Source organism: Pseudonaja textilis, chromosome Z, assembly GCF_049901715.1.
Source record: "Pseudonaja textilis isolate UNSWEBS1 chromosome Z, rPseTex1.2, whole genome shotgun sequence".
Classification (NCBI taxonomy): Eukaryota; Metazoa; Chordata; class Lepidosauria; order Squamata; family Elapidae; genus Pseudonaja; species Pseudonaja textilis.
Genome location: NC_142008.1, coordinates 135,274,230 through 135,324,754, shown reverse-complemented (window position 1 = coordinate 135,324,754; position 50,525 = coordinate 135,274,230). Strand labels below are relative to the sequence as shown.

The window sequence follows — 50,525 nt, the reverse complement described above, 5'->3', positions numbered from 1 at the left end:
CTATAATTCTTAATTTGAAGTAAATCCGCCTCCTCTTTTGGAATAAGTGTAATATAAGCCTCTGACCATGTTTTAGGTGTTATCTTTTTTAACATGACTTCATTCATAACCTCTAAGAGTGGAATACACAATGATTCTTGAAAGGTTTTATAAAATTCTACAGGAAACCCATCTGGACCTGGTGCCTTTCCATTATTTTGTTTCTTAAGTGCTTGGCTTAACTCCATCATTATATTACTTCCTAACATTTCTTCAGTCTCTTTATTCTGCAAATATTGTTTAACTTTCTCCTCATCAATATCTTCTTTCTTATACAAATGTTTATAAAAGTCATAGATAATTTATTTTTTCTCTTTGCTGCCATGACAAGTTTTACCTTGGTCATCTATTAACTGCAATATTTTCCTCGACTCTTTCTCCTTTCTTAACTTATATGCTAGCCATCTACCTGGCTTATTTGCATCTTCAAAATAATTCTGTTTAGCGTTCCTAATTTTCTGTGCCAGTTCTTCTTTATCTATTAAATCCATTTTATGTTTAGCTATATCCAGTTTCAATTTAACGTCTTTTTTCTGTGGCATTTTCTGCAGTTCTTTTTCGAGTCTTTTATATTCATCCTCCAAGGCTTTGAAAACTTGCCTTTTCCTAATATTCTTTTTTTCTTGTATAGTCTATTATCAAGCCTCTGGCATAAGCCTTCATTGTATCCCAAACATTCTGTATTGAGGTGTCTTCTTTTCTGTTTTCTTTAAAGAAAAGGCCAATTCTTTCTCCATCCATTGTGTGAATTCTTTCTCCTTTAAAATAGTATTATTTAACGTCCATCTCGATCTTTTTTTTGTCCTTTCCATTTAATTGTCAATGGGTTATGATCCGCCCAAGTGCTTGTTTCAATATTTACTTCTTGAACGCTAGACATTAAGTCTATTGAAATCCAAATCATATCAAGTCTGGACCATGATAAATGTCTATTTGAGTAGAAAGTGTATTGTTTAAGTTTAGCATTTCTTTCTCTCCACATGTCTTTTAAAGTTAATTCCTCTTTCATTTTAAAAAAAGATTTAGGAAGAGTTTTTCTATTATACTTTGCTGTTGTTGCAATATAATCAAGTTTATTGTCCACGATTCCATTGAAGTCTCCCATCATAATTATATTAACATAGTCCAATCCAGCCATCTTAATATGTAATTTTTTATAAAATTCTTCCTGTTTATCATTTGGGGCATAGATTGCAGTCAAAAGTATCTTTCTATTATTGTCCATTATTTCCACCATTAACATTCTCCCATCTTCATCTGCATAAATCAGTTTTGCTGGGATAGCCTCTTTAATATATAAGACCACCTCTCTTTTCTTACATTGAGTCAAAGAGGTAAACAATTTCCCTAATTTTGGTTGTAATAACAATTGTTCATGTTGCTTTTTAATATGTACTTCTTGTAGACAAATTATATCAAATTTTAGTTTCCTTAATTTATGGAAAATCTTCCTTCTCTTGGCAGCTGTATTCAGTCCGATTATGTTTTTTCTCTTCCATGATTATATTTTGTATTTAGATTTAACCACTCTCGTGGGTCTTGATTCACGCTGGTCTTTAATATCCACTTGTCCCCCTACTGCACCTTCTTCTTTTCCAATCTCCATTTGTTCCTCTTGGGATTCAGTTAATGGAACCTCCTTTTCTGCCTCTCCTTCTCTCTCTCCAAAAACTTCTGCATAGAACAGTTCTGCTTTCTCAATTGAATCAATTCTATGTCTCTGTTCCTGCCACGTAAACATCAATCCTTCTGGGACCAGCCATCTGTAAGTCACCTCCTTTTTCAATAACATTTTGGTCAAGAATCGATATTCTCTTCTCATCTCTCTCACTCTTCTAGGTATTTGTTTTAAACCAAAATTTCTTTACCTTTGTATTTCAATATCTTCTCTCTTGCCACTTGTAATATTTGTGTCTTCATGGATTTTTTTAGTAAATCTAATATGGACTTCTCTAGGCAGGTTATTTCTCATCGCATATCTTGTAAAACTCGATATATCTCATCTATTCCATCCATCATCTTCTCTTGTGTTATCTCCAACGCGTCCGCCAAGATTCCTACCATTATCGCAGCCAAATCTTGTCCTTTTTCTTCTTCTATGTTTTGGAATCTAAGATAGAATTCTGATCTATCCAACTCCCACCTCAACATCCCACTTTTTTCTTGTTCAACCACTGTTAGTCTATTATCAATATTTCCAATCTTCTCCTCTCTTCGTTTGCCCCCTTCTTCGACTTTTTGAAGTCTCTCCTCATATTTTGTCATCATCTGTTGAATACTTTCCACTTTTTCCTCCATCCTCCCTGTTCTTTGTTCAATGGTATCTATTTTTACCCTAAGATCTTGTATTCCTTGCATAATCATCTGGAAAGATACTCTTTCTTGTTCTTTTTCTTTATCTTGCTTTAACATTGTCTGGATTGAACGCTGTCCAGATGGTGGAGAGGCAGAGGTAGACACAGAGGCACCTGAAGGTATAAGTTTCTTACTCATTTTAAATGGTTCCAGCTCTTCGAGTTCTTTCAAATTTTAATCCAAAAAAAAAAAAAGTAGCCAATTATAATCCAAAATGAAAAGGCCAATAATAAAAAAGAATCAATAATGGGAAAAAAAGAAGAAAAACCTAAAAAAGAAAAAAGAAAAGAGCAGAAAGAAAAAAATTCTTCAAATTCTTCCTGACCTTAATCCAATTAAAAAGAAAAAATAATAATCCACAAAGGAGAGTAAAAAAAAAAAGAATAAAAACCCAATAATAATAATAATAAACAAGGTCAAAGCCAAAAGAAGGAAAAGAGAAAAAGAGAGAAAAAACAAAACAAAAAACAAGAAGAATAAATTTCTTCAAAATCCCCCACCTTAATCCAGGAAAAAAAAAAAAAGAAATCTCAATTGAAGAAAGAAAAAAGAAATAGTCCATTGATATACATTAAAAAGAAAAGCAAAATCCAAATAGAAAGGAGAAAAAATAAAATAAAAATAAAAAATAAAATTCAGAGGCTTCCCTTTGAAAATAAATCAAACTTAAAAAAAATAAAAACCTTGATGCTGGTGGAGGGGGTGGCGGAACTAAAGAAAAGAATTAAAAAAAAGAAAGTAAACAGCAATACACTGCACTCTATTTAATTGTCCAAGGCTCTAATTATGACTCCCTTCTCTTTCCCACGAGCTTCAAAGCAAAGCCATAAATATCCAGAAAGACACCTGTAATAATATTCTACAAGCGCTTTCCTCTATCTTATCAGAAGATGTCCTTGAGAAGAGTTCTTGTCTTTTCCCAGTTCAAGTAGAATATTTCCAAGCGTCTAGTTGGCAGTGTTACAAAGTTTCTTAGTTCTCACTTTCCCCCTCCTCTCTGAACAGCATAGAAAAAAAAAGAAAAGCCGGCAAGCAATACACAAACCTATAAAAGCGAATAAAAAAATAAAAAATAAACAAAGGGAGCCTCTAGCCTAAAAAAGAAAAATCCAAAAGAAGAATAAAACATATAAATATAAAAAGGAACAGTCCAGTTATCCAGTAAATAGCAATAAAGTCCAGAAGCCAAGAAAAAAAAACAAATAGAATTCTCTCTTTGACGTCTCCCTTAAAAAACGCCGCTTGGTCGATTTTGTCAAAAAAAAAATCACACAGGTTTCTTCTAATAATCAGAGCGAACTTTCAAGACTCAAAAATTAAATAAAAAAAAGTTTATCACCCAACCGACAGACTCTCTCTCAGACCCGTTCTTTCTGGAGCCGCCCGACTTCAGCAGCATGGGGCTGCCTCTCTGCCGCCAGCAAGAAGAGCTTCACCCGGGTCTTCCAGGGATTTTGCGATATCCCCGGAGTCCTCAGGGTACGCTCTTCACGATAGCTGTCTCTACGGGACAGCATGGGTCCGTTTGGACCGGCTGATAACGGAGATATCGGCTGCAATCGAGGAGCTCGATTGCAGACCGTATCGTCACGGCGCAAGCTCCTCCCATCTCCCCATCTACCTTTATTTATTACTAATTCAAGATGGTCCCTAATACTTTTTTTTCTCTTCCGATTTCCTTCACAACAACCCTGTGAGGTGGGTTGTACTGAAAGAGAGGGACCGCACCAAAGTCACCCAGCTGGCTATCATGTCTAAGGCGGGACTAGAACTCTCATCTCCTAATGATTGGCCCAAAGTCACCCAGCCAGCTTTCATGACTAAGGTGGGACTAGAACTTTCAAATCACCCAGCTGTCTATGATGACAAAAGTAGGATTAGACCTCTCCATCTCCTAGTGATTGGCCAAAACCACCCAGCTGGCTTTCATGGCTAAGGCAGGACTAGAACTCACCATCTCCTGGTGAATGGGCAAAATCACCCATCCAGCATTCATGACTATGGCAGGACTAGAACTTTCAAAGTCACCCAGCTGGCTATGATGACTGAGACGGGAGTAGAATTCTCCATCGTGTAATGCAGGGGTGTCAAACTCAATTTCATTGAGGGCCGCAACAGGGCTGTGGTTCACTTTGGGCATGACGAACTGGGTGGGTGTGGCCAGCTTGACTCCACTCCCCAAACTGCATGCATTTTCCTCTTCGCATTGGATAGATCCAGAAGACTCCACGCTGGCCTGATCTTTCTTGTTATCATTGGGTAGACCAGGGAGAAGCTACGCTGGCCTGATCTTTCTTCGTACTAGGTAGATGGGGCCAATCTTTGCTCTTCACATTGAGTAGACCAGGACAGTGCCTCGGGCCAAATCCAACCACATCACGGAGTGCATCCATCCCTTGGGCCCTTTTGACATCCCTAGATCAGATCAGCTTCTCTATGGCCCAGTCTACCCAGTGCAAAGAGGAAACATGCCAGGAGTTTGGGGAGTGGCGTCCAGCTGGTCATGCCCACCCAGTTGGCCACACCCACCCAGCCTCTGAAGATCAACCACAGCCCTGATGCAGCTTTCAATTAAGTTGAGCTGGACACCCCAGCCTTAACCACTAGACTCTAAATATGATCTGGAGAAATAAAGCATTAAGGATGAAAATCCAGGAATTCTAATTTCTAGCTTTTCACTTTCTATTGAAGAGGCACAATTTTCTATTCAACTGCAAATCTATCAAATGGTACAAACTTCTGGTTTGTATTTCATGACATCGGTGGTCAAAATATCTTGAGGGATTTTATCTAATGCTTTGCTGAAAAACTATGATCATAACATTCCTGCTAGGTGCTACAGGGTAAGGAAACAGAATTGGGCCAAACAAGCTTCCTTCCCCTCAAACCATCTTCATGGACCAAATGATCTTGGAGATAGGGACAAACCTTTGCCATCACAGCACCTGGTTTCAGAAAGGAAGCAGCAGCTATGAAGCATCTCTTCCCAAGGAAGGCTACATTAGCAAGCATTGCAGCTGGGATGTTGGCAGTGTCTTGCTTGATTTTTCTCGCCGTGTGTCAACTCCCCCCTCTGGGGAAGCTAGAAAAGTTGCTCTCTCCCAAACCACCTGAAAATGTAGGTGTCATTATAGTTGGGAGGAAGAGGCTGAAGCAAGCAGCTTTACTTGAGGCATGGCAGAAGGAGGAAAAAGCAGCTTCTTGGTCAGCCCAATTAAACTTCTGGGCTAGAGATTATTATCCCTGACCTACACTAACAATTAAAGACATAAAATGTCAGTTTACTCATGGTAGATCTACACTGACACCTAATGATTGCTGCAAACTTACAAGCTGGCTCATAGGCAGACTTTCTCCTTAATTGCACCCATTTCGGATTTACAAACTTAGCTTGCAGGACTGCACTTTGAACTAAAGCTATATGCACAGATATGACAGGGATTTTTTTTCAACCAGAGTAGAAAACAGTGCCTCTGATACAGTGCACACTACCAGCACTCTTAGATAGCAGTTCTGACAGTGATAGAAAATGCCCCAAATCAATGGTGGGATTTAATTTTTTTTTACTACTGGCTCTGTGGGTGTGGCTTGGTGGGCGTGGCAGGGGAAGGATACTGTAAAATCTCCAGTCAGAGGTGATATTTTCTGGTTTGTTTGTTTATTTGTTTATTTATTTATTTGATTTGTCAATCACTTACAAGATAATAGGTATATGTATAAACATGAGTAAGAATATACAGGAAATAGATACAAATAAATGGGGACAAAAGGACAGGGACAGTAGGCACAATTGTCCACTTATGCACGCCCCTTAGAGACCTCTTAGGAATGGGGTGAGGTCAATAGTGGTTAGTTTGAGGTTAAAGGAGTGGGAGTTAGAGGATGTCTCTGAACTACTCAAAATTTCCGCTACCGGTTCTCCAGAATTGGTCAGAACCTGCTCAATACCATCTCTGTCCCAAATTCCAACTGCTCTGCAGCTTCCATGAATGAGAATTTTCCTTCTCCTTGTGCCAGAGGTGGGGAACCAAGGCCCCTTTATGATTTGTGGACTTCAACTTAGGAATTCTGAGTGTTAAAGTCCACAAGTCATAAAGGGGCCATCGTTCCCACCCTGACTTATGCCCTCTCTGTTTGCAAAGCAAAGACCATTCACGCACTTAGCTTTGCTTGAAATGTTGACCCTTAACCCTAGCCTCAAGAATCCCTGCTCTCCCAGCTTACAGTTCATAAACAACGCGAGAATCAAGTAAGCCAAAGCAAACTGGGTTTATGCCCTGCTGGGTTGGCTTGCAATCCCAGAGGTTTAGAGAGTGGTAAAGCCCAATGTATCTTCCAAGGCTTATCCAAGTCCTCCCCTCCCCTCAGGTCTGACTACATCACTCAGGAGTCCTGACCTTGCAATTCTGCTCCCCAAAGGAAGGGGAGAGGAGGTGAACTAGCAGGTGAGTTTCGAGTGTGCATGGGGAGGCCATGGCCTCTGCTTCTTCAAAACCTTAAAAGTTAGAATGGTATCTTCAGATTTCTGCACTTCCCATTTGGTCACAATCTCTCGGGAGCCAATTTCCCCCCCCACCCCCACCCATGCAGATAGGTTTGGGGGGGCACATCTCTATGAATGGCATCTGTTCATAGATGGGAGCCTAAGCACATTTCTGAGGATTCCCTCCCTGTTGGATCATGTCTACTATTTCTTGCATCCACTTTGTCCCTGGCAAGGAAAGAGGCAAAGGATACAAGTTACAGAGCTCTCTTTCTCCCTGGCTGTTCTCCCATTTCTATACCCTTCTGTACTTATACCCCATGTCTCCTTTAATCATACTTACCTGCTTTGGGATATGTGCAAATGAGAAGAACATTGGGCCAAGCCTTAAATCCCCATATAGCATCCCATTGCTCCACAATGGTCTCAGGTAGAGGAGCTGCTTCAAGCTTCACCAACTGTGAGTGTTTGACAGAGAGCTTCTATTCCCTTCTGAATGTCCATCTTCTGATGGGACAAGGGAAAATATTAATTTTAGCCCCACTAGCAGCCTCAGATGCTAGTCCCCTTGACCTGTCCTCTTGGGTGCCATCAGTTGGCACTAGAGTACTAGGACCTACCAACTCTTCACTTATCTCTCAGGCAGTCTGATGTCCTTCTTTGACTTGATTGTTCTGCCTTGTGTCCTGAAATGATCTGTGGGTGTGCCTGCAGAAATGCAGGGCGTGTGCTTCTTTTCACACAATGTTTAAGGCAGGGCTTTCCAATGAGGTCTCTGACTCTGAAGGAGTTAAACCTGGCATGGGTCTGAGTGGGCCTCTTCTGGGCTTCTTTTGTGCTGCCATTTGAAATATGTACCTTAAATATTCTCATTCTTTCTCTTTGGGAGACATGCCTACCTTGGATCAGGAGGATCGTCCTAAGCATTTTTTTATGAAATACGTGGCATGATTTCCAGAACTGCTGATTCAATGTTTTCTGAAGTAAGCTCTGATTGGGGCTGAAGTCCAAAGCTCTACTTGCCCATCCCTCTTCTGCCCCAATTGCCATAGAGCTGAAATGTAAGAGTTGCTAACCGAGCTGCACAGTTTCGGATAAACACCAGATGGCAGGAAAGCAATGTGGAAAATTGTCTTTCCTGCCTTCAAGTGGCTATCCAGATTTTTGCAGGGCAGATCTGGAAGCCTATCCCTTTTGTGTCCCTTTCCTGTCATATCCCATGCTGCATCACCTAATGTTTATAAAACAAGGGAAGAGGAAAGGAAGGGAAATCCCTGTCAGTTCTTACCTCAAGTACCTATGATTTTTTTCTCTCATGCAAGTGCAGGGTTTACTTTTTTCTTTCCCAAACAACCAAATGTCAATCTATTGCAACAGAATTTGACCGAGTGGCTTGTCACCCAAGCCTGACATTGTGCACTGAGACAGAGAGAGAGAGAGAGAGACTGACTGGCCCAAAATCACCCAACCACTTTTCATGCCTTAGGTGGGACTACTTAAAGTCTTCTGGTTTCTAACACAGAGCCTTGACCATTGGTCACGTAATTTATAGCTGTCAGTCATAAAGTTCTAAACCTCATGACAATTTAGTTTATGTTAACCTGAACCAGAGTACAAGTTTGCTCCAAACATTTAGTAGACTATTAAAAACAAATCCCAGAATGGAGGTTTATACTGATTATGTTACCTAGTTTGGTAACGAAATATCTGCAAGAAAACCATCAAGCTCAGAAAACACCAAGGACCCCACAGTTCAACTTCAAGCTATAAGTATTCTCTTCTATGATAAGTCACAGACAGCTTACCAGCTGGCTAATGGGTAGGTTAAGGTATGATCATGGTGGAGCCCAGAGTGACTTCTGTGAGGTGGGAGGCAGTGGGAGAGTCTTACCAAGGCAACCTGCGATCTTCCCTGAAAACTTCCCCATTGACCTTGTTTATGAAAAGTGTTCTGTCGCGGGAAGGAGCACTCAAGACCAGTTAGACTTCAGCTCTTTTATTTAGCTCTTAGTGACTTCAACAAAACCGGAGCTGCAGCAGCCTCTTTTATAGCAGCTGCTCGTGGCTCGCGGCCAATGACGGCTCCTTGAAATTCCCGCCATCAGATGGACCAATTAAAAGACAGTATTACAAGTATTCAGGATGGACCAATCAAAGGCAGTATTGAGGACCAATCAAAAGGCAGCATTGATGGACCAATCACAATGCAGTATTCCAAGTATGCAAATATATAACACCCCTCCCCACTTGGTTTGGTCCAACCTACATTACATAGTCGCATAAGTAGGTGGGGCTTCTATGGTTCCTACTTGACCTGCGCAATTCAGTTGTGGTGTTGTCTTCAGCCTGTTTGGATGGGATCGCTGTTTCTCCCGTCTTTCTCCGTGGAACCTCCTGGAAGGGTGAGTCAGCCATGCCGCTCCCACCTGGTCTATTCGGGCTGGTTGAGTCGGCTCGGTTGCTGCTCCCGCCTGGTCTACCCGGGCTGGTTGAGTCGACTTGGCTGCTTTCTCCAGGAGCGGCTTCGTGTTGACTTCCCACTGCCTGCTCCCTTCTTCAGAAATCTTCAGGTAAGTAATTGTGATTTCTTACCGGGGCTACTAATGGTATTGGTTGGTGAATTGTTGCTATGTTTTGTTTCGTTGTTTGTCGTATTAGTGGAGGGTCTCCCCCTCCCCTTTCATTTGCGTTTGAGGGGTCTCCCCCCTCTCTGATTTGATTATTATTATTTTTTGATGTTTGTGGTTCTTGTGTGTGTGCGTGTTCTTCTCCTTCGCTCCTAGGGTTTTCAGTATTTCTTTCTAGTGTTCTTGATCTCAGTTGGTCTATGTGTCTCCTCCAGTTTCTACCGTCCTCTGTCTCTAGTCTGTAAGACCAGGGTCCCGTTATTTGGGTTATTTTAGCCGGTATCCAAAGTGGGTCCCCGTAAGGTTTTTTGCATAGACCAAATCCCCTGTTCCAAATGTGCAGTACTTACTGGAGGAGTCTGTTGGCTTTTCAGGACTGTATGTGGGGTGTAATCTACCTAGGTGCAACCTCAGTTTTCTGCCCATCAACAGTTCTGCTGGGCTTTTATTAGTTGTGGTGTTTGGTGTTATGTGCTGTATGGTTAGCATTTTATAGATTTTGTCTTGGATGTCACCCGTGTCTAGTTTGTCTAGTGTCTCTTTAGTAAACCGAACCATGCATTCTGCTTGCCCATTCGTAGCCAGCTGACTCAGTGCTGTTAGGGCATACTTTATTCCCTGTTCAGCGAGGAACCTTTCAAAAGTCAATGCTGTGAACTGCGGTCCGTTGTCTGAGACCAATAGATCCGGTAGCCCATGTGTTGCGAACAGCTTCCTCAGCTGTTTGATTACGCCCTCTGTTGTTGTGGAATGCATGACGCTTACCTCCAGCCAATTGGAGTAAGCGTCTACTATTATCAAAAATGTGTGTCCTTTTGTGGGTCCTGTGAAATCTATGTGTATCCTCGATCAGGGGCCCCTTGGTGTTTCCCAGTCGAGGACAGGGGGGTAGGTCTGGACTTTTGGCATTGTGTGCATGTTTCCATCCATGTCCCAATATCTCTATCCATCTCTGGCCACCATACGTAACTCCTGGCCAGGGATTTCATTCTTACGATACTCGGGTGTCCTTCATGCAATATATACAGTACTTTTTCCCTTAGTATTTTCGGTATGATAACCCAATCCCTCCATAGTACACATCCCTTCAAAATTGAGAGTTCAGTTTGTCGGTTGCAGAATGGCTTAAAAGTCTCATCATTCTTGGTTTCCGGCCACCCTTTACCTACCCAGTTTAAAATCCGCATCAGCTTTTTGTCTCTTGCGGTTTCTTTCACGATGTCTGATGCGGCTATGGGTAGGTTCAGTAATGTCTCAATTTGTAGAATGGATGTGGTTGGTGCCGGGTCGTCTTCCAATTCAGGTAGGGGTGAACGGCTCAGGGCGTCAGTGTGTGATATGGTCTTCCCTGGCTGGTGGATTAAATTGTGACTATATGTGGCAAGGAAGTCTGACCATCTCATCATTCATGTTGACAGGATGTTGGGGGTGGCCTTGTTTCCTGCAAGTATTCCTAGGAGAGGCTTATGGTCTGTGATTAGTGAAAAGGTCCTGCTGTAGAGGTATTCATGGAATCGTTGGACTCCAGTTATTATGGTGAGCACTTCCCTGTCTAGTTGGCTGTAATTCCTCTCTGCCTTGGATAGTGTTTTGGAGTAGAACGCGATCGGTGCTTCTCTCCCATAGGGTAAAGTGTGGCTGAGTATAGCCCCGACGCCGAACGGAGATGCGTCGCAGGTTAAGGTTAGTGGCAGGGTTTCGCTGTATTGCATTAGTACAGATTTGGATGTCAGTAAGTCTTTGACTCCCTAGAATGTGGCTTCTTCTCATCACCCCCAGGTCCAGGTAGCTTTCTTATTCAGTAATATGTGAAATGGTTCCACCATCATTGCCTTCTGTGGCAAAAAGACATTATAAAAGTTAATAAGTCCCCAAAATGCTTGTAAGTCCGTTTTATTTTGGGGCCTGGGAGCTTCTTTGATCGCCCTGATTTTCTTCTCGGTGGGGTGGAACCCTTCTTTATCTATGAGATATCCCAGGAATTCAACCTAATTGGTGGCTAGCTGGCATTTCTCTCTTTTAACTTTGAGTCCCGCCTCTTTAAATCTTTGTAAGACTTCCTTCAGCCAGCCTTCCAGTTGTTTTTTATCCCTGGCGGATACCAATACATCATCAAAATATGGGACCACTCCCTGGATTCCTTGCAGAAGGCGCTCCATCAAGCTTTGGAAGACACCTGGGGCCACGCTAACTCCAAATGGCAGCCTTTTGCATTTGAATGCCGCCCTGTGAGTCACAATTGTCTGTGCCTCTGCTGTTTCTGGGTCAACTGGCAATTGCTGGTACGCTTGTGCAAGGTCGAGCTTCGTGAAAACTTTTCCTCCCCCCATGAATATAAGAGGTATTGTACCACCGGAACGGGGTATGCGCTTTGTTCTGGCCCGTGGTTGAGGGTGGCCTTATAGTCTCCGCAGATGCTTACTTACTTCTTACTTCTTACTTATTTCCGTTTTCTTGGCTCCAACGGCTCCCTCCCTGTCTGCTTCTCTCTCGTTCTGGGGGGGGGGTGCCTCTTCGTCTAGGGCTATAGCTATTTTTGTTCCAGCAGATGCTAGCTATGTGCCCCCGTCTCTCGCAGTGCCTGCAAACGGCATTGAGGAAACTGCACTCAGAACTTAGGTGGTCTCCTCTGCACCCGGCACAATGGTATTCCGACTTCCTTTCTCTCCTCTCTCGTCTATTTCATTCCAACTGGAGTCTATGTTTCTCTTCTTCCTTGTCATCGGTTTCGGACAAGGGTTCAATATCCTCATGGTGGATGGTTGTGGTGATGGGCTGCTGAGTGCCCTCTGGTTTCTTGTCTTGGGCTTGGCTTGGTTCTCCTGAAGCTTCTTGGGTTGTTATATTCATTAGCCGCATGGTGTCTGCTGATTTTTTTTTGCTGCTTCAGCTGCGGTGGCTTCAGCTACGGTGATGTTGGGTTGGGTCAGCAGTCGGCTCTGTAAGGTGAGGTCTCTCAGTCCGAGGACCACACAGTCCCTCATGGCTTCATCGCTGTTGAGGAACTTGCACGCCCCTCCAATGTCCCTTAGAGCCGCCACGAAATCCCCGATGCTCTCACCTTCTTTTTGGTCTCTCTTGTAGAATTCATGTCTCCAAATAAGACTGGAGACTGTCGGTGCATAATGGGCTCTCAGTAGCTGGTCCAAATCTGGCCACGCCATCTGTTTAATGTCTTGGGGTTTGGCCAATGCCTTGGCCATCTTGAAGACTGTGGGCCCACAGAGGGTCAGGAAAACGGCTCTCTTACTGTTGTTGGATATCCCTTGTAACTCATTGCTCTCGAGGAACATGAGGAATCTGTTGATTCCCAGTCCTCCGTTGCTGGGTTGAACAGTGCGGATGGCGAGTTGCTGCCGGCCATCTCGTCTTTTGCTCGGTTCTCATTGCCACATGCTCAACTGGTCTCCTGTGTCTCAGAATCCCACCTTCGTCGCCAGTGTTCTGTCGCGGGAAGGAGCACTCAAGACCAGTTAGATTTCAGCTCTTTTATTTAGCTCTTAGTGACTTCAACAAAACCGGAGCTGTGGCAGCCTCTTTATAGCGGCTGCTCGCAGCCAATGACGGCTCCTTGAAATTCCCGCCGTCAGGCGGACCAATTAAAAGACAGTATTACAAGTATTCAAGACAGAGCAATCAAAGGCAGTATTGAGGACCAATCACAATGCAGTATTCCAAGCATGCAAATATATAACAAAAAGCCAGCAGAGAGGTGTCAAATGGCAATTGGATAACCATGGGACTCTGCAACCTTTGTTGGTGTAAGTCAGGTGCCAAATGTCCAGATGGTCATTATGAGACCAAGTGGCTGCTCGAACAGCTGAACTTTAAGGAAGGTCAAAAGTACCACATTTTCAGCACTGTTGTAACCTCAAAAGGTAGCTGAATGAGTGATTGTTAAATATTTGTTTAGTCAGCAGGGCCAACAGAGGAATAGGTGGAGATTAATTTAATAAGATTTGTAGAAAATAGCCATTTGCCACAAGTTTTTCTCCCAACAGAAATCCGATTAGGACATGGAGAGAAGGATATGCTATGTTTGGTTATAATTTAGATCTTTATTTTCTTACTCTTCTTTTTCTTGCATAATGCACAAGCTAAATTCATGTAAGGGTAAAATGTAAATTATGTGTGCTTCTCTGAGATCTTTGGGAAAAGGACAAGGTTAATCAAATAAAATGTACTCATTCTTTATCTCATCATCAGAGAGAATGATTATGAGGTTAGTGTTTTCCATTCATCTCAGGGCAATTCCTTTCTAAGGGAAAGGCTAATAAAATTGCAATCCCACCCATCATAAAAGAACCTTCTACCATTGCTTGCAAATTTGTAGTTATTTCTTTAACTCAGGTAGAAATCAGCTGATTAAAAATTATTTATTGAAGGCACTGTGAAGTCTGTTTATAACTCTGTGCGGAACTTCAAACCAGTGTTGCCTAGTTTTTGAGCGTAGATTTCATCGATCTGTTGACTTTGAGCCACTGTGAAGTGTTCCTTCCAATTCCCTACAGTGCCTAGAGATAAGTAAAACAGTTTAGAGAAAGACAAGGAAAAAATCTCAACAATCTAAATTTCGAGCATTTTTTGTTCAAACCTAGTGCTTCACACTCTTGGCCATGTTAAAATGTACAGGCCTCTGGGAGTTGAAGTCCACACATCTTAGCCTGGTCAAGGTTGAGAAACACTGTTCTGACCCAACAGGTTTCTGCACTCTTTCTCAACCGTTTTGACTGCTCAGAAGTCCTTCTAATTTGGCACCTCTTTCTAGTTATTTTAGGAACTATTCTGGGCAGCAATATATTACTTCCTCTTTAATCTTCCAACTGTTCAACCCAATCCAACACAGTCCCCATGCTGTCCAGACAGTTTAGAGTTAATGGGATTTGGGATAGTTAGGATTTGAGAGCTATCCCCTTAAGGGAATGCATCATGGTAAATGTAGTTAAGGTATCCTGGGAAATGTAGTTCATGTCATGTGGCCACATCTGTAATCCTGATTGGTCACTAAATTGACCCTCGTTGGGCTCGGGGAGGGTCCCTCACTCTTGCCTGAATCCTTTGCCATGCAGCCGCTTCAATCATCATGGGGATGAGAGTCTACACCATAATGCAGATATGCAAAGGATTGGACTTTAAGAAGAACCTCATCATAAATGTGAGTTGATAAGGATGCCTGATGAACCAATAAAAAAGACTTTGTATGGATGCGGTGTGGAGTTGCTCTGTCTGCTTTATACCCATCCAAAGCGTAATAAACAGAACAGTAGAAAGATAATTACTCTTGATTCTTGGAAGAAGTGGAGCAGGGATGGGATTCAATTTTTTTAACAACCAGTTCTGTGCACGTGGCTTAGTTGGTGGGCATGGCTTGGTGGTCATGTGACTGGCTGGGCATGGCCAACTCAATATCACTCACATCAAGACACACATCTCCTTGCTTGGCCTCTCACGACTATGGGGATGCTGCAACAGTCATAAATGTGAAAAATGGTCATTTTTTCAGGTGCAACTTTGAATGGTCACTCCACACAAGCAAAGTACCAGCAAAGGAGGGGGGGGGAACTCCAGAGAAGTTCCTGAGACATGAAGTCTAGTCCTGCCAAGAATGTAATAAGAGTTAATGGAGAAGCAGTTTCTGTAAGCAACACCAGGATGTTTCCTTCCTGCCTTCCTTACAGGATTAGGCCAGCAATTTATTCTAACAACTGGTTCTCTGAACTGCTTAGAATGTTAACAACCGGTTCTACCAAATAGGTGTGAACCTATAGAATCCCACCCCTGAAGTAGAGTGAAGCAAAAGTAATTTGAATTTGTCATAAAGAACAAAGATATTTGAAGCCAGGAGTAAATGTGCATGCTATTCCTTTGTACTTTGGTTCTCTCTCCCTTAAACCTCTCATCATGGTTGCAGGAAGGGGCAATTCTCCCCCTTTTCTCTTCAGCGAAAGAAGTGCTCTGTCTCAAATTACAGTTCCTAACTCAGAAAGAACCAATTTGTAAAACAAAAGGAGGAAACAGGTATTACCCATGTACCCCTGTCTTCCCTCGGTTACTACCTACAAACTCCTTTCAAATGCAGATGAAGAGTCAAAAGTAGTATCTTCTTGTGTTCTAAAAGAAAAGCTAAATCTGCTCTGTTCATTCAAACTGAAAAGCTCAGCATTTCTTAAGCTCTAACCTGCTTCGAACAGGCAATTAAGAGAGGCTCTGTGTTCTCTGCCGGTTTTATTGGGGGTCGTAATTCATTACTGAAAGACCTTTGTCTTCAAAACAAAGGAGCCCATTCCCACCCCCCAAGACACAAAGCTAATTCAAGCAGCTATATCTTTTTTGCCTAGAGTTTATCCATCTTATATCTACTTATATCTACTAGAAGATTTAAAAGTATAACACTGCATGCAACCTTTGCTGTATTTGTTTGATGAATTTTTCTTCCAGTGAGTAAGCAATAAATTCCTAATGCAGAAGAAGTTAGAGGAGCATCTCGCATGGTAGAGGGACAGTGAAAATAAGCTTAAATACATATCGAGCCTGGAAGACTCAGAGCTCCAAGAACACATTCATTGCTTTAAGGAGGTGAACAACGAACACGAAGACAGTATTTGGGAAGGCAGAAACTCCCTCCAGGCTGCGATCTTCGATGCGCTTCAAAAGGAACAAGGAACAAGGGAGAGGGCCACATCTGACATAAGTCTTCAATCGCAAGCACCTTCTTCCCACCATTCGAGGAAAGCCTCCTCCCTCCATCCCAAACTGGCTAGATTGCCAGCAGGTTCCAGTGTCTCGTGCCAATTCTCTGCTGCTGGGTCTCACCATCCCTCCAGAGCATCCTCCCATTGCAGTGGCGGATCTAAGGCTTCCAAAGCAGCAAGTTACCCCAACTGAACAGCAGAGGCTGAGGTAGAAGCTGCTGTAGCAGATGCAGATCTACATGCCACAGAGGAAGTAGCATGGCAGAAGGCAGCAGTAGTGGCTCAACAGGCAGAAATAGCAGCCAAAGTAGTAGAAATGGCCAAGGCCCAGGCCGAACAACAAGCAGAACTGGCCAAAGCCCAAGCCAACCAACAGGCAGAATTGGCCAAAGTTCAGGTCGAACTGGAGTTGGCCAAAAGACAAAGGGACTTGGAAACAAAAACAGCACAGGTCACAGCACTGAGGAAGGTGACCGACAATGCCTCCTTCACCTTTCACCTCGAAGAGTTGGGAGAAGAGACCCAGATACACGGGTCAAGGCCTACGTGGATGAGCAGCACTCGCTACAAAATGAGCCTCAGTTGCCTAGCAGTCTCCCACAGCCAGGGAAGCATAGGAGTGAATCTCAACCACAGACTCTAAAACTCAGTCATGCAATGGACGTTGTAGGACTTAAAATAGGAGATTTCACTTCCCACCAACAGCAAATCTTCCCCAATTGATGTTGTACGACCTAAAGTCCGAATTTTCTTCCCAGAATCAGCAACCCTAACCCAATGTCTCATGGCCTGCCAGGCAAGCAAATTAACCCACCAGTGCTCACATCAACTCAATAAGTTGACCTGCAACCAATCACAATTGCCACACTCAATCCACAGGCAAAAGAGTTCTTGCCACAACCGCAAGACATCTAATGCACAGTGTGGAACATACACCCAACCTCAAGTACTACCTACATATGTGGGGACAGGTAATGATCTCATAAAGTACTCTGAGGCAACCCATGTACCGTCCACAACACATGCCCTTGAGCCAGAATGCTACGCCTACGAGGACGTCATATGAAGAGATGACCTGCCCTCACAGAGAAGTAACAGAGAACTGTCACTAAGGTGTGGAAGGTTAGATTTAGCAGCTAGTGGTGTGTACAAATTCAATAACAAGCCAGGCAGAGAAGACCTACTGTGGAAAAACATTTTCACAAGTACCATTCAACGTGAACAGCTGATTCCTACTGAAGAAATTACATTTCTATTGGCATGGCTAGGACCACAGTCTAGTTACATGGTGAAACACATTTACACAAGCATGCTTAACAACCCAGGCATTGCTCTAAAACATGCGTGGGATGCTTTGGACTGGAAATATGGTGAGGACACACTGATGGAATACTCACTCCTAGAATGACTTAACAGTTTCCCGTGTATCACCATCCACGAAACCCGAAGACTAGAGGACTTTTCCAACATCCTTAAGGAACTGCAAACAGCCAAAGAATGTTCTGACTTACCAGGACTGGCTTGCCTTGATCTCTTCATAACGCAAGAAGCAATCATCGGCAAACTCCCAAAAGAAATATTAGAACAATGGATTGTTTTGTCTGATGCCTTTCTGGCCACAAACCACAAAAGACAACCACCTAGTGTTGCTGTGGAGAAAGCCTGAACTTGAAGATTGAACCTCAAGCTTTGCATGCTTTGCTTTGTTTGATGCTTTATTAATGTTTATTGTTTCTCTTAGTTATATAGCTGTTTATTTTAGTTATATAGTTATCTGCTATTCAGTTAGTATTACTCTCTACTGTTTATCTTAGTTATACAGTTACTTTAGTTAATGGAATTTACAATTCCCGGCAGGGAGTGTGCTGCCCAGACAGTTTAGAGTTAATGGGATTTGGGATAGTTAGTTAGGATTTGAGAGCTGTCCCCTTAAGGGAATGCATCATGGAAAATGTAGTTAAGGTGTTGTGACTAGGAGGTTTGAGCCTGCTATGTCAGAAGACACAGGCTCAAGTGATGCGGAAGATTTGGCATTGGGATTTGAGCCTGCTTTGATGGGAGATACAGACGTGAGCCAAGAGGAAGAAGAAGATAGGGCATTAGGGTTTGAACCTGCTTTGCTGGAAGTTTTGGAATCCTCATCCTCTCCAGGACCTTCCTCATTAGTTACACCTGTGTCAGCAGATAATCAGGAGAACATGCCAGAGCCCTTGGATGAAGATCAAACCGAAGAATCTTGGTTTGATGCAAGGAACAGACGTAAGCAGAAACGTCAAGCACAAACTGGAAGGAGACGTCAAATCAGGGACTGAGGAAAGAGACTGACACGCTCCTCAGGGAATATAAGGAGGCTTGTTAGCTTTGAATCCCCGTTCGGGTCAAACTTGTTAATTTGCGTCTGCAGTTTTGGACAAAGTAATCTGTTTGCCATTCATCTCTGATTTATAGTGCTGCTCATTATCAGAAGTTGCAGACAGCTTCTGGGAAAACTGCCAATGACGAATTCAGACAAAGAAAAGTTAACTCTGTTGTTTCTGATATTGTCTGTTCGTGTTTTTTCCTTTGGACATTTGGACCCTCACCTCGTGGCCACAGGCGAGACAGAACATTAAGGTATCCTAGGAAATGTAGTTCATGTCATGTGGTCACATCTGTAATCCTGATTGGTCACTAAATTGACCCTTGTTGGGTTGGGGGAGGCTCCCTTACTCTTGCTTGAATCCTTTACCATGCAGCCATTTCAATCATCATGGGGACGAGAGTTTATTATCTTTCTACACCATAATGCAGATATGCAAATGATTGGACATTAACAAGAACCTCATCATAAATGTGAATTGATAAGGATGCCTGATGAACCAATAAAAAAGACTTTGTATGGATACTTTGTGGAGTTGCTTTGTCTGCTTTATACCCATCCAGAGCGTAATAAGCAGAACAGCCCCCTTCCCATCAGATGCAGCTAGAAATGTGTTATTCTCCTACCTTTTCTCATAAAAGGTGATACATTTTGGTCCATGAAAGCTGAAGGAATGTTGCTGTAATTAGTCATTGGGTTGTTTTTCATAGACTCAAAAGTGGTGTGCTGCACAATCTGATCCAGGACTGATGCTGAAAGCTCTATATTTAGGAACTGAGCTACTTTCTGGATTTCCTGAGCTGGGTTCTGTGGAAGGAAAGAAATATTAGAGTAAGAAACATAGTGAATTAGGTTGTGAGAATCCAGTTTCATCTTATAGAAAGTCTTGTTGAAGAGAACATGTTTCTGTGTGCTCTTCACACCATGTGTTTTGTGATGTAATTAGGAGTCTTTAGTTAATTCATTCCACTCATTTAGCATTTCCCAAAATAACACATGTTCACATTGTCCAATTAATAAGGCATTTAGATTTTCTATGATTTGTGATAGAAAGATCCCCAACCATCAGTCCATGGACCGGCACAAGTCCCTGGCCTGCCAGGAAGCAAGCGATGTCCCTTCCATGCACATGCACACGCACAACCACGAAACCATGCTCCCACCTGCTCCACAGAAAAACTGCTCTCCACAGAACTGGTCTGTGCACCCAAAAGGGTAGGGACCTCTGTGATAGACTATAATAGAGCAGCTGATATAAAAGAATAAGGAAAAACAATTAACAAAAAACAATTAACCTTTTCCCTTTTGAATCCAAATCTGTTTATTAATCTATGGCCATTTTTTCAACTGCGATTGCATGGATTCCCAAGGTTCTGTGAGTGATTGCAATTGAAAAAAACACACAATTTTTTATATACATTGTTATTAGGATGCCAATCTGTGGCTTTATGGTTGGTATGTATATTTATTTGTGATGAACAGGTCTGTATTTAAACCTGATCATAACATGTAGGATTTGATTTCCAATATGTTGTATAAAATTGAGTTATATTTTCCCTTAAAAATCACTATTAACTATTATTAGTAGGAAAAAAGTGACCCTTATTTGATGAACATTAATAGTTGGAAGTCCTAAGGTTCTCTTCAGTGGAAAATACCACCTGAGTACGTCAGCACATATAAATGTATGAGAGATGCTTACCTCTTTTAAGTCTTCATAAAAGAGGTACAAAATTGAATGATGGTCTTTAGCCTTCCACCAACCAAGAACATGGTCAAACCATGAGCCATAAGCAACTGCAAAAAAATAAATAAATCAGAAATTAGAAAATGATAGAGTAGCCAAATCTGCTCCCAGCCATTTTCCCAAATTGTAAATCCAGAAAATGCTTAGTATGGGATTTTCCTGCATTTTAAATTTCTTGTTACAAGAACCTCTTCACTCCTCACCATGTGTGTTGTTAACCAAAAAATTCCACTTATTCCCTGTGTTATGAGTTAGGAAACTCAAGGGTTATCAAGATCACCTACTCCCCTAAAATATGCAGATAAAAAGCTTTGTTCTTTACATAATTAGTTTCTACTTACTTTCCCCAGCAATGAAATTCTCCAGAAAGTCTTTCCACGTTCCTGGATCTTGAAACAGTTTAAGCATGCGTTGGAAGTAGAAATAGGACACAGCACAGTCCTTGACATTTCTGGCCACATAAATGATCTATGAAAATAAAAATTATGGGGAACATAAGCTGATAGAAACTCAACTTACAGGGACTATTTGTCAGAGTGGTCCAGGCCATTAGTGAAACCCCTTCCAAGATATAATCAAGTCCAATGCTACTTAGACATTAGCTTTAATTTAATCATTCATTTGTTCCCAGGCAAATGATTTAGGATTAGAGCAATTTTGGTGAAGAGGGCAGAATAAGTTCCCAGACTTATGTCACTTGTTATGGACAAAATACAAATATTATAACAATGAGGGATCCTTGGTTGTTCTCTGTTTTCTTGCAGACATTTCATTACTCAAACTAGGAAACATCATTAAGAAGTATTGCAACAATCAAGGGGGGGAAAGGGAAATGTCCTCATTCCTATCAAATTTATATCCGCTCCCACCTTATGCTTGCTTGTTCTTTGCTGCTATGTGGTAACAGAATGCCATTAACTATGGGGAGGGGGAATGAAGGGGGGAATGCTTGGGGAAATAAAAGTAAACACTATGCTTCCTTGAGACACTGCTTCAAGGTCACCCAGCTGGAAGAAGGAGCAGGACCCCATTATGGAAATATCTTGCTTGAACCTGATTAGTTAAACCAGGAGGGGGCAGTGAGAGAGAGTTAAGGGAGGGAAAAGTAGAACTTAGGGATGTTGACACATGATTCTCAGTTCTGGCTTTGCAATACTGCAATACACTTGATCTCCAATAAACTGTATCTTTCTCAACAAATGGAGTCAAGGATCTAAGTCTAAGTTATGACAAGTCCAACAATGTTGTAGAACAGGACCTTGGCAATGTAAATTGATTCCAAGATCAAACATGCATCGGATTAAATTCTGAGTCTGCTTAGGCTCAGTGACATCATCTTCTCCAAGTGAAATATTTATGAGAGAAGCAAAACATTTAGGGCTAAAATTTTGGGCTGTTCAAACATAGTTAATTCCTGTTTCCCTGAGCTATTCTTCAAATGCAATCACCATCTATTATCATGCTGTGCTGAATGTGAGCACTGTAGTCTCACAAGTACCAGATTGGAAAATATAGATCCTGTTCACCTCAGTACAAAAGATTGAGGGGATTCTGAAAAAAAAATTGAGTGCCTGGGCTTTAAAATAGGAAAGTATTACATAATGGAACCCTACAGCTTGGTTTACATTGATATACCGACTAAAGACTTCCAAATCTTTAAACACCTCGCCCCCACCCCAATAGTTCTAACCTTGCAATTTTGCTCCCAGAAGGAAGTTGGCAGGAGCGGAGTTGGAAGATGAGATTTGAGGGTTCGCGGGGAAGGCATTGCCAATGCCAATTCAAAGCCTGCAAGGTCAGAGGAGACATTCACACATCGCAAAGCACAATGTTTATTTCTACCATTTTCCCTCAATGCCTCACTTGAGACTCACCTGAAGGGAGGGGCTCTGGAGGGAAAAGTTCTAGGTAGGGGCTTCGCTCATAAATGGGTGCCCGGGCACATTTCTGTACATCTCCTCTATGCTGGACCATATCCACAATTTCCTGTATCCATGTGGTCCCTATGAGGAAGGAGGAAAAAAGATACAGGGAGTAGAGAATTCAGCCAGCTGACATGGCTATTCTGGTTCCATTTCCTGGTTCTCCATAGCTCTGCCAACAATTCCTGGGCTCTTCTTTACCTGCTTTGGGATAAGTGCAAATAAGAAGATCATCAGGCCGAGCTTGAAAAGCACTTATTAGGTCCCAATGTTCTACTATTTCGATGGGCATTTGGATTCCTTCAACATCCACCAGTTTGGAGCAGTTAATAGGTTTGATTTCCAAGCTTTCCATCTCTGATTTGAAGTCCACCTACAACAAAAGAGATATATCAGCAAAAGAGATATTATTGTATGGTACTTCTTAGTCACTTCTGTTTCCTTTAGCAGAATTGTCAGAATGTACAATCTCCAGTCCAGCTGCTTTTCATTTCTATAATGGACTTTCAGCTTTCTGTCTACTCCTCCCCCTTAACAAATTGTCTGGGTGGAGCATATTTGTTGAGGAAGATTGGGAAATACTTCTAAGTTTCAGATAGATATTTCTCATATGTGAAAACTGGGCAACCAGTTTCTATCTCCTTTTCAACTGGATGAGTGAATTGCACACATAAAATAATTTTGTGCAAAAATTGCTGACCAAGACTTTTGATTTCCACACCACATCTCTTAACTAGGCAAAACATGGAGATATGTGTTGTATTTAATCTGAACATAAGCAGTGCTCTGCTGGATCAAACCCCTGGCCTATCTAATCCAGCAGTCCGTTCTCATGGTGACTAACTAGTTGGGCAAGGAAACCCACTGGTCTCACAGCAGAGGAGCTTCAGAGAAGACTAATATCTATCGATCTCCCATTTGAAGGAAGTATGCAGTATATAAAATGAAATTTAATGTCGGTTCTTATCTCGTGTCATCAGTTTTTGGTATATGACCACTAACATGTCTTTTTATGGCCTAGAAACAACCTAAGATCAACATTAATTTATTTTTTTGAAGTTCTCCTTTCGTTTTCTTCCTAAAATGGCAACAATCCTGTGGATGTAGATGGCTAACAGAGTATCCAATGAGGACAGGGTTGGTTTTCCTATCTCCAATCAACGTATTGACAACTATTGTGTAGATGTTATTGTTAAAAAAGATTATTTTCCTAAGGAAATCCGCCAGGGCCCCCTATGTTGAAAGCAAGTCTTATTAATGCCATAATGGTGGCACTGTGTGAGAATAGGTTCTCAGAAGATCAGAAGTAAGCAGCCTGAAACTATATTATTCTATTACTAAAACACTGGACATCAGAAAGCAGGGTCCTTTTGCTTTGTTTTTCACAAATACTATAAATCTACCTAAAATTCTTGAAAGATACTTGTTTCGTTTGCATTCTGCTATGGTCAAGGAAAGTATGACAAATGGGATTAAAATATTCTTTTTCTCTTTGTCATACTGGCTTTCTCTTGCTCCATTTCCATATATATTCTTTTAGTTTTTCTTTTTTTCTTTTAATATGTTGATGGCTGCGTGGATTTTTAATTATCTCAGGTGCAGAGGTTTTTAATTCTGTTTTGGTCCCCAGAAAAAAGAAATGAGCTGAAAGTCCATATGCTAACTTTGTCATTTATTTAGCCTAATAATTAAAAACCAGGAAATTATTGTGAAGTTGTTATGGTTATATTTTCTTTATAATTGCAGTACCGACTTGTTTTTTTCCATATCAACTGATCCATTGACCACTTGACTTGTTGCCAGAGCTAGACATTGTGGACTGAGAGAGAGTGACTGTCTGAAAATCAGTCAGCCTACTTTCATGCCTAAAATAGGACTAGAACTCCTGGCTTCTACCCTGGAGCCTTAACCACTTTCCTTAAGCTGTTAATATGGATATTGCCCCTTGGTAATATAATTTATAGCTGTCAGTTCTAAACCCCTCTGGTTATTTGATTTACTTCTGTGAACTTGGAACAAACACAAGTTTACTCCAAGCATGTAGCAGATTATTGGGGAGTCTATACATTATGCTTTCAAGAGTTAAAAACTAATCCCAGAATGAAACTCTATTATGAATAAAGAAGCAAAAGCAACCCATGTTGGCAATCAGGAAAACCAAGCCATCTAAATCCTTATGAATTAAAGAAAAAAATTTGGATGTAGAGTATACAACAGCAGTAATGTGGGGTTTCTCAACCTTGGCAACTTTAAGACATGTAGACTACAAATCCCAAAATTGCTGGCTGACGAATTCTGGGAGTTTAGTTTCACACTTTTTAAACTTGCCCAAGATAAGAAACCCTGGTCTAACCCATGGAATCTTGTAGGGTAGCTAGAGGAGATGCCAGGTAAAGCTGTTTTTCATCATTTTTACATTCCCTTTCTCTTTTCTTGTCAGAAATTTTAGGGGAAGAAAGCTGCATAATACGTTTTGATAGAAGTTCTGAAAGTCCATCTTTAGACCTTCTAGTTCTTGAAAAATATGGGTAGACTGGTTCTCTGCAGTCATTTTCTGTCATTTCTTTTATTATGCACACTTCACTACAGCAGTTGCCAACCAGTGGGCCGCGGCCCACTGTTGGGTCATCAGAAAATTTTGGTGAGCTGCAGAGAAATCTCACCCCCAGAGCACCCCACCCCCCAAAGCAATTAATCCAGGCTGCGCTGCCCACATGGCCTGCGGGAACCCTCCCCACCCACTCACTCCTTACCCTGCAAACTTGCCTATTAAATTGCCATTTTTCCTTATTTCCAACCTGTCGTATATCTCATACGAACAAAGGACGCGAGTTAGTGACTTGGTTCAGCTCATTTATTGGGGGTAAAAACACAAGTGGGGAGAGTGGGGAAGAAACGCGGCTTAAGGCTTTCTGCTGAGTGCTGCGGCCAATCGGGTCGTTTTGAATCGCCTGCGATCGGCTCAGCCAATCGCGGTCGATTCGAGCGACCAATCAGTGCGCGCACTCAGCCAATCCGGTGGCCGTGCGCTTTAGCCAATCCGGGCTGCGGTTTCGGGTATGCAGATGTCTGTACAGAACACCCTCCCCTCTTGGTTTGGTCCTACGTGACGTAGTCCTGTAAGTAGGCGGGCTCCGTATTTTCCGACTTGACTTGCGCTGGTCAGTTGTCTCCTGTTTGTCGGCCGGTTCGGGTGGGACTCCTGTCGCTCTCCGCCTCGTTGATGGAACCGCCTGGAAGGGTGAGTCAGGCCTCTCGCCGCGGCTCCCTCCTGGTCTTCCCGGGTCGGTCGAGCTGTTGGCTTCGCTGCTCCCGCCGGCTTTTCCGGGCTGGTTGAGCTGGCTTGGCTGCTCCCGCTCGGGCTTCCGGGGTCGGTTGAGCTGGCTCGGCTGCTCCTTCCAGGTGAGGCTTCGAGTGGGTCGCTCTCCGGTTCTTCAGATGGTGAGTACTGCTGGTTCCTTTTCGGGTGGGTTTGTTCTTTTTGTTCTTTGGGGCTTCCTCCCTCTTGGTTGGTGTCTTGCCGGTTTCCTTCTGTACCTGGTGTCTGCGTGTCGGTTGTGTTTCCGCGGTGGTTCTTGATCTCAGTTGGTCGATGTGGCGTTTCCACGCTCGTCCGTCATCTGTTTGGAGGCGGTACGAGAGTGGGCCTGTTGCTTGGGTGATCGTTGCCGGTACCCAGAGGGGTCTCCGGTGAGGTTTCTTGCGTAGACCTTGTCTCCCGGTGAGAATGTTCTGTATTTGCTGGTAGAGTCAGGGGGTCTTTCCGGGTTGTATGTGGGGTGCAGGCGGTCGAGCGGGGATCGCAGTTTTCTTCCCATTAGTAGCTCCGCTGGGCTTTTGTTCGTTGTGGTACTCAAGGTTATGTGTTGAATTAGGAGCATCCGATTAATCTTGTCCTGTATGTCCCCGGTTTCGATCTTTTGAATGGTCTTTTTGTAAATTGAACCATTTTCTCCGCTCTACCGTTCGCCGCCGGGTGCGCTGGTGCCGTTAGTGCGTGCTGGATCCCTTGTTCTGCTAAGAATTTCTCGAACGGTAGTGCGGTGAACTGGGGCCCATTGTCTGATACGATGACATCCGGGAGGCCGTGGGTTGCGAAGAGTTTGCTGAGTTGTCTGATGACGGAGTCTGTGGTGGTTGTCTTCATGTTGCTTACCTCCAGCCAGTTGGAGTAAGCGTCTACGGTTACCAGGAAGGTGTGTCCTCTGGTTGGTCCTGCGAAGTCTACGTGGATTCGGGACCATGGCCCCCTGGGGGTTTCCCACTCCTGGATTGGGGCGGCTGGGGGGTTTGGTCTTGATTCCTGGCACTGTTTGCAGGCGGCTACCCAGGCTTCGATCTCCTTGTCCATCCCTGGCCACCAGGCGTGGCTTCTGGCCAGGGCTTTTGTCCTGATGATGCCGGGTGCCCTTCGTGCAGCATGCTCAGGACTCTTTTTGTAACTTTTCCGAATTACGACCCTGTCCCCCCACAGTAAACAACCTTTTTGTATTGACAGTTCTGTTTGTCGGTTCCGTAAGCTTTGAACTCGCTGTCCCGCCTTTTTCCGCCAGCCTTTCCCCACCCATCTCAGGACCTGCGCCAGACGTTTGTCTTTATTGGTTGTTAGGGCAATGTCTGACGCGTCAGAGGTAGGTTGGGTAAGGTCTCGATGCTCAGGGTTGACGTGGTTGGTGCTGGGTCGGCGCCCAGGGTTGGCAGCGGTGTGCGGCTGAGGGCGTCTGCGTGCGGAATTGTCTTACCGGGCGGTGGATTAGCCGGTAGTTATAGGCGGCGAGAAATTCGGACCACCTTGTCATCCTTGGAGAGAGGATGATTGGGGTGGCCCGGTCTCCTGCCAGTATTCCCAGCAGCGGTTTGTGGTCCGTGATTATGGTGAAGTCCTGCTGTAAAGGTATTCGTGGAATTTCTTTACGGCGCGGACGATGGCTAGAGCCTCTTTATCCAATTGGCTGTAGTTTCGTTCGGGTTTTGAAAGGGTCCTCGAGAAAAAGGCGATGGGTGCTTCTTTTCTGTCGGCGAGGGTATGGCTGAGGACGGCTCCTACTCCGAAAGGGGATGCGTCGCACGTTACCGTGATGGGGAGTGTCTCGCTGTACTGGATGAGGACAGCGTCTGATGTGAGAAGGTCCTTGGTTCTGTTGAAGGCGTCCTCTTCTCGTCTCCCCCACGTCCAGGTGGCTGCCTTGTCGAGCAGCCTATGCAACGGCTCCGCCACGGTCGCCTTTTGGGGCAGGAAAACATTGTAGAAATTAATCAACCCCAGGAACGCTTGTAATTCCGTTTTGTTTCGGGGCTTCGGGGCTTCTTTAACGGCTTTTATTTTGCCCTCGGTGGGGTGGATTCCATGCCGATCTAGTAAGTACCCCAGGAACTCGACCCGTGCCGTGTGCAGTTGGCACTTCTCTCTCTTAACCTTGAGCCCCTGCACTTTGGAATCTCCTCAGAACTTCCCGTAGGCGGTCCTCTAATTGTTTCTGGTCAGCCCCGGCTACCAACACATCGTCAAGTAAGGCACTACCCCTTTATGCCCGGAGGAGTCTTTCCATGAGGCTTTGAAATACCCCGGGCTACGCTGACTCGAATTGGAGCCTCTTGCAACGGAATGCCCCGGTGGGTAACTATTGTCTGCGCCTCGGCGGTTTCCTCGTCGACCGGCAATTGCTGATAGGCTTGGGCCAGGTCGAGTTTGGCGAAAACCCTGCCCCCTCCCAACGAGTGCAAGAGGTGTTGTACTACTGGGACGGGGTAGGCGCTTTGTTGTAGCGCGCGTTCAGGGTTGCCTTATAGTCCCCGCAGATTCTCACAGACCCGTCTGGCTTTAACGGGGTGACTATAGGGGTCTCCCATCGGGCATGGTCTGTGGCTTCGAGGACTCCCTGTTCGATGAGCTTGTTTAATTGCTCATCGATTTTGGGCCGGAGAGCGAAAGGCACTCGCCGGGGTTTGAGGCGGATGGGAGCGATGGTGGGGTCTAGGCTGAAGGATATTGGGGGGCCCCGGTACTTGCCTAGATTTCCGTCGAAGACCTCCTGGAACTCGCAAGACGAGCTGTTCCTCCCAGTCCGCCTCGGCGACGTGGTTGGTGCCGGTCACTTAGTCCCAGCGGCGCAAACCATTGCAGTCCCAAGAGGCTGGGGCGGTCTCGTTCGACGACGGTTAGCGGAAGTATCTCTGTGCGCCCTTTGAAGGTAACCTTGAAGTGCCCGGTCCCTACCACGGGGATGCGATTCCCCTGGTAATCTTTAAGGATGAGCGTCTGGTTCTCCAGCTCGTGCCGCTTCATGGAAGGTACCAGTCGCTTAATTTCCCGCCATGCGACCATGGACAGGTACGATCCGGAGTCGACCTCCATTTTGCAGGGCGGTCCTCGATTTCGACCTCCACGTGGACTTTCCGGCCGTCCCAGTTGGAGGAATGGCCGACGATGACCGCTTGGTGGGTTTCCTCGCGCTGGCGGCCTTCCGTGGAAACGGCGGCTCCTCGATTCTCGGCTCCAGCGGCTCTCACCGTCCCGATCGCGGTTCCTCGGCGGGGTGTTGTTGCGCCTGGCACTTTCGGCGTCTCCGGGGGTGGTGTCTCGTGGCGGGGCTGTGGTTCCTCTTGAAACGGCAGACCTTTGCGATGTGTCCCGTTTGTCGCAATGGCGGCAGATCGCGTCGAAAAACGGCATTCTGACCTTGGGTGCTCCCCGCAGCCGGCACACTGGAACTTCGATTTTCGGTTCCGTGGTTCGCGCCTGTCTCGTCCCGTCTGCAGGCGATGACGTCTTCCTCGCTCGCCTTCCGATCCGGGAGGGGGACTCGAGGTCGCCGTGGTGCGTGGATGTGGCCGCCCGGTAGTTGTCGCCGGTCCGGTTTTCGGGTCGTCGCTGCGCGCGGCCCGTTCAGCGGTGCCGGTTTGCTTCAGCTGGGCCGCTGATCTCCGGGTTGCTTCCGCCGCTGTGGCTTCTGCGAGGGCATCGGCGAGGCGATGTCGCCGCCATGATCCGGCTTTGCAGGACGGTGTCCGAGGCCGAGGACGACGCGGTCCCGTAGAGCCTCGTCTAAGTCGGTAAACCCGCACAGCCCTCCGAGGTCCCTGAGTTCTGCCACAAATTTGCTGACGCTCTCACCCGGCTTCTGGTCGCGGCGATAGAATTCGTGCCGCCGAATGAGGGTGGGCACAGCGGGCGCGTAGTGGTTCCTCAGCAGAGGTTCGAGATCGGCCCAGTCCATGATCTTCACATCGATCGGCTTGGCAAGGGCTTTTGCCATTTTGAAGACTGCGGGGCGCAGTGTGTGAGAAAACGGCTCGCTTCCTCTGTCCATTTGCGCCCTTGAGATTGCTACTCTCTAAGAACATGAGGAATCTGTCGATGTAAGATTCCCAGTCCTCGGTAGCCGCGTTGAAAGGAGCGGGTGGCACGGGCCACGTGCGATGTGGAATTTTGTTAGGATCCCACCTTCGTCGCCAGTGTCGTATATCTCATACGAACAAAGGACGCGAGTTAGTGACTTGGTTCAGCTCATTTATTGGGGGTAAAAACACAAGTGGGGAGAGTGGGGAAGAAACGCGGCTTAAAAGGCTTTCTGCTGAGTGCTGCGGCCAATCGGGTCGTTTTGAATCGCCCGCGATCGGCTCAGCCAATCGCGGTCGATTCCGAGCGACCAATCAGTGCCGCGCACTCAGCCAATCCGGTGGCCGTGCGCTTTAGCCAATCCGGGCTGCCGGATTTCGAGTATGCAGATGTCTGTACAGAACACAACCATCAGCCATTCTTCTGTTCTGGGAGATTTAGTTTAGCTAGGAAGCAAGAAATGGTTGGATTTCTTGCTTTCTAGCTAGTCTTTAGATCTTCGGCTCTGCTTTTAAGCACAGCTGAACGTCTCTTAGGACTGTAGGTTCTATTATTCAGTGCAGACTCATGGCAAGCAAATTTGAGAGACTGAGCTAGCCAATGGCAGATAGATAGATCACTGAATTTTCTACCTTCTGCACAGAGGTGGATTTGAAGCTGTACAGATGCAGATAGATAACTCAACAAGACGCCCGTAACAAATTATATTTATTGGTTCATCAGTATCCTCATAAGTCACATTTGTGATGAAGTTCTTTAATGACCAATCTTTTGTTTATCTGCCTTGTAGTAAAAGATGGTTATCTCCTAACCCATCTCGTAGCAATAGAAAGCAGCTGCCATGAGTTAGAGAGTTCAGGCAAAAGTGAGGGAAACTTCCCCAAACCCCTCGAGGGTCAATTTAGTGACCAATCAGGATTGCAGATGTGGTCACGTGATATGAACTACATTTCTCAGGATAGCTTTAACTACATTTACCATGATGCATTCCCTTAAGGGGACAGCTCATAATTCCTAAGTAACTATCCAATTCCCATAGACTGGCTGGGACAGCACACTCCCCACCTGGAATTGTAAATTCCACTATTAAAGGAAGAGAAAAAAATTGACTATAAATTAAGATAATCAGTAAACAGTAATACTATGAATAGCAGATAACTATATAACTAAGATAAACAGTTAGATATGTAACTAAGAAAAACAGTAAAGATTAATAAAGCATCAAATAAAGCAAAGCATCAAAGCTTGAGGTTCAATTTTCAAGTTCAGCCCCTTGGTGCAAGTCTGCTGGTCACCTCTGTTTTCTTACTCCATTCTGTCATGGGTTTACAGGATATAACAAACTAAAGATGAGTTCCAATATGCAGAACTACAGATTTGTGTTGAAGTTGAAGTTCATTCAGCTGACATATTACCTTCATGGAGCAATTCATTCCAAAATCCATAACAGGTGCAAGTGCTTGCCTTGTTAATTTAAAGATAAAATTTGCAGAGTTTTAATAAGTTAACAATAACAAAGAAGCACTATGTGCATTCACATTAATTTAGTTTCTTTGTTTGTGCTCAACAGTTCATATGCCCATCTAGTGCACCCACATCACATTTCCCCTATAGCTTCTAGGGTGTGGGTTTTTGTTTTGTTGTGTGTATGTATCTCTTTGAGTCAGTGTTAATTCTTGGACAAGTTCCGGCAGATTTTTAGAAGCAGTTTGCCATTGCCTGCTTCCTAGGCTGAGAGAAAGTGACTGGCCCAAGGCTACCCAACCGGTTTCGTGTGGAACTGAAACTCAGTATCCCAGTTTCGAGCCTGGTGCCTTAACTGCTACACCAAACTAATTTTCTTCCTTTAGTTGTACTGGGTGGGAATTTTGCAGGACAGTAATTTTGTGTAGTGATGAAATATAATATCAAGAGCCCATGAGTTCTAGTTCTACCCTAGATACAAGCCCAATTGGATGATATGACACTAGTCACTTTCTCCCAGCCCTAGGAAGAAAGTACAATTGAGCTACTTCCAAAATATGTATATATAAAAATCCAGCATGGATTTATTCCTTCAGTCACCAGAAATCAGGGCTGATTCAATTAACTATAACACAACTTCCTGTGACTTAATTACTAGGCTTAATTACTAGTTTAATAAAGATTGCATATAACCTTTCATCCCATCTCCAAATAAATATGATGGGCCAGATCTGCAAGACATAAATTAAAGGCAATGTTAGATTATTTCTAACATTATATCATATTTGGCCCCCAAAACACATATCAGTTATCAGTGGCACACTTCAAAAAGTAATGGAATGAAATCAGAACCAACATTAAATTTTTCCCAATTAAAAACCCAAGGAAAAGTTTCATTATTAAGAACCAAACAAACATATTTGACCCTGTACTCAAAGATAATGATTTGGTGATTTGTGGTAAATAAAAATCCCTGTAAACTTTCTACAAATAAATTACAATAACAGACTGTTAACAGAGCACTTTGAACTTTAACTTCTCTGTTGCTTTATCTGTTAACTATTTTCTTTGCATATATGCAATGTGTGGCAGGACAACTGTGTTGCAAATAGAGAACACTGTTGTATAGAACCCTATTGATAGACATGGAAGTTTTTCTAAATAATGCAAAATATTTCAAACCCTAGGAAAAAGTATATTCAATATATTTATTTGGTATTGCATACACAGAAACATCAAGGATTTTTATTTAGATTTCAAACCCTAGGAAAAAGTACATTTAATATATCTATTTGCTATTGCATACAAAGAAGCATCAGGGATTTTTATTTTGAATAAGTATTTTATTGAACAGCAACATTTTAGCAACCAGTGATAGGAACAGGTGACGTGCCTTGTCTGTCTTCTTTCAGACATTCAGCACATCTGGAATCATTTCTCAACTGATACAGCTACTGACACTGAATGGAGCTGGGGACTTAAAGGGCGAGTGACTAAGTTGTTCATTTAACATAGGTGAAGGTCCAGTCTAAAAGTGTAAACTTAGGATTAAGTTATATTAGTAAGGAAACATTTTTCTCCATTTCATTCTTGACTACTCAGACAGTTGGGGGTCTGCAGACTGGAAGAAAGTGAAACATTGAGGCATATAAAAAGAAGAATTATTTGTTGACCTGGAAAACAAGAACATTGGACAACCAGAAAAATCTTTACAAGTTGGTAGGATCAGTCAATTGAAGGAAGCAGAGGAAAGGCACTGATAGGGATAAAATCAAGAAAGCACAATTTACTTGTTACCTTTTCTTTCCACAAACAGACTATGGAGTTACCTTCTAGCCTTGAAGATTTGGACCCCAAATTTGTCACACGTTGCTCACTGATAGAGATCGAAGGAGTTTCTTTGCCCACCACAACTGCAAAATATTGGGATCGGATAAAGAGCTTCCAGGCACGGCCAGATGATCTTCTCATCTGCTCTTACCCCAAAGCAGGTAATCAACAAGGAGATAAATAGGGGGACCCTGACATCAAAGTGGGGAAAAGGTTTCCCTCCCCTCAAAAAACAGGCTCTGGGAGTAAAGGTCTACATGCTGTGCTGCTTAAGTGTTTTATTTAAATGATATTTAAGGAATTCATTGGTAAAAGGTGCACAAAAATGTATTTGGACTGTTTTTATTGTTGGGCTTACAAAACAACTGATTCTAGAGCAAAAGAAAAGGCTTGAGGAAGGAAAAGGAGAAAAATAACTTTGATGATAATTGATTTAGTAGACCAGACTGATGGAAATATACTGTATGTACTCTGGTCCAGTGTATTCTGCTTTTCCCCACATCTATTATTTCCCTGGGATGGTGCAATCTTTCATTCTTTCTTTCTCTTTCTCTCTCTCTCTCTCTCTCCCTCCCTCCCTTCCCTCTCTCTTCTATTATTGAATTTAACCTTAATCTACTTTTTCTCTTAGGGTAAAGATGGTTTCTCAAAAGCTCTTTCTGTAGTAACTCTAAACATTAAGATGATGGAGAAAGAATGGAAAAGGGTCCAGATGGGTCAAGATGGCAGCCATGACCACACAATTGAAGCCCTACCCCTTTTAAAACACAAGAGAAAGGGTTTCAATTCATGGTCTTGACTGCCATCTTGACTTTGTTGACCCTGCTATAGATGCACATGGGAGAGTAGACCCTCAAGGTTTTACATTTCCTAGGAACTCTCCATTTTGTACTCTCTACTCCTGTTCTTTCCAGGAAGCACCTGGTTGCAGGAGACTGTGAACATGATCCAAAATGCAGACAATCTGCAGAAATGTGCTCAAGCCCCCATCTACAAGCGGATGCCCTTTCTGGATATGTTTCCTCCAATCACCTTTCCTTCAGGTGAGCATCTGCGGCAAGGATAATGAGCATCTTTGTCAAAACCTGCCTGAATGTTTTGTCCCCATCGTTTCAGACTTGGACAATGCTGAAGCAAGGCCTTCTCCACGCTCACTCAAAAGTCACCTCCCAGTTCATCTTCTGGCTCCATCCTTTTGGGAACAGAAGTGCAAGGTCAGGACAATTGGGGAGGGGAGGGCGGGGATGGTAGGAAAATTACTTAATCCAAATCAAGATTCCATGACAGCAACTCCTTCTATTTCCTGGCTTGGTTGTAGGTAAAGGAAGTGCAGAGTGAGAACTTAATAGGATGTTCAGCTTTGGTATCTGTGACTTGATCAAGAATTTATGAAATCGTGACCAAATCAATGCTCCTCCTTCAACTCTCAGAGTTTGTATGCAGTTAGGAGTTCTTATTCAATATTTGTGGCTTGGCCTTTTCTTTCTTTTTCTTCTTTAAACACTAGAGATAGAGAACAAGTGTTACCTCACGTAGGAGCAATAGGAAGGGAATGGCTTGAAAACTGCTTTATAATAGACAGTTGAAACAGAACAGACAAAGGATATAAGTATAATGATTTAAATTGAGATGAAATAAATAAAATAGAATTAAGAGAGTGAAAAGAGGGGAGAAGCTATATAGAAAATGTAGAATGGTAAATAAGATATGGAATGGTATATAAAAGTGAGCATGAACTTGAATTTTATGGTCTGTATAAAAAGATGTAAACCCGGGATCAAGCTGCTTTCCAAAAAGATGTGTTATGTTTTCATGTTTTGTGTTTTGTTTGTATATGTTTGTCTTTTTAAAAATTAATTTTAAAAAATTTGAAAAAAAAAAAGAAAATTGCTTTTGCATTCTCCTTCGTTTGCTCCTTTTCTTCAGGTAATCTATATTGCCAGGAATGCAAAGGACACTGTGGTTTCATATTTCCACTTCCATCACATGAACAAAACCTTGCCCCATCCAGGAAATTGGGAAGAGTTTCTGGATAAGTTTCTTGCTGGGAAAGGTGAGTAAAACCAGTCTAAAGAACTTGATGTACAGCAGTTTGTTTAATGACAGTTCAAGTTACAATGGCACTGAAAAAAGTTACTTATCACTATTTTTCACACATTGCAGAATCCCCTTGGTCATGTCATCAAAATTCAGATGCTTGGCAACTGACTCATATTTATGACGGTTGCAGTGTCCCAGGATCATATGATCCTCTTTTGCAAACTTCTGACAAGCAAAATCGATGAGGAAGCCAGAACACTTAACAACCATGTCACTAACTTAACAGTTACATTGATTCACTTAACAACTGTGGCAAGAAAGATCATAAAATGGGGAAAATTTACTTAACAACTGCCTCACTTAGCAACAGAAATTTGGAATTCCATTGTGGTCATAAGCTGAGGACTACCATAGAACAGGAATCTTATTCACCACGTTATAAAAAAGATGTTGAGACTTTGGAAAAAATGCAAAGAAGAGCAAGTAAGAGGATTAAAGGCCTGGAGAAAAGAAAAGTGGTCAAAGGAGACAAACTTAACAAATTTTTGCCCAGCAATAGAAATGTTGGGCTGAATTATGGTCGTAACTCGAGGATTACCTGTATTTCCTCTGAACCGTGCCACATTCCACAACTGAAAACCATGTGATAACCATGCAAAAAATTGTTACCAGGATAATGAAATATCGAGAAGGAAAAACAAAGGTACAAATGATGCTGATCTGGGGGCCACGACTGAAAAAGTTTAGAAGCTGGAAGACTCTTCAGGTGTGCACATTTACTGCTATCTTAAAATTAGATATACTAGCTTCTATTCCCTTCATTTGCATGATAATGCAGTTCGGTGGCTAGGTGGCAAATTAGCACGGAATGAATGGAAAATGAAATGAAAAGTTTGCAATTTCATCCCAGACAAAAGGGGTCCCTGTGCAATTTGCAGTCAGCATGCTGATCCTCACGTTGTGTGGTACTGGAAATGTTTGTTTATAAGGCACTTCAGTTCAATTCAATTCAACCCCCTCTTCAAGCATTAGACCCTATACCATTTCAGACACTTCTTAAAAACTTCCAGTGATAAAGGCAAGCTATTCCTCTGGTTAATTGTACGAGGTGCAATGACAATAAAGTAAATTAAAGCTGCTGATCCAGTTCTACAGAGGAATTATTGAGTCTATCATCTGCACCTCTATAACTCTCTGGTTTGGTTCTGCAACCCAATAGGACAGACACAGACTTCAGAGGACAATTAGAACTGCAGAAAAAAAAAACAATTACTACCCACCTGCCTTCGGTCGAGGACCTGTATACTACACGAGTCAAAAAAAGGGCTGTGAAAATATTTACAGACCCCTCACATCCCGGACATAAACTGTTTCAACTCTTTCCCTCAAAACGATGCAATAGAGGACTGCACATCAGAACAACTAGACACAAGAACAGTTTTTTCCCAAAAGCCATCTCTTTGCTAAACAAATAATTCCCTCAACACTGTTCAACTATTTACAAACTGCACTACTATTACTGTTAATCTTCTCATCACTCCTTATCACCCATCCCCTCCCACTTGTGAATGTAGGACTGTAACTTTGTCGCTTGTATCCTTATGATTTTTACTGACTGTTTCCTAGTATGATTTGATTGTTGATTGTACTCTATGACTATCATTAAGTCTTGTACGTTATGATTCTTGATTCTTAACGAATGTATCTTTTCTTTTATGTATACTGAGAGTATTTACACCAAGACAAATTCCTTGTGTGTCCAATCACACTTGGCCAAAAAAAGTATTCTATTCTATTAAGCTTAAATTAATTGTTCACACTGTTAGGAAGTTTTTCCTTAATGCCAGATTGTTTCTCTCCTTGATTAGCTTGCACCCATTGTTTCTTTCCTTCTGATGCTTTGGAGAATGGGTTGACCCCCTGCTGTTTAAGGCAGCCCTTCAAATATTGGAATATGGCTCTCATGTCCCCCTAAAAGTCCTTCTTTTCTCCAGACCAGCCAAGCCCAAATCCAGCAACTATTCTTCATATGTTTTAATCTCAAGGCCTTTAATCATGTTAGTTGATTTTCTCTGTACTTTTTCCAAAGTCTCAACATCTTTTTTTGTAATATAAGATGAATAAGATGAGTGCTGTTCTACAGGCAGTCCTCAATTTATGACTACCATGGGACCCCAAATTTCTGTTGCTAAGTGAGGCAGTTGTTAAGTACATTTTCTCCTGTTTTATGACCTTTCTTGCCACAGTTGTTAAGTGAATCACAGCAGTTGTTAAGTTAGTAAAAGGATTGTTAAGGGAATCTAACTTCCCCATTGATTTCACCTGTCAGAAGATCGCAGAAGATGGCCACATGTACTTATGACAATACAACTGTCCCAAGTACATGCCAATTGCCAAGCATCTGAATCGTGATCACTGGGGATGCTGCAATGGTCCTAAGTGTGAAAAACTTCCATAAGTCACTTTTTTCAGAGATGTCACAACTTCGAACAGTCACTAAATGAACTGTTGTAAATTGAGGACTACCTGTATTTTCTTTCTTTCTCATTGAGAAGAGAGGTTGAAGTAAATTTTCCAGTGTTCTCTGATATCTGTCTCTAGTTATCTGCGGCTCATGGTTTGACCATGTCTGTGGCTGGTGGGAGGCTAAGAAACGTCACCCGATTCTCTATCTCTTTTACGAAGACATGAAAGAGGTGAGAAGCTTTCCTTTCCTTAACAAAGAAACTTTGCTGCAAAAATGTTTCAGAGAGGGAGGAATTCAATGATACAGGCCAATCTTTCACAATTGGATTCGGGGAATTTTAAGATTTTGCAAGAGTGGGTGATTAAATAAACAACAACCTTGAATTTTGAACTTTGTGTTGCACTCCTAGGAATGTGAATGTTTGTGTCCCACAATTTAGCTGCCAACTTGCCATTTTGTTACTGTTGTAACTGTATGATAAATATGAATTGTATAATGAAATTTTCCCTTTGTTTTTGTTATTTTTATGCTGCGTTTCCCTGAGGCTTGAAAATGATTTCAAGAATACTTCCTAGCTAAATGTTTGAGAAAGGCTGACATTGGATTGAGATATTCAAATAAACAGAGCCAGTCTCCTATCAGTAACCTTTCACATTTTTTCCTTCCCGTTAATCATTTTAGACTTTTCCTTAGGATCCAATTCGGGAAATGAGGAAAATAGCCCAGTTCCTGGGATTAGAGGTTCGAGAACCAGTTCTGAATCAGATTTTGGAGCACACCCAGTTTGAGACTATGAAAGGAAACAAAATGGCTAATTATAGTAATGTGTCTCCCTGTCTCATGGACCATACCGTGTCACCCTTCCTCAGAAAAGGTGAGGATGGAAGCTGGAAAGGGAAGACGGGAAGAGTGAACAAGAAATCAGATCTGACACTTTCTAAGTGTGGCAGGGAGGGTCTTGCCTGGCAGGTCTTGATGTAAAAGTTTGGGAAAGACCTTTGGAGGTGGGTTAGAGAGAGATGCTACCTAGGGAACTGTCAGATAAGAGATAGCATAATCCACAGCTGGATAGTGGGTAGGGCAAGAAGCTTAGCATGGACTCACCCTAATTTTCTCAAGGTGTAAAAGAGATGGCAGGAAATAATACTTTCAGACTTGCAAGATTCTGTCAACTTAGCTTTAAATTAAGTAGAATGAACTTATCTGATCTTGTTTCCTGTCTATATACCTTGGTAAGGCTGATACTTGGGGAGGCTTTAGTCCCAAACCCATGATGGGCGTCAAATTTTGTAAAGGTGATCTTTGCAGTGTTGAAATGCAACTGAGAGGTGTGGGAAAACAAACAGGAGGAGAGGTGAGCTACTACAAAAGACAAGTAATCTAAATCCCGCTGGATTAGAATAGCAGAAAAGTAGCAGAGGGAAACATGCCAACTGAGTTTTGTTTCTCCCCCCTCCCTCTGCAGGTATTGTTGGTGACTGGAAGGAACACTTCACAGTGTCTCAAAGTGAACATCTGGATGGCATCTGTAGTCAGTTGCTGGAAGGCAGTGGCCTGACCTTCCGCACAGAACTGTAAAAGCAGGTCTGTCACTTCCATATAGTCTTCTCAATCAAGCCTGCTTAAATTATTAATTTTTCTTGCATTTAATAAAATAAGCCATGGATCCACAACCAAATGAGAATCCAAGTTTTACTGTGCATCTCTTTAAAAAGCTAATTCTTGTTCAAAAGCATTTGTCGTTGCCACTTAAATTTCTTTTTGCTGAAATTCTCTTATTGGGTTGCTCTCTCTCTCCCTCTTTCTCTCTCTTCTATACCATATGAAGTATGTGGGAGGGCTGTCCAGTTTTTAATTTAGACCTCTCTAATTTTTACTTAAATTTTCTTTTCAATTGCTTAAAAATTACTAGTAGGAAAAGCATTTCAAAAGGAAAGTGGAAAAAGGGAAGGCGATAGATAGAAATAACACTTTGCTGATATTCCAATCCCACAACTGAGGGTCAAATATGGCTGTATTTCATTTTTATGCTGTTTGGCTCAGCTTCTTTCATGGAAGCTGGGGATGAAATTGGGAAAGATTTCTCTCTCCCTGCACCTCTTATCCAGCATGCAGTAAGGAAATCAAATACGGTTTGTGTCATTTTTGCAAGCACAAGGGAATTTAACAGGGCTTAAAAAGATAAAGATGTGAACAGATAGAGTACTCCCCTGGTGGCTATAGCCATGTAGTTTTCTTGGTGTATTTCTTAATTGTCATTGTGGATGCAAAATCGATCCATATTTAAGTTTGCTCCTTCTGTCCTTTTTTTTTTTTTTTAAAAAAAACAAGTTTTATTGATTTTACAAACAAACAAACAAAACAAAACATCATTAAACATTAAAAACATGAAACCTCTTTCCATTGTAGATCTTTACAAGGCAGGTAACACATTGTTTTATATCACATACTTATAATTTATCCCATTTTCATATGAACACGTAAATTCCCTTTACCAAATTCCACTTTATTTCTCTTTAGTCATTATTCAATCATATTTCCTTTCTAATTTATCTGCTATTCAATCATCACATTTATATTTTCCTCTGGCTTGTTTGTAACTGTTCTCATCTAGTCTTCCTCCGAGATTTTATTATTTAATTCTTAATTGAACACACACACATAAGACATAAACATAAAAACATAAAACTTTCTTTTAGAAAGTAACTTGGCCACGGATTACCTCTTTTTGTATGGACTTCAATTAAATTCATGCTCTTCTTATATACCATTACCTATCTTGTTTACCATTCTATATCTATTATATAACTCCTCTCCACTTTTCCCTCGTCTTAATTCTGTTTTATATATTTAATCTTGCTTTAGAAAAAAAATATTTTTATATCTTTTGTCCATTTCTCCATTTACATCTGTCTCATTTCCAATATAAAAAAGAATAGTTTCCCCTGGAATCACTAATCAGAGTATGATGCCTTTCTATCATTCCCCTAAATTAAAATTTAAAATAACACCTACATCCCAATCAGATTCTGCTTAGTACATTCTACTATTTCAAAAACCAATACTACAATAATAAATCCATAACAGTCAACACATTAATCCATTAAACTCTATATTTAAACTAATATTTTAGACATTCCCTTTAATATTTTATTAAAGCTTAAAATCATTCATTATTAAACATTTTAAAGTTATACCTTAATATTTTAGTCTTTTATTAAATCTTAAAAAGTTCTGATTATCTACTTATAATACGAATACCACTATTACAATACTCATGTGTACTTTGCAGAATCCCCCCCTTTTTTTTAAGAAAGAAAAAACCCATACATTACCCATTATCCCTAAAAAAGTTTTTCTTTTCTCCATCTTGTTTTATACCTTTGTAACTTTTTCCCCCCTTTTCCCTTCCCTTCTTAGCCCGCCTAAACTTTTTACCCCCTCCTCTCCAGACCTCTGCCTTCTTGGTTTCCCCTTTCTGTTGCATTCCTCTTTCCTTTTGCTTTCTAGCATTCTGTTGTTTTTGCATCTTATTTTTCTCTTTCATAAATATTTTTTTATTTCTTAAGTCCTTCCTTTTCGCTTCTCTCTTTCTCCTTTCTTTCTTAGTCACACCATTTAGTTCATTAAAAATGGCTTCTTCTTCCTCAGCTTCTTCCAGCTGTTGTTTAATTTGCTGACACATGACAAGTGTCATATCTAGAAAACAAAGGGTTTCTCCCATAACATCTTTGCCTTCTTTCCTTATTTTTAAATATTGTTTTTTTAGTTCATCAAGAGATAGAGCCACTTTAAACTGTTTCTTCTTCTTTTTCTGTATCCTCTTATTATTATTAAGCCAATCAATTATTTCCACACTTAAAACCATTCCCAAAAGTCCCAAAATCCCGAAGTCATCAAACAGTCCAGGCAGAGTACAAACTTCTTCCTTTTACAATTTCTCTTCCAGGGGTGAAGTCAAATTAGGGGGAAAAAAACGCCCAGTCTATGCTTTAAATCTTTTTTACAATTAACTTCTATTCTGTTTATCTTCAAGGCATCTCCTCCAGCAAAGTCTTAGAATATTTTTTTTTTCCAAGCCTCTCCCTTCCCACTTATAACAAAGGAGTTTAGGTTTTACCTTCTATTAAAAAGCAGGTTTTCCTTGTCCATTTGTTAATTCCATAAGGGAGAGAGAGTAACTTTCCCTTTTCAACACTTTCCTTCACTGCTGAAAACATCAATTGGGAACATTGTAGCATCCAGAAAAAAGCCAATACTTTCCCAGGTATTAAATATGTCCTTAAGGTCCCAGTTCGACCAAGAAAAAACTTTCGTTTTAAAACTCCTTCTTCTTCCTCCTGCACATTCTTTATCCAGTTGCCGGCTTCTTCGTGGCGGCCATTAAGACCGCCGCTCCACCGTCTTGAGAGAAGGGGGTTATTGCCGGCTGGGGAGGGGGTCTGCGATACTCCTCAACCCCTATCCGGATCCCCCCTATCTTCAGTTGCCCCAACAGGGCAGCCTTAGCCTCCAGATCCGTCAGGATCGGAGGCACCAAGGCAGCTAGCACAGCAGGGATCGTGGAGAAACGCGAGTCCCTGCTGTCACCGAAGCCGACAAACCGGAAGTCCTGCTGCTCCTTCTGTCCTTGTTGAAACTGGAACAGCTGCTTCTCTTCCCTCTTTTCTTTTTGCCCTTCCCCAGCCATTCTCATGTTGTTGCTTTCAGCAACCGTTTCATCTGATGGGCTGTTTGCTAAAACAAAAGAAGGCTATGCCATTATGCACTTGAAAGAAAATCAGGGTGCCGGAAATTTGGGGTCTGTCTGGCAAGAACAAAGAATGTTTATGCACAGAGAATATGCAGATGTAACACTTGTATCAATTCAAGATGGTTAGAGGAGTGATAACATAAGAGTTAGACATCCTGCATACCTCAGCTAGACATTAGGAATAGGGATGGCCCGGAGCAAATACAAAGTATATGAGATAATTCCTGGAGCATTCATTAGCCAAGGCTTAAGAATAGGGGAAGTTAGAGACCAAAAAGACAATTGTTAGATCATTACTAAAATGTTTATTAGATGATCTATATATCCCACTTTATCCCGCCTTCCGCTTTAATGAAACTGTATAAAGCTTTCTTAATTCTATTGTTCGGGGTTCCTTGGCATTTTCTAACCAGGACTCCTTTTCTTGGAACACTTCAATAAAAGGAAACAAAACCTGTATCTTGTGTCTGGTGTTCTTCATCGGCTTCAGCACCAGGTTCGGACCTGAATTGGGGACAACAATTTCCTATTGTGTAGATCAGAGGTCTCCAAACTTGGCAGCTTTAAGACTTGTGGACTTCAACTCCCAGAATTCTCCACCCAGCTCTGGGAGTTGAAGTCCACAAGTCTTAAAGTTACCAAGTTTGGGGACCCTGGATATAGATAGATCTTGACCATAATGGAGCCTGCCTGGTAAAAGAGCAGCAATTGTGAATGAATGAATGAATGAATAAGCTGAAAATGGCAGACATTTCTGGGAGGCTACCACATGGTTCAGGGATGAACCACTCTGTTTCTGCTTCTCTAATGTAGTCTGCACAATGCTGTGAAAAGCTCCAGAGGTTTCCTCAGTGCTTCACGGATTGTTTTAGGAGAGCAAAACAGGCCGCGTGACAGGCTCTCAAACCTGGCCGCCCTTTTGGCATTACCACAAGAAATTGTAGGCAGGAGGCAACCACATGGCCCAGGGTTGAGTGACCTGCCCTCCTTCCTGCAAAATGAGGACTGGAGATTTTCAAAAGGTAAATGTGCAGTGAGAGATGGGTGAGTATTGTGGAGCAGGCCCAAGACATGCGGGGACCAGATGGAGCAAGATGGTGAGGTGCACTGAGGTATCCCTATGATCAGTTATATTATAAGGTCAAATGACTACCATGGCACTGCAGTGGCCATAACTTCAAAACAAGGTCGTAAGTGCCTTTGGTGTCTAAGTGACTGGTCATTAAGCAAGGGCTATCTGTGTTGTCAGGAAAGCCAAGTGTTTCCCCCTCTTCCTCGCTTGCTCCAAACAACAGGCCAGAGATGTTTTCAGGAATGGTTAAAAATAAAAGTCAAGATGGCCAAAACCCATTTATTTTTTATGTTCATTGAGATAGAATGATTCCAATTACAGATAGTCCTCAACTTATAACCACAACTAAGCCCAAAATTTCTGTTGCTAGGTGAAATGTTTGTTAAGGGAATGTTGCCCCTTTTTACGACCTTTCTTGTCATAGCTGTTATGCTAATCACTGCAGCTGGAAAGGTAATATCACAGTTGTTAAGTGAATCTGGTTTCTCCATTGACTTTGGTCACAAAAGTGATTACATGACTCTGCGAGACCACAACTGGTTGCCAAGCATTAGAAGCCAGTTGCCAAGCATTAGAAATCTGATCACATGTCCATGGGGATGCTGCATTAATTGTAAGTATAACCAACTTCTGTTATATCCTTTGTCACTAAATGAACTGTCACTAAATGAAATGAAGTTGAGGACTACCTGTACAAACAAAAAGAGACAAGGTTTCAACTTCATGCTTGTGGAGGTGGAATGTCTTTGAATTTGGTTTTTTTTCTTTTTCTTTTTTTTGAATAAATTTTATTGAATTTACAATTAAAAAAAAACATAACAACATTACATATGCAACAGAGAGAGAAAAAGAAGAAAGAAAGAAGGGAAAGAGAAAAAAAAAAAAACACTCGGTCTTGCGACCGAAAAAGGAGAAAAAGAAGTATAAAAGAAAGAAGAAGAAAAAAGAGACGGAAGAAAAAAGAAAATACGTTAAAACCAGACAGATATCCTTTTTGACAGTCTGCAAGATCCAATTCTCCTACCTTACTTTAAATATACACATCTTATCACTATTTATGCTTACATTACACATTATTCATTGAACAGTTTATCTCTGATATAACCAATTATACCACGCATTCCAATTATTATAAAATGCTGAAGACTCTTTATTTTTAAGAGCTATGGTTAAATTGTCCATTTCTGCACAGTCACATATTTTCTGGATGACCATTTGATCTGTAGGTAAATAGGATGATTTCCAGCACTGGGCAAATGCTAATCTGGCCGCAGTTAGAATATGAATTATAATATATTTCGTCTTTTTAGAAAAATGTTTATCAGAGATCCCTAGTAGGAAGAACTCTGGTTTGTATTCGATTTGTTCTTTGGTTATTTCCTCCAGCCATTTTCTAATTTTTTGCCAGTATTTCTGGGCTTCTTTACAGGTCCACCACATATGAAAATAGGTTCCCTCTATGTTTTTACATTTCCAACATTTTGGACTAGAGTTTGGGTTCATTTTTGCTAACCTCGAAGGGGTAAATGCCATCTATATAACATTTTATACATATTTTCTTTGTGCGCCATGGATTTCGTAATCTTAATGATTCTATTCCAGATCTTTTCCCATTCTGTTAATGTAATGCTTCTTCCAATATTCCTACTCCACATTATCATGTTCCCTTTCACTATCTCTTGCTCTAATTCTACCTCCAATAAATATTTATAAAATTTGGAGATATTCTTTTTATTTGATCCTAATAAGATTTTATCTAAGTGTTGTAATTTGCTATAGATTCCAAACTCTTTGATATCTTGTTTGTATCTGCTATGGATTTGTATATATAACCACTGATCAATTTTAAATCCCTGTTCCTGTAAGTCCTGTCAAGTTCTTAATTTTCCTAAAGGGTCTAATAAATCTTTATATTTAGTCGTTTTGTTATATCCAAATTGTTGGGATGAACCATTGCCTCCATTGTTGAAAGCCAAATCGAAATTTTTAAGTAATGTTTTTACATATCTTTTTCCAATTAGTTAATAGTGAATCTCTAATAAGATGTCTATGAAAGTACGACTGTTTAGTTTTCCCACATCCCATAGAAATGCGTGCCATCCTCTCTGAAGGTCGTGCCCTTCCAAGACTAGAGTTCTTTTGTTCAGTAAATTGACCCAGTCTTTTAACCATAATAAGTTGGCTGCCCAATAATATAATTCCCAGTTTGGGAGCGCTAGCCCACCTCTACTTTTTGCATCTTGTAAGGCCTTAATACTGATTCTAGCTTTTTTTCCTTGCCAAATAAATTTAAGAGTTACCTTATTTATATCATCAAAAAAATTTTTGGTAATTTTATTGGGATTGTCTGGAATAAGTAAAGAAGTTTTATTGATGTTCATTTTGATCGTGGCAATCCTGCCCAGTAGAGAAAGCTGCAACTTATTCCAAGATTCTAGATCTTTCTTAATTTGCTGTAACAGTTTATCATAATTATTTTCTTTGAGCTATTTACTATGTGGTGTTAACCATATGCCTAAATATTTGACCTTTTTTGTTGCCTGTATCCCCATGGTTTTTTCTAATTCTTTCCTCTGGTTCTCTGTTAGATTTTTAGTCAGTAATTTCGTCTTATTTCTGTTAATCTTTAATCCTGCTACTGAGCCATATTGTTCTAGTTCTTTTATTAGATTATGTCCTTTTTCCATGGGATCCTCTAGGAAGAAAACCATATCGTCTGCAAACGCCTGTAATTTATATTCCTTTGCTTTGACCCTAACTCCTTGGATTTCAGAGTTTAGTCTTATCCGCGTTAACAATGATTCTAAAGCAAATATAAATAAGAGGGGTGAGAGAGGGCAACCCTGTCTAACGCCCTTTTCAATGCTTAGTGGGCCTGTTTGTTCGCCATTAATTAGTATATTGGCTTGTTGGGTATTGTAAATTGTTGTGATAATATTCTCGAATTTAGTGCCCAGATTCATGTTATAGATTTTTTGTATTAAAAGTGCCAATGTAAGTTATCGAATGCTTTCTCCGCATCTAAAAACATGAGTGTAAATTGTTTCTCTGGATGAGCTTCATAATATTCTAACAAGTCAATAACGGTTCTTAAATTGTTTTTAATTTGGCGGAATGGAAGGAAACCATTTTGGTCTTCATGAATGTATAAATTTAAAACTTGTTTTACTCTATTCGCTATAATTGAGGTAAATAATTTATAATCGGCGTTTAAAAGTGAGATTGGTCTATAATTGTTGATATATCTGGCATCTACATCCTCCTTCGGAATTAACGCAATCAACGCCCCCCTCCATGAGTCTGGCATTTTGAATTTGGTTTTTTTTCAAAGCCCCACCTACCCATATCACATAGATGGACTAGTAGCCTCTTTCTCCTGGCTTGTTTTCATAATGCTCTGTAAGCTAAGATTTGACCCAGGTCGCAAAGGGACAAAGGGACATTTTATTATATTGATTGTTTCATGATGGCACACCATCAGCATTGATCATCCCTCATGTCAGCAAATTTCCTGATTGCTCCAACTAAATTTACTTACAAATTTTATTCTCGGAAATCCATGATTGTTTTTCTAAATCAATGTTTTTCCAAATTGGCAAGGTTCAGATGTGCAGACTTCAGTTCCCAGAACTGGCTGGGGAATTCTGGGAGTTAAAGTTCACCCATCTTAAAGTTTCCAAGCTGGAAAAGCACTGTTTGATGGGAACATGAAAGGAACCCCAATGGACATCCCCAGGCAATGGTGATGTAAACAGCTAATCCTTTCATCCCAGAAGCATCTTAAATAGTGCCTCTGATATGCTCCCTGTCTGCTATGAATGTTTAAAGAGAAAGCATTTTAGACCCATCTACTTGTATCATTTTGGTTTCTATACTTCCTGTTGCAGATAGAATTCCCTTCTGGCTGGGAAATTCTGGGAGTTGAAGTCCACCCATCTTAAAGTTTCCAAGCTGGAAAAGCTGTTCTATATTAATATTCTTGAAACATCTCATTCTGATTGGTCCACATGAACCACTATGTGATTGGCTAACTGAACTCTTGTGATTGGTACACTAAGAGTCTACTGTGATTGGCCGAGCCGATCGCAGGAGATTCTAAGCACTGCCATTGGCCGCCGAGCCGCCGGCCAGCTGAATAAAGACAAGTGGCTGGCGCGAGTATTGAGCTGGGTAGAGAGGGGGTGGCCAGAAAGCGATGGCAGCGAACAGTTCAAAGCCTTCAGGAACCAACTGAGCTGTTCACACAGAAAGGATGCATACTTTGGGGAGACCGGGTAGTCATACCAGAGACACTACAGAGAAGAATACTGGCAATGCTACACGAAGGGCACCCGGGCATAATCAAGATGAAAGCCCTGGCCAGAAGTTATGCTTGGTGGCCAGGGATGGACAAGCAAATCGAGACATGGGTAGCTGGGTGCAACAGATGCCAAGAGACGAGGTCCACTCCCCCCCACCGCTCCAGTCCTGGAATGGGAAGCCCCCAGGGGACCATGGTCGTGAATACATATAGACTTCGCTGGGCCGACCAAGGGCCATACTTTCCTCATCACCGTGGACGCCTACTCCAACTGGCTGGAGGTAAGCACCATGAGAACAACAACAACAGAAGCCGTCATTTATAAACTTAACAGACTTTTCGCGACACACGGCTTGCCAGATGTCTTAGTGTCGGGCAACGGCCCGCAGTTCACAGCACTGGAATTTGAAAAATACCTGGCTGAACGGGGCATCAGGCACGCGTTAACCTCGATGGCTCACCCGGCGGCAAACAGACGGGCAGAATGGATGGTTCAATACATGAAGAAAACCATCCAGAAAATTGAAACAGGCGACATACAGGAAAAAATAAACAGAATGCTACTCATACAACATATTACGCCTAACACCACCACAAATAAAAGCCCAGCAGAACTACTGATGGGCAGGAAATTGAGGTCCCCGCTGGACCGACTACACCCTACCTACAACCCGGAGAAACCCCCAGACTCCTCCAGCAGGCACCAGGCATTCAACATCAGGGACACGGTCTACGCAAAGAACTTCACGGGAGACCCACTCTGGGTACCATTGCAATTAACACAAGTAACCGGTCCCCGGTCATACAGACTCCAAACCACTGATGGAAGAAGCTGGAAGCGGCACATCGACCAGCTATGGTCCAGGCTAGCCACCAACAGCCCCGACATCCCGACAACAACAACCACAGAAAGCGGGGGGGGGGGGAACCACAACAACCAAGCAGGGGGACAACAAAAGGCTGGAAACGCTAGCAGAACACCCCCAAAAACAAGCTGAACACCGCCGACCTAGAGAAAGCAACCCCCAAATAAACCAGCCATACTTACCAGTAGACCTCGAGCTGTTGCAGACAGGAGCTTCACCTGGAAGGAACAGCCAAGCCAGTTCAACCAGCCCGGAAAGACCAGGCGGGAACAACAGAGACTGCAGCTCGACCGACCCAGGTAGACCAGGCGGGAGCTGCAGCGACAGGCCCGGCTCACCCTTCCAGGCGGTTCCATCGAAGGGTTTGAGAGCGACGCGGAGCCCGTCTGAACCGGCCAACGATCACATACAGACTGAGCCGTGCAAGTCAACTAGGCAGGTACGGAGCCCCGCCTACCTGCGTGACTACATCACCACGCTACATCGGACAAACCATGAGGGAGGGGTGTTCTATATTAACATTCTTGAAACATCGCATTCTGATTGGTCCACATGGACCGCTACGAGATTGGCTAACTGAACTCCTGTGATTGGTGCGCTAAGAGTCTACCGCGATTGGCCGAGCCGATCGTGGGAGATTCAAAGCGCTGCCATTGGCTGCCGAGCCGCCGGCCGGCTGAATAAAGCCAAGCGGCTCGCAGGCCTTGAACTGTTCTATACATGCAATAAAGAGCTGAATGTACACTTTGGAGTCTCGCCACTCAATGCGAACCAATCTACCCAGAACCGATCTACCAGACTTAACAAAAGCACTGTTCTAAATATAGCTAAATTCAAATATATCATACATATCAACAAAAAGAGACAAGGTTTCAACTTCATGCTTGTGGAGGTGGAATGTCTTTGAATTTGGTTTTTTTCAAAGCCCACCTACCCACATCACATAGATGGACTGGTAGCCTCTTTCTCCTGGCTTGTTTTCATAATGCTCGGTAAGCTAAGATTTGATCCAGGTCGCAAAGGGACAAAGGGACATTTTATTATATTGATTGTTTCATGATGGCACACCATCAGCATTGATCATCCCTCATGTCAGCAAATTTCCTGATTGCTCCAACTAAATTTACTTACAAATTTTATTCTCAGAAATCCATGATTGTTTTTCTAAATCAATGTTTTTCCAAATTGGCAAGGTTCAGATGTGCAGACAGTTCCCAGAACTGGCTGGGGAATTCTGGGAGTTAAAGTTCACCCATCTTAAAGTTTCCAAGCTGGAAAAGCACTGTTCTAAATATAGCTAAATTCAACTATATCATATACAAAATGTACAGATTGACAGACTGATTGGTAAGTCCAGTTCATGTTATTATTTGTTCTTTCTTCTCTGTAACCTGTTTTTTTTACTATTTACTTTTATTTGCTACTACTGGTAGTATTTGATCACAATACTTGAATCCCCATAATTTACCTTCATCTCTTCCACAGTCTATGAATGCTCCAGGTTTTAAAGTAATATTTGTGCCTTAAACCATATAGGACCTATGAAAACGTCAGAGATGTGGAATATTCTAATTTTCCCTTTGAGAAAAAAAAACCCTGTATAATTTAATTTTAAATTTTCTTTTAAAGTATTTTACTTGGTTTTCACAAGATGACTAGTATTTGTTCCCTGTCTGCAGAGCGTCGTGGCTCACATGGAGGGCTGGAGGTTAAGAAGCTCATGTTCGAGACCCGAGTGCTGCTGTGTGGCAGGGTAACCTTCCTTCATTTGCTCCAACTCCTTGATGGGACCATGAAAGGAACCCCAATGGACATCCCCAGACAATGGTGATGTAAACAGCTAATCCTTTCATCCCAGAAGCATCTTAAATAGTGCCTCTGATATGCTCCCTGTCTGCTATGAATGTTTAAAGAGAAAGCATTTTGGACCCATCTACTTGTATCATTTTGGTTCCTATACTTCCTGTTGCAGATAGAATTCCCTTCTGGCTGGGAAATTCTGGGAGTTGAAGTCCACCCATCTTAAAGTTGCAAAGGTTGAAAAACACTGCTTTAAAGTCTTCCTGCAAAGCCCCTCTTTCAAAGGTGGCCCCTTAAAATAATTATAATAAACCAACCCAAGTCACTTCTTTATGCACCCAAGACGGCCTTATTCTTCACTGCTTCTACA

At 42.2% G+C, this 50,525-nt stretch overlaps 2 protein-coding genes across 15 annotated transcripts; one reads left to right on the top strand and one right to left on the bottom strand.

Moving 5' to 3' along the window:
• The first annotated feature begins 6,767 nt into the window (after positions 1-6,767).
• Positions 6,768-39,042, top strand: LOC113443522 (sulfotransferase 1C2-like). 6 transcript variants are annotated; one of them, XM_087917379.1, is made up of 7 exons: positions 6,768-6,839; positions 32,844-33,018; positions 33,772-34,071; positions 34,784-34,910; positions 37,499-37,593; positions 38,058-38,238; positions 38,830-39,042. In XM_087917379.1, exons 3-7 carry the CDS (start codon positions 33,811-33,813, stop codon positions 38,940-38,942), a joined length of 777 nt encoding a protein of 258 aa, XP_087773505.1. In that variant the 5' UTR covers positions 6,768-6,839; positions 32,844-33,018; positions 33,772-33,810; the 3' UTR covers positions 38,943-39,042. The 6 variants fall into 6 exon arrangements, with proteins under 6 accessions (XP_087773505.1, XP_087773503.1, XP_087773506.1 ...); XM_087917377.1 differs by lacking the exon at positions 6,768-6,839 and adding an exon at positions 32,133-32,220; XM_087917380.1 differs by lacking the exon at positions 6,768-6,839 and adding an exon at positions 32,467-32,512.
• Positions 12,978-36,320, bottom strand: LOC113443521 (sulfotransferase 1C2-like). 9 transcript variants are annotated; one of them, XM_087917373.1, is made up of 10 exons: positions 36,178-36,320; positions 33,947-34,049; positions 31,721-31,758; positions 22,426-22,597; positions 22,177-22,305; positions 21,993-22,090; positions 20,644-20,770; positions 20,258-20,352; positions 19,182-19,362; positions 12,978-14,018 (listed from the first exon to the last, which is right to left on the bottom strand). In XM_087917373.1, the coding sequence occupies exons 4-10, from the start codon at positions 22,577-22,579 to the stop codon at positions 13,906-13,908; spliced, it is 897 nt and encodes a 298-aa protein (XP_087773499.1). In that variant the 5' UTR covers positions 22,580-22,597; positions 31,721-31,758; positions 33,947-34,049; positions 36,178-36,320; the 3' UTR covers positions 12,978-13,905. The 9 variants fall into 9 exon arrangements, with proteins under 9 accessions (XP_087773499.1, XP_087773498.1, XP_087773497.1 ...); XM_087917372.1 differs by having other exon boundaries at positions 36,240-36,320; XM_087917371.1 differs by lacking the exon at positions 31,721-31,758.
• Positions 39,043-50,525: the final 11,483 nt, after the last annotated feature.

What these genes read in the sequence shown, in the direction of transcription:
- LOC113443521 (XM_087917368.1), bottom strand. Translation starts at nt 31,008, where the DNA reads ATGGATTTTGGAATGAATTGCTCCATGAAG. An exon ending in GAATGAATTGCTCCATGAAG is followed by an intron (nt 22,598 to 30,978) that starts GTAATATGTCAG and finishes CTTTTGTTGTAG; the next exon opens with GTGGACTTCAAATCAGAGAT. An exon ending in TTTATGAAGACTTAAAAGAG is followed by an intron (nt 19,363 to 20,257) that starts GTAAGCATCTCT and finishes TTCCTTCCACAG; the next exon opens with AACCCAGCTCAGGAAATCCA.
- LOC113443522 (XM_087917382.1), top strand. Translation starts at nt 32,847, where the DNA reads ATGGAGTTACCTTCTAGCCTTGAAGATTTGGACCCCAAATTTGTCACA. An exon ending in TCCAATCACCTTTCCTTCAG is followed by an intron (nt 33,901 to 33,973) that starts GTGAGCATCTGC and finishes CCATCGTTTCAG; the next exon opens with ACTTGGACAATGCTGAAGCA. An exon ending in TTTACGAAGACATGAAAGAG is followed by an intron (nt 37,594 to 38,057) that starts GTGAGAAGCTTT and finishes ACTTTTCCTTAG; the next exon opens with GATCCAATTCGGGAAATGAG.